The sequence below is a fragment of the Beta vulgaris genome, chromosome 2 (genome assembly GCF_026745355.1).
Source record: "Beta vulgaris subsp. vulgaris cultivar EL10 chromosome 2, EL10.2, whole genome shotgun sequence".
Classification (NCBI taxonomy): domain Eukaryota; kingdom Viridiplantae; phylum Streptophyta; class Magnoliopsida; order Caryophyllales; family Amaranthaceae; genus Beta; species Beta vulgaris.
In genome coordinates this window covers 38,112,666-38,184,754 of record NC_079203.1, presented here as the reverse complement: position 1 = coordinate 38,184,754, position 72,089 = coordinate 38,112,666, and the positions used below count along the sequence as shown (strand labels likewise).

The window sequence follows — 72,089 nt, the reverse complement described above, 5'->3', positions numbered from 1 at the left end:
TATGGGGAAATACTGCCCACAAAACATGGCTCACCCAAGGCGATCGCAACTCTAGATTTTTCCACAACAAAATGAAAATGATTCGAACCCACTCCACCATCTTCCGTTTAACAAATGATTTAGGACAATGGGTCGACTCACAACAAGATCTTATTAATTTACTCACCAAATCATTCCAAGATCGATTCACATCAAATATCCGTGATCAAAGAACTTTAGACCTCAGCTTCCTCACTCCATTTGTTTCACAATCGGATTCTCAGCTCTTATTACCTCCACTTACTCCAACTGAAGTCAAATAGGCAATTTTTGATATTAATCCTAATAAAGCACCCGACTCATATGGATACGGAGCAAAAAAATTCCATGCCTACTGGCCAATTATAGAAAAAGACGTTGTTATTGCAATTCAAAGTTTCTTTCACCATGGAAAATTACCACCTTCACGCAACCATACTCTCATCACCCTTATTAGTCGAGTACGAACACTTAAAGAACTACAAGAGGGGGGGTGAATTGTAGTTGGGGAGATTTTTAAACTTTTTGCGGAAATAAAAGAATGATTGACTAAGAAAGAAATAATTGCATAAACAAGAAAGAAATAGGAACACGGGATTTTTACAAGGAAAACTTTCTAGGCCCAATAGGAAGAAAAACCTTGACCACGAGGGATTTTGACTCAATTCTCTTTAATAACTTTAGGCCAAAAGACTCACTTTCGTACAACCTAAACTCGGACCTACTCTGTTCCTCTAGGAACTGGTTCCCAGTCAGCTTATTCCCCCTGAACAGTTTACTTTCTCTCTTGACTTCGCTCGAAGTCTTTTCTCTTTCTCTCTTCTCTTTCTCTTTCTCTTTTTCTCTCAAAATGATTACAGATTTAGATTCACTCAACCCAATCTATAATGCACTAAGTAATAATGAAAGAAGAGTAAAACCGAATACACTTTCACTAAGATATTACACCTTAAATTCTGAAAGCATTCTCTAAAAGATTGTTACAAACAACTTATTTGTAGAGGCCAATCTTCTCATGATCTTCCCCACGATCTTCTCCACGATCACATGAAGCTTGTATTCAGCCACTTTGTAACACCCCAACCTCTAAGCATCTTTATTAGGTTAATTAATCTTGATTATTAGCAGCGGAAGTCCTAGCCTTTGGTCGGTGCGTTACTGCCGTATTTTCCATTAGAAAAATACAAGGCAACATACTTTCATAAACATATAATAACATGGAAACTTAAACGTACTAGATTATATTAAAGTAAAACAGAGTTAATGTTAATTAAGCTAACTAACTACTTAAGTTACAAAAGCTATAAATGTTTGAGTTATTTCAATAACATTTCCTCACTGATAAGCCATTGTGTCATCCCCATCGGTACCTAAAACAGAAAAACAAAACGTCATGAGCCGAGGCTCAGTAACATACTACTCTAACAACGTAAATTCATTTCAACTCACTTTATTTGAAAACAGGGAGAAGAGAATATCGCAAACATCATTTCATAAACATATAACTTGATATTTGAAATCCAACCATTTTCAGATATTATCCTTTATAATCTTACATCATTTTTTAATGGTATCTTGGCAAGTACAACATCATAACATCATAATCATTAAACCGAAAGGCGGACACGTCAACAAAGGTGACACTTGCGATGCCCATAATATAAATTCGAACGGCGGTCACAACAAAGGTGACACTTGTGGTGCCCATAACATATACATATCCGAAAGGCGGTCACAACAAAGGTGACACTTGCGGTGCCCATATCCGAAAGGCGGTCACAACGAATGTGACACTTGCGGTGCCCATAAAGTACTGCCAAGAGCCGTCTTTCACTTTCATTTATCATGTTTCGTTATTTTTATATTTATGTGATAAAACATCTCTTAAGCATCATGAAAACCAATTTATCATCATAAACATCATTCAGCAAAACATTTCACATCCCGCAATCCATAAACACATATCATCAAAATATTACGTAAAAGCATCATAAAACGTAGTTGGAAGGGGAGTGCGGGTGTTAGCAGTAGACGTTACCTCGAGTCGCGATTATTATACTTGATAGCCGGGTGAGGCTTGTAATATCCCTTTTCCTTTCTAATCTATTCAAGGATTAATAAAAGATGACTTATTAATTTTTTAATCTAGATTTAAACTCTATGATCCATTTCCATCATGTGTCTATGAATTACTAGAGTGTTTATAAAATTAATAGTTATGGAACCTTATTATCACCATTTATTACTCAAACTATAATTCTTGAATTTAGTAACTTGATTACTAACTTATGTAAAACTATTTAATTAGTAATAACCATTACTTCTAAGATTCATGGAAATTCATGTTTAATGACTTGAAGGTATGATTATAGATCGAACTATAGAAATTTCATATTTTAATTCGGCTTTTAATAGTAAAATGATATCTAACTCATTGTTAAACTCTAACTTGTATTAGTGATAATTCCTACTAGTTAGTGACTTACTTAATTTACAACTTAAAAATGATACTCACTTCATTAAGCTAAAAAGTGGGACTATAATTATAGATTAAGCATACTAATATTATACTTAAAGATCCAAGTGTACTTAATTAGTATTACTTTATAATACATAAACTTAAGTTATAACTATGTGAACATGAAACTATAACATAATTAACCAAAGATACCATTTATTTATTAAAGGTGTAATATTAGTGATTATGTCATAATCTATATTATGCTATAATTAGGTTGTATAATTATTTCATAAAGTGGAATTTATAATATTAAGTTAATTAACTAAGTCCAATCAACTTGATTTATTAACCATACTAAGTTTCTATATTTGAACTTGAAAGATTAAAACTATACTTATACATAGACAAAACAAGATAGTAATTCAAGGTAGTTTAGTTAATTAGTCCAACTTGCTAAATGGGTTATGTTAATCAATCACTAAGCCCAACTAACATAACTCAAGTTTTTTTCAAAACAAACATAAAAGGAGGGAAAGGTATGCAGTATACCTTCACTAACAGTGTGTTTGGTTCATTTTTAGTAAAGGAAAGAAAGGGAAGAGAAAGGAAGGGAAGAGAAAGGAAAAGAATGGAAAGAAAAGGAAAAAATCTTAATTTCTCATGTTTGGTATAAATTTTCTCTTTCCTTCCGAATTCCTCCGCTTTTGGGAGGAAAGAAAAGTGAAATTTTATTAAAGAGTCTTTCTTTCCAATTCCTCCCATTTCCTTTCACTTAATTTTTTTTAATGAACCAAACATTGGAAAGTAATAAATTTCCTTCCACCTCCTTTCCTTTCCTTCCGAATTCCTTCTACCAAACAAACTGTAAGAGAACTAACAAGGAGAAGACGGGGAAGTGCAGTGGGTTGGAGCTCCGGCGATTTCCGGTGGCGGTGCAGCAGCGAGACGGACAGCAGGATGGCGGCGCGGACGTGGCTGGCGGCAGGTGCGGCGCGGCAGCAGCCCAGGTGGGGGAGAGGGTGCAGCGAGGAAGAGAGGAGGGAGAAGAGGAGGAGGGTGTCGCGCAGGCTGTGGAGGAGGAAGGGGGATGGTGGCGCACGTCTGGTCGGCGCCGGCGAGGGGGCAGGAGGGTGGTGGTTGCCGGAAAACAGGGAGGTTTGGGTGGTAGTGGTGAAAGTTTTCTGATTTTTGGGTGGGGATGAATAGTGAAATCAGCACACTATTTATAGAAAGTTTAGGAACAAAGCTCAATTAAAATAATGGTGGATTAATGGTGAAGTATACTTGGGAGCAAGGTCATGGAGCTTGAGGAAGAAGATGATTAGTGTGGATGGTGAATTTCCTTTTTTGGAAATTTTCTAATTCTTTTACTAATACTAAAATAATGACTTTTCCTACTTTCTAACTTAGCTTATTTTATTAAACACTTGATTTTATTTTATTTCAAATATATTAGAGAAGTGATTAAATAAATAAATAAATTTTAAATAATTTATTTAAGCTAATTATCAATGTTAATCAAGTTTAAATTTTCGGGATATTACACACTTCTTCCATGATCTATCCGTTGCATATGTCCGTTGGAAGTTAGTTGGTTATTTTCCTTAACTTCAGCCACTAACACACGCATGCTCATTTTCCCACGCCTTGCAAGTAGGTGGGTTGTTGTGGTTACTAAAACTAGGAACTACCACAACTCATCCTTCTTAGGCGCTGTTTTAGATTAGTTTTGGCGGCTCCTTTTTATAGATTTTATCCAAAAACGCTGCACATAAACTAACTTCACAGAATATTATGGAATCACAAAATATCATAATTTATACATCCAGAATATAAACGATTTTGTCACAAATAAAGTTTAACAACTTAATTTTTTGATTAATCTTCAAATCAATTATTCATAAGTTATTTAACATATTATTTGTGATATCTAAAAGAAATACATTAATTTATACTAAAAGAATAAATCTAAACTATAAACTAAGTTAAACACAAGTGATTAAATCTAACAAAATAAACTAGGAACACACGAATAAAAACTAAATTAAACTAATTATTTGTCATTATCAAAATAATGAAACAACAATATTCCTCCTTTTTTATTATGACAAATAATTGGAATTTTTTTATGATTTTATGTTTTAAGAAAAAAAATCTATAAACTAAAGCTATAACACACAAACTAGACTTAAGTAAACTCAACTAAGACTGGAAACAGGATCAGGCGTGACTGGGAACAGGGATGAGAAAAACTTGCATAGGAACTAAGGAAAAATTTTTATATACAACAATATCTCTTCCCCCTTTGTCATTATCAAAACCAAGTTATGAACCTGCAGCACTAGAGAGTCAACAGTCTAGGCATCAAGCAAGTTGCTCAAACATAGATCTCATAATATTAGCCATCCAAACACACACAAAAAATAAGCATGCAGAAAGCAACAATACAGACTGCAGATTTTAAGCAATATGCAGAGTAAAGCAAATAGAGTGAAGAAATTAAAAGTGCTTCATGTGTCTCAGAAGGACACAGAAAGAGAGATCCAAAACAAATTGTTTAATAATTACAGCCACAAAAAAAACTTGTTCAATTGATTCAGAGTTAAAGGAAGTTACGGCTTGGAGCGTTTGAAGAAAGAGGAGACCACAGAGTTAATTTTGGAGAGCACACCATCCACCTTGTTCCTGATCCCCGTATCAGCATTCTTGATAGCGATCATTTGTTGTTGTTGCTAAGAATCCAGTACAGAGACAGTGGTCTCTACGGCATTGATCCTGGTGTGCAGAAGGGTCAAGGAGTCCTGAATTTCCCGAAGTAACTTATTGAGCCCAGTAATAGACAGCAACGGAAAATCCACAGCAGTAGAAGGAACTGGATCGAGTCTAGGTGAATAAACACTGTTTCACCTTGATCCTGCTCCTTCAGAGACTTGGACCCAGCTAACCTCTGACTCTTCCTCACAGACCCACTTGGAACTCCCTCTTCACCCATCTTCCTCTTGCTACCCACCTCAACCTTGACAGGCGTTGCTTCCCTCTCAAATCTAGTTTTCCATTGACCAACCTTAAACTAAGCCTGGTCAGAGTGTCCTTGTAAGATAATTTTCTGGCTCAAGGCAAAAAGAGGACTGGCAGGCAATTTAACTTTGCAATGTTTGAAAGACAGAGGAGAGAAGGTTTCCATAGCCACTTTGGTGTTATGGGAAATGCAGTGAGAGAGATGTGAAATAATCAAAGAGGGAAGGTTGATTTTGATGTTGTTAGAAAGGCAGTACATAATGGAGAGATCCATTAGACTAGCCTGGGTTCTTTTTGAGGAACGGGGTAGAATGAAACGCCAACAAATAATACAATTTGTGAAATGGGACAATTCTTTTTGATCTAAAGATAATGCATTAGAATTGCCGTTAAAGAAAGCAAGAATTTAGCATTGAGACTCCATTTATGTTCAACTTTGCCCTACCCTTAATATATTCTTTGTAACCCTCAATTGGGACATCAAACCATTCCCCCAGTTTCTCTTCAGTTAGAGTAACCACACAGCCATTCACTATAGACACACAGACACCCTCAGTTATATTAAAACTTGAACAAAACTCTTTCATTTCTTTTTCATAAAGACCCTCATCCACACTGACAATTTTCCACCATTTTTGAAACTTTAAGATGTTCAATAATTTGTCCACTTGGACTTTTTGCACCATGCAACATCAACAAAAACCCACAAGAAATTGTGAGGATTTTGTTTCTTACCTCGCTTTGTAGGAACTGTAATCTCCTTTTTCTTGTCGCTTTCACTTCGTTTTCACCATTTCTTTTTCGGAGAGAGAGAAACAAGAGCAGAGGATTCTGATTTTGACCCGGTAGAATCTTCTTTAGTCTTGGATGATTCTTGAGCACTGATTTCATCAAGGGATGGTGTTTTCTCTCCGATATTTTTGCTGTAAGAAGACATGGTGAAATGGTTTTGGAGGGAGGTTGAAGATGAGCGATGAGAGAGAGAGATGAGTTGATGTGAGAGTTGGAAATTATGAGGGGTCAGTGATGTGATGGGTTGGGTTATAAAGTAATTTTATGATACCGTGTGAAAGAAAAGTAGTGAGTTAGGTTTAATGAAACGGTTTATTGGGTTTTGGAATTCATTTAATGAAGTTTCTTCATTTAACTCAGATTAATCGAACGTGTAATCGTGGCTATAATACATGTTAACGTATTTAATTATGGAAGGGAAGGTGTGAAAAGAAAAATAAGCAAGGAAATTTGGAGGGAAAATAGAAAAATTAAAATTACTCTTTTATATGATAAAATGTGTCCATAATGTACAAACTACATACGTACCAAATATGTGCAAGGACAATAAGGGTAATATTCAAAGAGATATGTGAGTCCTTATACTTGACCCTAGGTGTATGAAATTTTAATTCATGAAAGTTGCAGGACATACTCAGTAAGAAATAGTTTTAGGGGAATTAACATCATTTGTACATTTAAACAATTTTTATTTCAAACCTGTCCCTAGATAGAGGTTTAGTCAATATGTCAGCTATTTGATTTTCAGTAGGATAAAAATCAACTTCGACTAATCCCTTTTCTACATTGTCTTTTAGAAAATGATGTCGAATGTGAATATGCTTGACCTAGAGTGATGAACTGGATCCTTGGAAATGCAAATGGCTAGTATTATCAGAATATAGGAACACACTTAAATTTTATGCCAAAATCACGTACCTGTTGCTTGATCCATAATACCTGAGAGCAGCAAGCAGCAGCTGCCACATATTCAACTTCGGTTGTGGAAAGAGCAATAGCGTTCTGTTTCTTTGAACTCCAAGAAATTAAGCTTGATCCTAGGAACTGGACAATACCCGAGGTGCTTTTACGATTCACCAAGTCTCCAGCATAGTCAGCATCAGAATAGCTCACTAGATCAAAGATGTCACTTCGAGGATAGAATAAACAAAGATCATCACTTCCTTTCAAATATCTAAGGCTCCGTTTGACAAATGTCAAATGAGATTCCTTAGGATTTGATTGGAATCTAGCACATAAACCAACACTAAAGGAATATCAGGCCTATTAGCAGTTAGATAAAGTAAGGAACCAATCATACCTCTATAGAGTTTCTAATCTACGGACTTACCACTTTGGTCCTCACCTAACCTTGTTCCTGTTCCTATTGGAGTATGGTTGCTTTTGCTTGATCCATTCCGTAATTTTTCAATAACTCCTTTACGTATTTTTGTTGATGGATCATTGTTCCTCTTTCAGTTTGCTTGATTTGCAAGCGAGAAAGAAGTTTAATTCTCCCATCATACTCATTTCAAATTCACTACGCATTAACTCAGAATTCCTTACAAAGAGATTCGTTAGTTGCACCAAAAATTATATCATCTACATAAATCTGAACCACTAGGATGTATGTTCCTTTGGATCTAAGGAACAGGGTCCTATCAACTTTTCCTCGTATAAAATCATTAGAAAGTAAGAATTTTGAAAGCCTTTCATACCATGATCTAGGAGCTTGTTTAAGCCCATAAAGAGCTTTATCTAGCTGATAGACACGATTAGGAAGATCAGGGTTTTCAAATCCAAGAGGTTGTTCCACATAGACGTCTTCAATTAAATACCCATTTAAAAAGGCACATTTGACGTCCATTTGGTACAACCTAAAACCCATGAATGCTGCAAAGGCAATCAAAATTCTTATTGCTTCTATTCTAGCTACAGGAGCAAAGGTTTCATCGAAGTCGATACCTTCTTGTTAATTATACCCTTTGGCTACGAGTCTGGCTTTGTTTCTTATAACTGTTCCATGTTCGTCCAGTTTGTTCCTGAAGACCCATTTCAACCCAATCACCTTTTGGTTTTTAGGCTTGGTCTCAAGATGCCAGACCTTGTTCCTCTGGAACTCATTTAGTTCCTGATTAAATCCAATGGATGGGATTCATGGTTTTGGTTCAAATCTCCTTGTATCTGCTCCTCCAGCTTGAGAATCTTCATTCGTGTCATTTTTTGGATGAATTTCTGCTGCCTGTTCCTCCTGTATGACAGGATCAGGAACAACTATCTCTTCTTTGAGAATATGATTTTTGTCGGTTCCTGCAGGTGTTAGTTCCTCATCAATGTTCATTGACTCCTCAGAACGAGTCAGTCCTATTTCAAAGTCATTTTCATGACTTAGTTCCTGCAGGAGTTAGTTTCATCGAAAACAATATGGACACTTTCCTCAACACACATTGTACTTTCGTTGTAAACTCTATATGCTTTACTATTTAAAGCATATCCAATAAAAACAGCCTCATCGCTTCTAGCATCAAACTTTCCTAAATTGTCTTTACCATTGTTATGTACAAAGCATTTACAACCAAAGATTCTAAAGTATGAGATATTGGGTTTTCTTCCTTTGAGTAGCTTATAAGGAGTCTTCAGGACAATGGGTCTTAGCATGACTCTATTGATGATGTAGCATGCCTTGTTCACTGCTTCAGCCCAGAAATTCTTCGGAAGATTGCTGGCTATGATCATTATTTTTGCCATGTCCTCCAAAGTGCGATTCTTCCTTTCTACCACGCCATTTTATTGTGGAGTCCTAGGAGCTGAGAAGTTGTGATCAAGTCCTTCGTTTCTGCAAAACTCATCAAATTTGGAGTTTTCAAACTACTTACCATGATCAGAACGCAAGTGCTTAATTTTAAAACCACTTATTCTTTGAATCTTTTGCAAAGTTAACAAATTCATCAAATGTCTCATCTTTGCTATGAAGAAAAATAACCCAGTGTATCTTGAAAATCATCAACTAAACAATACATATCTCTTACCAGATCGCTTTGGATTCGAACAGGGCCACATAAGTCCATATGAATCAATTCAAGAGGACTTTGTGTACTTACCATCTTCTTTGATTTGAATGAGGATCTAACTTGTTTACCTTTTGCACATGGTCCACAAACTTCATGATTTAAGACTTTGATTGTTGGTAATCCAACAACTAAGTCCTTACCACTTAGCTTCTGGAGCAAGTCATACTTGCGTGACCACACCTTTTATGCCAAAGAAGTGGTTCATTGTCGAGGCACTTAAACAAGTTAGTTGTTCCTAGGAACAATTTGAGTCAACACGTAAGTGTTCCCTTTCCTAGTTCCTTCCAGAATCTTGGTACTGTTCCTGATTACTACTACAACACTCATCAGTAAAATTCACACTGTCCCTTTGTCGAAAATTGAGAAATACTAAGTAATGATGTTTCAAACCCTCGACCAAAAATACATTATCTATGGAATGTGACTTAGACTTTCCTACCTTCCTATTGCTAATATTACCAGTAAGTTGTCTCCGAAGTCACAGTTCCTCCATCATAGGCTGAAAGCGAGAGAAATTTCTTTTTATCTCCTGTCATGTGTTTAGAACAACGCTATCAGGTACCACAGGTTGTTCCCCCTCACTTTAGCCTGTATCAAAACAATCAGTCAGTGGTAGGAACCCAGTTGACTTGGGTTCCTCTGTGGGCTAGTTTCTCTTAACTTTCCACATTGCTTAATTAAGCAGTGTTCATCTTCAATATTTCTTCTCTGGAGGAACAGTCAGACACTAGTGTCCACTGTTCCCACAGTAAGAGCATATTCGGCTGCTTGGAAGATCAACATATTTTTTCATTTTGTTTTTCTTCTTGTGATTGAAACCTAACCCACTTCTTCCTTCATTTTTATATTTTTGTATCCAACTCACTGGATCACGAAGTTTTGTTCTTGAAGATTCCATTTTCTCTTTAAGTACCAGATATTTACTTAAAACCTTTTCATGTTCGAATTTTAACTTTTCGAACTCGGATCTGGTATTTATAGAGGACTGGTTCCTTCAGGAACAAATAGTTTCAATTCAGCCATTTCCATATTCAAGAAATAATTTTCATTTTTAGCATTTTCAAAAGCTTCTCGAATACGTCGGTTTTCATCAAAAACTTCAAAGAATCTTTCCTCAATGTTTGCATTCACTGTTTTAAACCAATTTGAATGTCCTTTGGTGACTTCTAAGGCTTTTTCTAAATTTTCTTCTCTAACGCAAATGGTCTTGTAGTCATCAAAAGTTTCCAAAAGAAGTTTTATTAATTGATTCCTTTGAAAGTTCTTTTAACTCTTCTTCAATAACATTAATGCGTACCTTGTTGTTTGGCAAGTCTTCTTCCTCGTCTGTCTTTGCCATGTGACACAAATGAGTTGTTTCCTCTTCTGGTTGTTCCTGCTCCTCGTCTGAATCTGATTCTCCCCAGGCAGCAACCATGGCCCTTCTCATATCAACTTTTGAGAATGGTTTTTGTTGTTCCTTTCCTTCCTCCTTGTATTTTTTGCTCTTTTCATTTTCCCAAAGGGACATTCCTTTATGAAGTGTCAGACTTCCACACTTGTGACAGCTTAGCTTCCCTGGCTTTTTCAAGTTCTTCCTTTGAATTCTTGTTGAAGAACTTCTTGAATCTTTTCACGATAATGTGCCTCTTCATCATCAGTTTCTGAATCCTCAGATCATCGGACTTGAGAGCCAAAGCTTTAGGCCTATAGAGTCAACTTCATGAGTTCCTAGATGATTTCATGAGTCAACAAGGAACCGAAAAGTTTCTCGATATTGAAGGTGGTGAAATCTTTTGTTTCAATCAAAGTCGTGACCTTTGCCATCCATTTTTCATCCTGAGGTAGACTTCGCAGAACTTTTCGTACTTGTTCCTCTGGAGTATGATCTTCCTAGGATTCAAGCTCATTATTATGTTGGAAACCTTGTGAGCATTTCTTGAACAGACTCCTTAGGCTTCATTTGAATAGCTCTATTTGTGCATGAGCATGTCATTTTGATCTCTTGACTTGTTTGTTCCTTCGTGAGTAACTTAGAAGTTCCCACATTTGCTTGGCTGATTTGCATCTCATGATTCGATTGTGTTCATGGGGACCAAGCCACAGTGGAGAATCTTTTTGGCCAAGTTGTTCATCTCCATCTTGTCAAGTCATCTTTTCATATTTGGAGAGAGGTTTGGGATGTCTTCACCTTTTTCATTTTTCTCTGTGACTTCAAGTCACCAATCTCTATCACTCTCCAAACTTGATAATTTTCAGCCTTAATGATTTCCATACGATTCTTCCAGTATGGATAATACTTGCCATTAAACAGGTGACGCTGAGTTGAGTAACCTTCTTCCAATCTTTCTCCTGATGTGTTCATCATTTCCGGGAACTAGCTCCTCAGTGTTAACTGATTTTGGAGGAACCAGGCTCTGATACCAATTGTTAGTCGAGTACGAACACTTAAACAACTACAAGAGGGGGGTGAATTGTAGTTGGGGAGATTTTCAAACTTTTTGCGGAAATAAAAGAATGATTGACTAAGAAAGAAATAATTGCATAAACAAGAAAGAAATAGAACACGGATTTTTACAAGGAAAACTTCCTAGGCCCAATAGGAAGAAAAACCTTGACCACGAGGGATTTTGACTCAATTCTCTTTAATAACTTTAGGCCAAAAGACTCCTTTTGTAAACCTAAACTCGGACCTACTCTGTTCCTCTAGGAACTGGTTCCCAGTCAGCTTGTTCCCCTTGAACAGTTGACTTTCTCTCTTGACTTCGCTCGAAGTCTTTTCTCTTTCTCTCTTCTCTTTCTCTTTCTCTTTTTCTCACAAAATGATTACAGATTTAGATTCACTCAACCCAATCTATAATGCACTAAGTAATTATGAAAGAAGAGTAAAATCGAATACACTTTCACTAAGATATTACACCTTAAATTCTGAAAGCATTCTCTAAAAGATTGTTACAAACAACTTATTTGTAGAGAACAATCTTCTCATGATCTTCTCCACGATCTTCTCCATGATCACATGAAGCTTGTATTCAGCCACTTCTTTCATGATCTATTCGTTGCATATGTCCGTTGGAAGTTAGTTGGTTATTTTCCTTAACCTCAACCACTAACACACGCGTGCTCATTTTCCCACGCCTTGCAAGTAGGTGGGTTGTTGTGGTTCCTCAAATCTAGGAAGTAGGAACTACCACAACTCATCCTTCTTAGGCGCTGTTTAGGTTAGTTTTGGTGGCTCCTTTTTACAGATTTTACCCAAAAACGCTGCACATAAACTAACTTCACATAATATTATGGAATCACAAAATTTCATAATTTATACATCCATAATATAAACGGTTTTGTTACAAATAAAAGTTTAACAACTTAATTTTTTGATTAATCTCCAAATCAAGTCTCCATAAGTTATTTAACATATTATTTGTGATATCTAAAAGAAATATATTAATTTAAACTAAAAGAATAAATCTAAACTATAAACTAAGTTAGAACACAAGTGATTCAATCTAACAAAATAAACTAGGAACACACGAATAAAAACTAAATTAAACAAAGTTAATTATTTGTCATTATCAAAATAGTGAAACAACAACCCTCATCCCAAAAAAGATGTTCTTGAAACACCAGATTACTTTCGACATATTAGTCTCATCAATACAATCTACAAAGAAATTTCCAAGATCATTGTTAACCGCTTACGCTCTATTCTACGGAGAGAAATAAGCCCTATTCAAAATGCTTTCACTCAGGATCACTCCATTCATGACAACTTACTAATAGCATAAGAAGTCCTAAACACCTTCCAAAAATCTCAAAATAAAACTGGTGGGTGTGTCTTAAAACTCGATATGGAAAAAGCTTATGATAGAATTGAATGGGACTTCCTTTAGGAAATACTCACCACTTTTGGATTTCCTCCCACTTAGGTCATTTGGATAAAAGAATGTGTCACTAACGTCTCTTATTCAATCAAAGTAAAAGGTAATACTTCACCATGGTTCTGGCCATCCAGGGGCATACGACAAGGTGATCCCCTTTCACCCTACTTGTTCATTATATGCATGGAAGTTTTAATCAGGAAATCAACGCTTCAAACCCATCTTCGGGATTCGGGCATCGGTTTCAAAATCCATTCGCGAACTGCAAACATCTCGTGCCTTATGTTTGCCAATGACAACCTTCTTTCGTGTAAAGCATCCAATACAGCATGTAAAAACTTGAAAACAACACTAGATGAATTTTGCAACCTATCAGGGCAACTTGTACACTTTTTACAAGTCATCCATCATTTTTTCGAAGCATGTTCAACCAGCAAGAAAAAGCGTTTTAGCCAGCCAATTCAATATGCTCCCTAATTCCTCCCTAGGTAAGTACTTGGGAGTTTTCTTCAGCTCTTTCCATCCCACTAAAATGGACCTGAACTACATTCTTAGAGTAACCGAAGAACGTATTAACCTTTGGGGTTCAAGCTTCCTTTCCAAAGCTAGCAAACTAACTCTAATAAAATCAAACAGAGAGGCCCTGCCTTCATATACGTGTGCCTCAACTCTTCTACACTCAGGCAAAACCAATAATTTCATCCATAGGAATTCTTTTTGGCGATAAAATAAGGACAAAAATAGTATTCCGCTTATTGCTTGTGATAAAATTTGCACCCCTAAATCCGTTGGGGGACTTAGTTTACGCAAAACCCTTTTAATGAACCAAGCATATATTTCAAAACTTGGTTGGAAAATTATAACGGACCCAAATAATATCTAGGTTAAGCTAATAAAGGAAAAATATTTGAACAAACAATCTTTCTTCACTTGCTCACCTAACCACAAGTTTCTCCTATTTGGAGGAAAATCCTCCAACAGCAAAACATCCTCCGCAAGGGCATCCGATGGAAAATTAGAGATGGTAATCAAATCCTCTTCTGGCTTCACAATTGGTACTTTCATGATAGCCTTGTCAACATGCTTGACATCCCCCATGATCAAATCGATATTTCTTTACGTCTAAGCAAGTTCATCCTCCCCAACAGACATTGGGATCCTCAAAAACTATCTGCCCTTTTGCCCGAACATATAGTCAAGATTATTAAAGGTATTTCTCTTCCGATGAACCCTCTTCTTGACGAGTCCATCTGGGGGCTTTCCTCTTCCGGAGAGTTTAAAGTCAAATCAGCCAATTGGCTAGCCCATAAAGTTCCTCTTTAACAAGCCAAATGGGAATATTGATGGGTCTGGAAGCTACAAATTTCCTCAAAACTACAGATTTTCCTATGGCAAATTTGTCATAACAGCCTCGGAGTCTTGAACCCTTTTGGGAGTTACAAGAGGTCAGAGATTGGCTACCCCTGTAATAGCCCAACTTTTTAAGGAGGTTTAATTAGAAGTTGATTATATTTTACTAGCTTTAATTGTGCAATAATGTTGTAAGTTTAATTATATATATTATTGTGAGTTTTATTGAAATTTTATATTTGACTTTAGTAATGAAAAAAAAAAAAAAACTCATTTTCTTCACTGTTGCTTCGTGGCTTATGGGTGAAATGCCACATTATAACCTTGTTGTCAACTTCTCAAACAAAATCACCCAAAATAAATAGAGTGGCTCAGTGAAGATGAAACCCTCAAACCCCAAAAACTTATTTTCCTTCTCTCTTATTTCATCTCCTCTGTTTTCGTCAATCTATTTCTGCAATTTTCTTATACATGCAATCCAAATTTGCTCCTTGTTTCTTCATCAAAGTTTTAGATCTCTTCGATTTATTGAATTTAGGAACAAAAATCATCCAATTTGGAGTTTGGAGTTGTGAGTTATGGCCTTTGCAAGTTTGGTCTTGCTGCTGCCATTTTCTTTCGAGGTTTTGCAGTTGTTGCTGCTGTTGTTGTGTTGATGTTGGTGTTCCCTTCTACTTCTTCATTTCCATTTCTCTTGTGTGTTAGTGAAGGTATGAAGTTCAAATCTTTATCTTATTTTTTTTAAGTTGATAAGCATAAATTCATATTTCCATTGTTTAAGAATCATATTATGGCCTGTTTGGATACAAACATTTCATTTGAAATGCTGGAATTGGGCCAATTCACATGTTTGGCAAACCATATAATTTATAATTGGATTTGACCCAATTCCACATCCATATTAAACATACCTAAATCTATGTCATTTGAAATCCATTAAAAATTGTTGTCATTTGAAATGCAAAATACTTCAACTTATCTCATTTCACTCCATCTCCTTCAACGACAAACATCATCTCTTCCTTTCTCTCTCTACTCTTTTTCTCTCTCCTCCATTGGAGCTTTCTCAAGCTCGAATATATTTGTTTTTCTAATCTGGATTATTTATTTTATTAGTGAACTCTCTCCTTCATTGAAGCTTTCTCTCTCCTCCATTAAGAAACCATCGAATTTGTTTTTGTTTGATTGGAAACAAATTCATTACTAAAGCTTTGCTTGATTGGAAGCAAATTCATTACTAAGGCTTTGACTCATATGAATTAAACTAGTTTTGCAATTTTGGAGGTAGTTTGGTGATTTTTCATCCAAATCATCAAATTGGGGAAGAAATTAGGGTTTATAGTTTTGAAATCAAAAAATAAAAATGCAATATGAATTCAGGGGGAAAATATATTCAATTAAAAAATAAAATATAAATGTATTGCAATTTACAAAGCTTGGAACAATTCAATTCCTATTTTGCAAAGTTTCGATATTTGATCAATGGTAGTTTGAACTGTACACTTGAAAGAAATCATCAATGATTTGCTTTTTTTTTTGCCCAAATTTTGAGATTTTTTTATACGAAGTACTCGTAGTTATTATTTTGATCTCTGTTTTTTGGCATTTTTTTATTTGAAATTTTATGTCCTCTCTGTTTTTGACATCATCACCAAACACCATGTGAAATTTGAAATCATGAAATTGAAATTCTAATTTTTCCCAAACACTTGTTTTAGAATTGAATTCTATAATTTCAAATTCAGAATTTAAAATCCAACATTTGAAATGAATAACCCAAATCCAAACACAACCTTATTGAATTCAAATAGTTATTCTGATATTGAGAATAAAGATTGAAACTTTATTTTAATCAATTTTTTGGAATTTGTTTTGGAGCTGAAAATCTTAGTAAAGTTTGCTAAATCAGATTTTATAAGTTAAGTTCCTTATAATTTAAATCCAATGCATAATTTCATGTCGGAAATCAGCATTGTTATTTTCTAAATAGAAGTAATTAGAGTTAGAGATTAATGTTGTGAATTGGATTAGTTGAAGGGTTGTACATAAAGATTTGTAGTGGTTCGGAGGAGTTTAGAGGGTATAAGCAAGTCGATTTATTTATCTGAATTATAGTAAGGAAGAATGTTAATTGTTGTTGTTTTCGTGTGAGGTGATTATTGGAGAATTGATATGGTTTTATAAGTTATTCAAGATAAGATGGTGAGCAAGTTATGATTCTTGGAGGTTTACAAGTAGAATATTATTTTGTCGCGGTTGAGGTAACCTTTATGTTCAGTAAATTTTTTTAAATGCCCGTGTATGCGTTATATTGAATTTTAGAAATCATATATCGTTTATAGTCATGTCCATGGTTATAGATGCATCTTCATGTGTGGATTTGTGAAATATGACTTTGTTATGCTATTGGAATTGTTCGGATATGGTAATATTTAAGAAATATGATTTAAGTATGATAATGTAAAAAGGATTTCGTATTTGTTTTAGCTGGCTTAGCTTATGAACTGAGATGAAAAGTGGGCAAGGTACAGGTGGAGGAAATAATTCGAATATAAGTTCAGTTAAGACCAGAAAAGGTCGAACATTGTGTTATGTTATATTATGTTAAGTTTCTGCCTGTACTTGCTAGCGATTTGTGTTAAGTAATTGAGTTATGCCAGCGATATATTTTAGAGGATGGATTCTTTTCCGAACAATTACTAAGTTTGTTTCTGATATGAAAAATGTTTACGAACAAAAACCGTTTTGACGGGCTGAAGTAAAGTTACTGAGTTTTCCGCTCATTTTCGTTTTTGTTTTTGTTTTGTATTCTCCTCTATAATTGCAGGTTCGTGTTGGAAGCTCGAAATGGATCAAAATAAAGAGGTTTGTTATGAAATTATAATTAGATTTATTATTCAGAGGTTGTATTTAGGAGTATATATCCTTATTTGAGAATAAAATATTATATTGTTTCGGGATTCGAGTAAGGTATTATGTAATATGTTATTTGGTTTTGAAGATGATTTGTTGTGGGCCATGACCCACAGGTCCAGGATCGTTTTATAGATTATGTTCCCGCTGCGAGTGAATATATTTCGAGGTTATTCAGTATTAATTGAGATTTATGAATGTTAAGTGTGATTAGCTAGCAGCTCGAAAGTGCGGGCTGTTACAACCCCATTCTCTAAAGGTCACCCCTAGGGATGGGCAAGGGTAGGGTCTGGGTCGGGTCCAGCTGGACCCTAGACCCGGACCCTAAATATTTTTGCGGACCCAGACCCGGACCCGGACCCTAAGGGTCTGAAAAAATTGGACCCTTACCCGGACCCTTAGGGTCTGGAGGGTCTAGAGGGTCTGGAGGGTCCAGACCTAAATTTTTTATTTTGCTAAATTTTTAGCATTATTAATATCAATAATCATCTGAAATTCGCATGAAACAAACACAAAAAATCGCATGAAACAAACACAAACATATAAATTGAAAAAAACGAAACAAACACAAACAAAAACTTATAAACTGAAAAAAAACGAAACAAACACAATTCACAAACATATAAACTGAAAAAAAACGAAACAAAAACACAAACATACAAACTGAAAAAAAAACGAAATAAACACAACTTACATAAGAGTTTAGAATGGGTGTTTTGGTGTTTTAGTTTATGTTTTAATCTTTTAGAAAATCAATTTGTTTTTTCAAAAAAAAGTTAAAATGTATATATTAGATAAGTTTAGGGTCTAAGGGTCGGGTCTGGGTCCAAAACTTTAAGACCCGGACCCGGACCCTAAAAAATTTACTTGGACCCAGACCCGGACCCGGACCCTTAGGGTCTGAAAAAGTTGGACCCAGACCCTTAAATTAGGGTCGGGTCCAACAGGGTCCAGGTAGGGTCCTGGACCCATGCCCATCCCTAGTCACCCCCTTGCTCACCACTCTCTCCACTCTTCGGCAGAATAAGACTCAAATTGTAAAATTCATTTTCATTATTTGAAAGGATTGGAAAGAAAGAAACGATGTCATTTTTGATAACGCCACCCTTAATGTTCATAGAATCCTACACAAGGCCAAAATCCTCCAGAAAAAATGGACCCTTAGGAAGACAGTTGACAACTATTTCTCCAACACAAATTCTTATATGCGGCCAGCCACACGGGATGTTACATGTGTAGCTGCGCGCCACACGCTGTCAGCCCGTCAGCTCATTTTCAAATGGTCATATCTCATTCGTTTCTCATCGGAATCGAGCTTTTGACCAGGCGTTGGAAAGCTATTGAGCCAAATTTTCATATCCAACTTGAATCTTCCAAAAGTATTAACTTTTCTATGATATATGATTCTTTGAAGTTGACCCTTATGCAAAAACATTCATACACAAATGGAGTTACTCTTATGAACTGATGGAGTTACTCTTATGAACAAATGTAGTTACTTGTATGAGTATGTGGTTACTTTTAGCAATAAAAGGATGTCACTCCTATACAGAAATATGGTTACTCTTATAAGAAAATGTGGTTACTTTTGTTAACCTTTGGGGTTACTCGTATGATTAAATGAGGTTATTCGTATGATTTATTGAAGTTACTTGTATAAATAAATGATGTTACTAGTATGAATTAATTGGGTTACTCATAAGATTAAATGAAGCTACTCATAGATTAAATGACATTACTAGTATGAATTAATTGAGTTACTCATATGATAAAAATGGGGCTACTCATATAATAAAATGAGATCACTTTTGTGAACAATTGGGGTTACTTGATCAAATAGGGTCATTATATATATATGATTAAATAAGGTTGATATTGTGAACTAATGAGGTTACTCATATGAAAATACAAAGTTACTTTTGTGAACAAATGAGGTTACTCATTTGAATAAATGAGGTTACTAATCAGTACTTTTATGAATGAATGAGGTTACTCTTATAAGCAAATGAGTTACTTTGATGAACCTTTGGGGTTACTCGTATGATTAAATGAGGTTACTCGTATGATTTATTGAAGTTACTTGTATAAATAAATGAGGTTACTAGTATGAATTAGTTGGGTTACTCATAAGATTAAATGAGGTTACTCATAGATTAAATGACATTACTAGTATGAATTAATTGGGTTACTCATATGATAAAAATGGGGTTACATACTCATATAATAAAATTGGGTTACTTTTGTAAATTATTGGGGTTACTTGATCAAATTGGGTCATCATATGATTAGATAAAATTAATATTGTGAACTGATTAGATTACTTGTATGAAAAAACGAAGTTACTTTTGTGAACAAATGAGGTTACTAATCATTTTACTTTTATGAATGAATGAGGTTACTCGTTTGAATAAATACAGTTACTTTTATGAACCTTTGGGGTTAGTCGTATGAATAAATGAGGTTACTCGTATGCTTTATTGAAGCTACTTGTACAAATGAATGAGATTACTAGTATGAATTAATTGGGTTACTCATAAGATGAAATGAGGTTACTCATAGATTAAATGACATTACTAGTATGAATTAAATGGGCTACTCATAAATAAAAATGGGGTTAATAATATAATAAAATGGGGTTACTTTTGTGAGCAATTGTGAGGAATATGGATGAATAACCCCAATTGAAACCCTTTTATTGTTAAAAGTAACCACATACTCATACAAGTAACTCCATTTGGTCATAAGAGTAACTCCATTTATTTATAAGTGTTTCTGCATAAGGGTCAACTTCAAAATGCCATATCTCACAGAACACTCAATATTTTAGGATGATTCAAGTTGGAGATGAAAATTTGGCTCGCTAGCTTTCCAACGCCTAGTCAAAAGCTCGATTCCAATGAGAAATGAGTGAGATATGACCATTTAAAAATGGGCTAACGGGCTAACAACGTGTCGTACACGGCCACAACTGTAATTTCGCGTGTGGTTGGTTGTTCTAGATAAGCTAGGCAAAAGGAACCTACTTAAACAAACCTTTATTAGTTTATTGACACCTCAATGATAAAAGGAGTATATGATTAAGATGATTAACATTGCATAATTTCCTTTATCACTACACTTCATCTATATTATCATTAATCTATTCTAATAATTATTGGATGATGTAAACCTCTCTTCCTCCCACTGGCGGATCCAGCATAGGTTCAGTAGGTTCAACTGAAACACACGAATCTTGGAAGGAAAACTAGAAGAGACTGAAAATAAATAACAGATATATAAAAGAAACACACATAAAATCACAGGTATACCAATTCGGCCCAGTGGTAAATAGGCGTGCAAGGTGAGAGCCTAAGTGGCTGGGTCGTGTGTTCGATTTTTCTCAGCGGAAGTTTTATTTCATTTTTTTATTCTTTTTCTATTGTCCATCCCTTCTTCATATGTGGCTGGGTCGTGTGTTCGATTTCTCTCAGTAAGAAATTTTATTTCATTTTTCATTCTTTTTCTATTCTCCATTCCTTCTTCATTTGTTTAATACTTGGTTGACCACTACGTAAAATATACGTAGCCAAAATTCACTTTGTTGTAAAATAAACTTGGTCTAAAGAATAATGTTGTATAAATATATGTGCAAGGTGAGTATTAAGTGCACTAAGTAATTAGTAAAGAATTCACTATATTGATCACTCGATTCATTACTTGTATATTTATATATTTATACAATTTTTACATGTGCATTATATAAACTAAAAGTATAAATATTAATTTTTTACATGAAAAATTTTTAATACATCACTTCTAAACAAAATTCTTTCCAGAGCTCAATATCAGCCAAAATGCAAAGATGTTATTATTGTTGTTGTGTTGTTTCGTTCCTAATTAGTCATTTTATATTTAACATTTGTGCTAGTAGCTAGCTAATTTTGTTTTTTCATGTTTCATATCATAGATATACAATTATTATTTTTCAATGTAATCAAGAATGAAATCTCCGCTAAGTATGATTGTTGAAAGTTATCTTTTTTTTAAAAAAAATTAACTCTAAATAGTAATATTTAATTTAGAATTTACAATCTGACTTCTGTGGACCCCATTCACGTTAACATTAGTGTGCACCAGGTAAAACAACATATCAGTACTGATCAATCCACTATATTATGCGAAAACCCACTATATTATGCAGAAATCCACTATATCATTCAGACCCACACTATATCATGCAAAAACTCACTATATTATTCAGACACACTTACTATATCATTCAAACACACACACACACTATATCATACAGAAACTCACTATATCATTCAGACACACACTACATCATACATAAACTCATTATATCATTCAGAACACTATATATATCATGGAGAAACTCACTATATCATTCAAACACACACTATATCAAGCAGAAACTCACTATATCATTCATACACTCATTATATCATGGAGAAACTAAATCATTCCATATGTTAGAACACGTGTCATGATATATACCACGCAATTAGATCTTCTTGTATGTTAAAACATTTTAATTAATTCCTATATTATATTGCATATAATTTCACATTATGTTTTTCGTTAATAAAATACTCCCTCCGTTTCGTAAAGATCTTCCCTCTTTCCGTTTAAGTGCGTTTCCAAAATATCTTCCCTTTTTTACTTTATTCCTTATTTGGAATTTTTTTCCCCTTTTTACTCTCTCATGTCCCTATCATGTAGTCCACCATTACATTATTAATTCAATTTTACTTCCTTTCTCTCTCCTACTTTAGCCCCTTTTTATTTGTTTATTTATCTTAACCCCTTTCTCTCTCATACTTTACTCACCCCACACCCCACACAAATGGATCCTCCTTGGTATCTGTAGGAACAGTAACAAGGAAGATCTTTAAGAAACGGAGAGAGTATACTATATTGTATATAAGTTCACTATATCTCTGTAGTATTCACTATATGAATTGAATATCTTACCAACCCGGTGTACACTAAGTTAGTGTGCACCAGATCCATTTGAGTTTTTTTATAGAATTTATGTTTGAAAACAACCCCCGAAGCCACGTGACTCAATTCCTGAATTCGCCACTGCTTCCTCCTATTTTTTTCTTCCTTCCTCCCACATAACTTCTCTTATCTGAATAATGTAACCCCTTTAAGTTTTTCTTCAATATCTAGACATCTCGCTCCCTCTAATATCATCACTCCTATTATTGCTGACATTCATTTTAACAAGGCATCACTCCTATTATTTGTTCAATATCTAGACATCTCCCTTTAGATGAATTGATATAACTTCTTAAGTAGTGAATTTGGTTGCCGTCTTTTCAAATTTCTCCCTCTGAATCCTAAAACTCCTTGTTAGTTCTCCTCGAAGAACAGCAACTCCTATACCTTCCTAGGCATTATTAAGACATCAACAGCCCCCCAACATTATTCAGACTTTGTCTTGCAACATCGCAAGAATTAGCTAGTTTAAGGTAATATAGCAACTGTAACTGCAATCTGAATAAGTGAATAGAAATAGATGTACAAAATTGAAGAATATACATACTATACAAACTTTGCTCTCATTATCAGTCAAATACAGCATCTGCCAAGTTTTACTAGAATTGCAATTCTCCGTGTAATTTTTTAAACAACAAAAAAAAAATGGCTCCTCTAGAAAAGTTGACCAGAACGGTAAAAGTAATAGCAAAGTACAGTGTCCTGCCATCTTTGTTCAATCTCCTTCCAATCTGATCTATTTGTTGTAAGTATAACAAAGTCAGCAGCTTAAAAAAGTCATAATCTTGTCTGGCAATCTGCATATGTTATTAAGAAAAATCAGTCTTAAGAAATGAGCTCAGTAATGCTCAAAAAAGGATGGATGCATCTTTGTATGATTAAAAAAAACAAAGAAAAGGAAAAGTGGGTTTAATTAACAAAAAGAAACACGGAATTTTATTTTTTGAAAGAATAATTAACAACTATATGCATACATCGAAAAGAGAAGGAAATCAAAAGAGAACGAAGAACTAATCAGTACCTGCCTATGCAAATATGCAATATAATGTGAATCAGAAGTCGAACATTTCACATGAAAGGTGTCCATTCTTGAACGCATTGCTTGATGCTCGGAGATACGGTCCTGAATACACAATCTCACAAATGGAAGAAGCCCTTGGAAGACTAAACAAGGACCTACAGAAATTACAATCATTCCATAGTCGAGCTCCTTTGTCATTTTCATCTTCATAACTGATCTTAACATCTAAGTAAAGCTCTTCCAAAACAATTGCATGACTTAAAATATAACCTAGCAGCTGTAGCTCATCCTCCGACACAAAATCCCAATAATTCTATTTTCTTGATCTTACTGATCAAACGATCTGGTACAATATCTGGTGCACACCAAATCATTTGCTTCGGCTTGGACCTTTGATAGACCATTTTTACCTTAAGATGCTTTAAGTTGGGAAAACATTGCATAGAGAGTAGCAAATTTTTCCAGCAATCTAGACCATTATTCTCTATGCTAGTATAAAGATAGGTGAGATTATATATACTGGACTGGCCTTTTAGATGCATTTCCTCATCCGACCTCCATTGAATATCTGCCGTGCTCCATTGAGTATCTGCCGTGACTAATGTAGTTGGATTATGGACAAAGTAATGAAACGAACTCTGATCCGATATCCAAAGGTACGTCAATTTCGGTGCAGCAATGTAGAATTTGAAAAGTCCATTAATATTCAAGTCTATCCTCAAAGACTTTAAATTGAGACTAACTATATCCAGAAAACGACATCCATCATCCCACTTAGGGCAAAATAAGCAGATTTCGAACTTCAAACTTAATTCTTCCAACATAGGACAAGATCTACATAAAATCTCCAACCAATGAGGAATATTAGGAAGATAGTGCAAAAGAAGCTTCTTCAACTTAGGAAGTTGAACATTGAAATCTCTATCCACATCAAAGAAACTGTCATGAAACCTGATAATTCCAAAACTACTAAAGACTTAATTCTAAACAAAACACCAGGTACAGACATAAACTTATAATGGCTGCGCGAAAGGTCCAAGATACTGATTTCCTCCACGTTTCGGCGACGAATTTCACAGAAAATTGATGCTGCGAATCCAGATTTATTTAAGTTAGAGATAGATTGCACGTGAAGTTTGAAAACGTCGAGTTTTTTTGAGGTGAGCTTTTTCAAGATGTGAGGAACAATTTGGATGAATTTTTTTGAGGTTTTTTCGCAGGAAGAGACGAAACTGAGAGAGGGGAGTCCAGTCCAAACATTACGCCATCTACGAGATAACACGGAGGTTGCGACGGCGGAATCAATCGGAACGAGCGAGAGGATTTCGGTGAGAATAGTGTCGTGAAGTGAACTTAATCTATCTTCTTCTTCTCCGCCATTGTTGTGTACTTGCATGCTCTTCGTTTCAGCCATATATTTTCCCATCATCACTGTCGTATAATTAATTATGTATGTGAGATTTCAGAAAGCAGCTTGAGTTTTGACATATATTGATCACGTCAACTATTTATATTTATATAGCAGTAGTCAACTAGTTAGGAATTAGGATAGTGTTAACTAAAAGATAGAGATAACATTTGTAGAAGATAATTACAGAATGAAGCTAGATAATCTCTATCTTTTTTTTTTTTTTTTGTTGTTGTTGTAAGGAATGAGCCGTGGACATTATATACTAATCGGTTTATGTTTTCTAAGGTAAATAGAATACTCCATTCATGTTTCACTATTCTTTTTTTAAAAAATATTGTCTATGTGTTTCTTTTTTTAGTGTTTATATGTTTTTTTATTTTGAAAAAATTGTCAAAAAGTAGCTTTTAAAATTACGATTTTGCAAAAAATCATCATTTATGATTTAAACTCAATATATGGATTCAATGTGTTGTGTGGGTTTTAGTTACTTTAAGTTTCTATTGCATCTTAAGTTTGAAAATAATATGAAGATTTTAATTTCAAAAATAATTAAAAAAAGTCCACATATTGTTGCGGTTTTGGTCCAAAATCGCAGCAATAAGTCCACTTTTTTAATATTAAAAAAATATTGCAGTGGTGCGCCCTAAATATATAACGGCGCAACTAATTTCGCAGCAATAGACCACTTAATGACTGCCGCAATAAGCAATTATTCTACAAGTGTAATGTAGTCGGTAAACTCTCATAAACTGAGTAACTCCTTCTTGTCTCTGTGATGTGGGACTTGAAATATATTATCAAACAATCCTTCCCTCAGACCAAGGACCACAAGTCTTCCCTCTAGCAATAATCTATTTAATTACTTGTACCGCCACCAACCCGCGGATATCTCATCTGGGAATATGATGCTATTGAGTGAAAGAGAACGAAACAAATTTAGAATTTCAAATGTCTAAAGTTTAATCATAGTTATCTGATAAATTCATGGCTCAACTGAATATTATATAGAATGTCAGTATATTGTAAGCTAAAACTACTTAGCAATAATACTTGTGTTTCAATAACTTGCAATAAAAGGGCATAGATTAAACATGTTAATTTGTTTTGTGACATTCAATAGTTTTTTAAAATCTACTTCAGGCCAAAAGAAAATCCTTTAATACAAGGATAGAAGATGGACAGACATACGTAAGTATTCAAGTATGAACAATTGAACATATAACATGTTAAATTAGATTTAAGTTGTGTCATCCTTTCTTATTGTAATCTTCCACAATTTTATGAATTTTATAAAGGAAAATTTATTAAAAATAAGTTAACCTTTACCTGGTCTTTTTTTAATAAGTTAACCACTGAATTATCCTGGAATTAGCCACCTTTTATATCATTTAAGCATTACATTGTGACCTGCTAATGCAAGGAACAACCGGTTATTCTACCCCACCCGTGCAAACACCTTCTACCCCACCCGTGCAAACACCTTCTACCTACCCCTGCAAACACCTCCCCATCCTCCTGCGACCACCTTTCCCCCAATCCTCCGCCCCATTTGCCTGCCACCACCTCCCCCCCCCCACCTCTTGCAAACACCTCCCCATCCCCTCTCCCCACCCCCTGCAAACACCTCCCCCATCCCCCCCACACCCTCGCACAACCCCACCTTCGCACAACCCCCGCAACCCCTCCCCCTCCCTCTCAGTCCCGCAAAACCCACCAGCTCTCTCTGCTTGCCTTGACGGAACTCTTCACCTTCACTACAGCAGCATGACTGGAATCTCAGGTGTGATTAAAGTAGAGCTAGCAGCACCATGGTGGCGCAGTGCGGCACGAAGCAAAGGAGGCAAAGCAAGAGAGAGAAGAGAGGAAGCACGAGCTAGCAATGAGGTTGCGGATGTGCTCAGGTGTGTGTAGTCGGTTGATGGCGGCAACCGTGACGCTCGTCGGCGGAGCTGCAAGCAGAAGCGTCGGTGGTTAGAGCACTAAGGGGGGAAGCGGGGGTGGGGGAAAGGTGGGCTACGGGGGTCAGGCGAAGGTGGGGTTGGGCGAGGGTGTGGGGTCAAGCGTTTGGTGTTGGATTGTGGTTGAGGCTAGCTGGGGTTAGGTGGTTAGCCATGGAAGAACGTGATGAGAGATGAGAGATGAGAGAGAATGGGGTGAAAGGAGAGATGAGAAATATTAAAAGCGAAAAAAAATCTGGATTTTTTAACCGATTAAGGGCCTGTTCTCCCCAACTTATTTTTAGTTCAGTTCAGCTCCAATCAGTTCAGTTCAGCTCCAATTAATTCAGTTCAGCTCAGCTCCATTCTTTCATAACCATTTTGTTAAATATTATTATTATGTTGGTGTAATTTATTTTACTAATTACTCTTACTCTTACTCTTATTATTATTATTATTATTATTATTATTATTATTATTATTATTATTATTATTATTATTATTATTATTATTATTTATATTTATTTTTATATCATTACTATTAAGTATTATTATTATTGTTGTTTCTATATATTATTGTTGTTTATTATAGCTTTACTCATTATTTATTATTATTATTAGGAGGAACATGGTTTAGGTCAAAGCACAAATAAACCAATTAAATCGCGTCAAGACGGTTTATGATGTAATTTTCGCGGTCCAACCCAATCATTATTTTTATTACTAAATATTATTACATTATTAAATCTAATTATTAAAATAGTAATATTAATTTACTTCTTAGATACTCCCTCTATATTTTATTATCTTTCCTACTTTGACTTTGCACGTTTGCCAATGCATTTATTCGACGTTAAATATCTTTCATTACATATTAGTAAAAATTATAATAATTGAATATTAATAAAATACTCATTGAGACGAATCAAACAAGACCCCACATAACTATATTTTTTCTTATATATCGAGAAAAATCTAAAAGATTCTCTCTACTTGTGAATAGTGTCAAGATTCTAAGTGAGAAAGATAAAAAAATACAGAGGGAGTATTATTGTTATTATATATCGTCATCAAGTATTAATATATTAATACAAATAATATAAAATAATTATTATTAATTGTCATTATTACTATTAATTATTATTATTATTATTCTTAATTTATGATTATTAATATTATATATTTGTAACTATCATTTAGAAATATCCAATATACTATTATTATTCATTATTATTACTTATCATTATAATTATTATTTAATATTCATATTATTGTTGTTTAAATATTATTTATATATTTATTACATTAAATTTAATTCAATTTAATTCAATTTAATTTGATTCAATTCAGTTCAGTTTAGTTTAGTTCAGTTTAGCTCCAATCAGCTCATCTCCAATCAGCTCATCTCCAATCAGTTCAGTTCAGTTCAGTGTAGTTGTTTTATGACGAAGAGAACATACCCTAAATAGGTTATAAGTCATCTTACTCATTAAAGGCTTAATTGGTATCAAAGTTGGCTTATTCTAAGATAATCCAGTGGTTAACTTATTAAAAGAAGATCGGATAAAGGTTAACTTATTTTTAACAATTTTTTATTTTATAAATATATTTTAATGTATGTTTACATATACTTTTATTATTTAAATAATTAAGTTCTAAAAGTATTGACTATTTCAAAGTCACAGGGATTATTTAATATTTTAAGTAATCAAATATTTTATTTAGCCATACTTTGAAAGTTATTTTATATTTAATTAGTTGAGTGGAAGTACAAAAGATTTTTATTATTGGAAAGAGGAGCCCAAAACTTTTATTATGTTTTCATGAGCATATTCATTAAACTAACCCTCAAAGCCAAACCACTATTGGGGCCCTAATAGGGGGAACCTATAAATACCCCTTAATTAAACAATTTTGCCACACTAAAAACACACCCTAATTTTCTATTCTCTCTCCCCCCCCCACGCCTCTATTCTTTCTCTCTCCCTCTCGCCTCTTCGGGTGTTCACCAGCAGACCACCACACACGGCCACCGACGGCAGCCGCAACCACAACCACCGCCAACAACTGGCATCCCCCTCGTGCCACGTGTCTTCCTTTCTCTCTTCTTCTTGGTTTATTTCTCTTCCTGCTCTATTATATTTAATGTTATGTTTATGTTTATTTAATTTCTTCTTGGTTTAGTACTCAGCTTTGCCTATGTGTGTATGTTGTTTTGTCATTTTTTGTGGCCTGTCACTTGGTGGGTGGCAGTTTTTCTAAATGTTTCAGGTTAAAGTTGTAAGTTAATATTTGCATGTTGAAGCTAATACGAGCATGAGCAGTGTTATAGTTGCATGTTATCGAAGTGAGGACGCTCGACGTTGTAATAGTAAGCAATTAAATTAGTTATAACATAATTCTACATTTAAGAGTCACTAGCTAGTGCTTGTGATTCTCTATTGCTTGCTGCTGTAAGACCACCAAATTTCTTTACTTTAACAACTTATGCTTTCGTAAAATACTTGGAGAAACTTAAGGGTATTACCGCCACGTATAAATACATTTTGGCAATACTATAACTTGATACACAAAATATGCAGCGGAAACTTCTAACTTTATTTATAAAAATAATATTATTATCCAAAAACCACAATACTAATATGAAAAGTCTAAAGACTACTAAAATAGTGATCTAGTTCTAATGATCCCAAAAGGTTCCTCCCATGCATCATGAATCAACAATGGACCTGAAAACTACAAAGCAAAACAAATAGGAAATACGAGTCAGTTGAAATACTGAGTACAATTACGTGCAAGACTTGTAAACTTGTAAATATATAATTCACATACTTTCATAAACATGCTTTATTTCCAATTCTAGTGATAACAAAAGATAAGATCAATCCATTATTAAATTCACGTTAACACCAAAGATGTATCTCCTTTAATAATTCCATTAAAAGTGGAAAATAATAATATAAGAACTTAACTTAAACCCCTTTCCTTGATCCTCGGATCCTAAGTGTGCACACCCCCCCAAACTAGTATCCCTTTATGAATACAAAGACATTGGAGTAACCTTGATGCCAATTAGTGGACTTGGAAGAACCCTTCTTGAACAAAGCCAAGGGGTAATTGTAATAAGAATAACATAGGGGTAAACCTTTCCTTTAATTCAAATAAAGAATTATGATAAACAAACTTAATTATAGGGAATTAAAAAAGATAATTTAAACTTTTAAAACTAAAACTCATGCTAATATTTTTGAGTTACTCAAAGCACTGATTTGCAAAAGTGGATTCATTACATAAAATGGATTATACATGCAAACTATTTTTTTTTTTTGTTTTTATAAAACAAACAAAACAATATTTGGTTGGTTTAGCATATCTACGAGTCAACAAAGCAAGAGAAAATACAAGTTTTTATCTAGCCTAAATGATAAGAAGGTTTGATTAAACCAATTGCATATACCAATTCATATAATTTATACTAAAACACACATAACTAATGTATACATAATAAAGATCAAGCCACGTAAACGTACCTTGATAATTCACGAAACAAGAAAATCAACTAGTAAGGGAATGTTCACGAACGAAATCCTCCTATTAATTATAAACTAGTTCTAATCAAAATAATGAACAATATATGAATTCTAAAAGAAAATTATGCTAAACTAACTAATTATAAAATGATTCATGCTCAAACAATTAAAACATGTTTTTATAAAACTCAAAAAAATCAAAAACTAGGAATCAAAACAACTTTAAAAAAAAGTACTTACAAAACCTCCCGCTAAAACTCCTCGGTGAAAAACTAAAACTACTCAAAGAGACCACTCACTTTAGGGAAAACTTTATAAGGAACTCTCAATATTTTTTGGTGAAGAGAAAGTGAAGGATTAGGGGGTATTTATAGTGTAAACTAGGGTAGAAAAGAGGTAAAACTTTCCTAAATTATTAAAATTAGGGCAAAAGAATTTTAAAATTTTTGCAAATACAAAGCTGCCGTGCAGCAGCTGTACAATGCAGCAGATTTTTTTTTTTTTAATAAAAACTCTTTCCTTTATTTATAAAAATTCTTTCCTAAAATCAATTTTGTTTGATTTTAAAGAGATTGTTAAATCTTCCCAAATCAATTAAAATCCCATACTTTCTAACTTAATATAAATCTCATAAAAATCTGATTTTATAAGATTTAACAAAATATTTTAAATATTTAAAGTTTTCGGTTTTATTTAAAAGAAATCGATTTTTCAAAACAACACTTATAAAAAAATCCGAAAATTACATACTAAAATGTATAATCTGATTTTATTACCCAAAAATGAATTTTGGATTTTATAAAGTTATTAATCAAATATTTTTTTGAATAAATAATTAAGATAATGACAAGAGCAACTATTGTTAAAAATTACTAAAATAACCTTTAAAATTCGAAATATATTTTCCTCCAAATGATTCCCTCCAATGTGATTTTAAAATAGTTTAAAATGAGTTTTTGAAGATAATATTTAGAATTGTTTTAAATAATCTCAATAAATGTCTAAAAATACGGGGTATTACAGTTGCTCCACGAAAGCGTTGAGGTTGTTGAGTTTGGAGTATTTTATAAATTGAAATTGTAAACATGTTTAAATTATTTTCCACTTTAGGGTTGTCCTATTTTCAAAGGAAACTCTGTCGCATTTTCTATAAGTGTTTATTAGAACAGAGTTTGAGAATCAAGGTGAAATAACCTTTCTAAATAGTGTTATGTTAGGAATTAATGAAAGACATTAAGGATAATAAATACATAAAGTTAAATAGTTGGATTTAGGATTTTCTTCTTAAAATTATTAGTCCCCATATATGTGATGTCAAAGTAGCTCTTTTACAGGAATTGAGATATGGAGATAAAAAGAAATGCTTAAAATAAATATAAGAATCTACATACGTGGAAAAGTAAAACTTGGAATATGAATATCAACTTGATAGGAACATATGTACAAGTTTTTAAGTTAGTATTAAAGCTTAGGAGGGATAAAAAAAAAGGTAAAGTGATAAGGTTGGACTGATCAGAATTTCCAGATACACCTTTGTGGGGAATAGGAATTTGGGCCTAGAAAACTCCGTCCAACCTTGGGATAAACCACACCCTACTGTCTTAAATATATATGGGAAGTTGGGGTTGAAATTTGGTGGCATTTGGAGCAAAACTCAGAAAGACCCAGAAGTTCTTTTCTCTCTCTCTCTCTACTCGCTTGTTCTGTCTTCTTGGGACAGCAGCACGTCTTCACTTCTCTCTAAAAATATTGCATCAAAACTTCCTAAATCTTACATTCAAAGTAATACTTAAGTACTTCAGCTTGTGATAGATATTGGAGAGCAATTTATACAAGCCAAAGATCCAAGGAAGCTAATCTAAAACAAGGAAAGAAGAAGGTAAGTGAGGTAAGTGTTTTATAGGTTGTAACCTTATTTTTGGGGTGATTCTTGAATGAATTATCAAGAGATTGATATTGAGATATAAATATGGATATAGGTAGTAGAAAATACAGAAGGTAGACAAGAGTTCAAGGAAGATTAGGTGTAAGAAACTCGCAAAGAAGGCAAGGTACACAAGCATTACTCTAGAATACTCTATTTTGGGTTAAATTTATGATAATTGTTATGTGTGTTGTGATTGATACGAAAATGGGAGTTGCATGTTGAATTATGTGGTTTATAATTCTGTAAATACAATAATTTTACGGTTATTTCACCAAATACCCCCGACAAATCGCGAAATTCACAATATACCCTTAATGTTTCAACAATTCACCATATGCCCCTGACTTTTCATTTTTGTCCACCAAATACCCTTTTTTTAACTGTCGTTAACTCACAGTTAACTTTATTTACCATTTTGCCACAAATAACTCCTAACCCTAATCTCTAAACCCTAATCTCTAACCCTAATCTAAATACTAACACAAACCCTAATCTTAACCCTAAGCCCAACCCAGCCCAACCCAACCCCCTCCCCTTCCCCCTCCCCCTCCACCATCCCCCTTCCCCTCCCCTCCCCCTCCCCGCCCTCTGCCGCAACCTCCAACCCCTCTCCCTCCCCTCCCTCTGCCGCAGCCGCCAACCCCTTTCCTCCCCTCCACTCCCCGCCGCAGCCCCTCCCCCACCCCTCCACCGCCACTGCCCCAACCGTTACTCCCTCCCCGTCGATTTCCCCTCCCCTTCCCCATCGATTTTCCCTTCCCCGTCGATTTCCCCTCCCCTTCCCCATCGATTTTCCCTTCCCCGTCGGTTACTCATTATTTTGCCTGCGCTTAGCTCGCCGGAGCTTTACTTCCTCGCATTGTTGTGTCTCTCTCCTTCATCGAAACTCTCACTCTCTCTCTCTCTTGGGTCGCTGCTTTGTCGCGGTGTGTCTCTCTCAACCTGTTGTGCCGTTGTGTCGACGGGGAAGAGGAGGAGGAAATTGACGGTGAGGGAGTAGGGGAGGGGTTGTGAGGCCTGCGACGGTGGAGGGGAGAGGAAGGGTTGGGGTCTGTGTTGCTGTTGTATCGACGGGGAAGAGGAGAGAGAAATTGACGGGGAGGGAGTGGGGGATGGGTAGAGGCGGTGGAGGGGGAGGGGGAGCGTGCTGCGGTGGTGGGGGAGGGGGGGTGGTGGTTGGGTGGGGCTGGTGTAGGGAGGGGCGGTTGGTTTAGATTTTAGGTTAGGTTTAGATTTTAGGGTTAGGTTTAAATTTTAGGGATTAGGGTTTGAATTAGGGTTAGTGAATAATGATGGCAAAATTGTAAATAAAGCAAACGGCAACCTAACGTCCGTTAGAAAAAGGGTATATGGTGCACAAAAATGAAAAGTCAGGGGTATATGGTGAATTGTTGAAACATTGAGGGTATATTGTGAATTTGTTGATTTGTCGGGGGTATTTGGTGAAAAAACCGATGATTTAAATGTTTAATAAAGTGCATGTGAAGTTTCCACTTATGTTTTGCCTATTTTGCTCTAAAATGTGATTTTGGACTTAAAGCTTTGTAATTCTTGAATCAAATGCTTATTGTGAAGTTAAAACTTAGAAATTACATTAGGGCGGTAGCTATATTATTTTTAAATAGATAAATTATATGGTTAAAAGATTAAAGTAATAGATCTTAAGTCAAAGCACAAAAACCGGAAATTGTTATCCTATTCGATAAAACGATTATGTTGAAATGGTCAGATCTTTATAAATTGAGTCCTAACCAACCTTAACATGTTTAAGGCAGTAGCATAAGGGTATATTAAGAGAAGATAAAACCTAGGTATCATCATAATTGGAAACTTATACTAATTCAACTAGACTCCTAGTCAAGAAAAATGCATTTTACACATCCCAAACTCGTCTAATGAGAGCAATAATACAAGGGAAATAAAAATAGGAAACATAAACACACTTTTAATGACAAGTATCTCATAAAGAGGAAGCTCACAAAGGTAATCACAGTATAAGGATCTTGAATTCTTAATTACGAAGAAGTAGAATAACAGTTCCTTTGTGAATCACACTAATTACTCTAATAAGGTGTAATTCTTGAAGGATGATTTTTAACTTAGAGCACTTGATGAATTATTTTTTTTATACGAGTCAATTACTTACTACTCCCTCCGTTTCCTAAAGATCTTCCCTCTTTCCGTTTAAGTGCGTTTCCAAAAGATCTTCCTTCTTTTACTTTATTCCTTATTTGGAATTTTTTTCCCCTTTTTATCCTCTCATGTCCCTATCATATGATCCACCATTACATTATTAATTTAATTTTACTCCATTTCTCTCTCCTACTTTAACCCCTTTTCATTTGTTTATTTATCTTAACCACTTTCTCTCTCCTATTTTACCCACCCCACAACCCACACAACTTGATTCTCATTGGTATCTGTAGTAACAGTAACAAGGAAGATCTTTAGGAAACGGAGGTAGTAGTACATAACTAATTTGTTTAAAAGGGAAGAACTACTCTTTTTTTGAAAGAGAAATTTCATTAATTGAAGGCCAAACGACATCTACAATAGGTATTAAAGTAAAACAAGATACAATTAAACAGGACTAAATCAAATTCGTCTTCGAAGAAACTACAATGAACCAGATCGAACAATACAGCACAACCCTCTTGTATTTGCTGAATCAAGCAGCTATTGATGAGGAAGTCTATCATTCTGATATAGTTTGGGAAGAACATTCTTGATCGAGTCAAGTTGACCGCATCCGAGATTCCAATACTTTCATGTTGAATCTCGGACTTCAACTAATGAAAATAATTTCTCATACCTAAAAACAAAAGAACCATACTCACAACTCCCATAGGAGGGAAGGAGCAGCCCCGTTTCTGACATTTTATGGGCCCTAGGCAAAAAGTGAAAAATGGGCCCCCTTATCATCTCTATTGATTTGAATAAAATTTAATAATGGACCAAAAAAAAATTTTATTTAGCATAACAAGTCTTAATACATAAAAGAACTTTTAAAAAGTACAAAAAAAAACTATCTCTTTCTTGAAAATCATACAAAGCGGCTTCTTCGAGCATTTTGAGATGCAAAGTCATTTATAATTACATCAAGATCAATGTTTTCCAGCATATCCTTCTCAATCGATAATGTTGCCAAACCGTTCAACCTTTCTTGCGCCATTGATGATCTCAAATAGGTTTTTATTAACTTGAGTTTTGAAAAGCTTCTTTCGGCCGATGCTACGGTCACATGCACTGTTAATAAAACTCTGTAAGCAATTGCGACATTCGGATAACAATCTGCTGATTTGACATATATAAGAATTTCAATAGCAGACATTGATTCATTTGGCAAAGTGAATTGTAAGACTTTTAATTCGGAGAACAAACCATCATGATCAACATCCGATAAATTGCCATGAGAAAAGGTAGAGTAAAACTTTTGACAACATTCTTTCAACTCATTTTCATCAAGTGATTTTAACTTTTGTGAATTATATAAAAATCCAAAAATACTTTCAAATGTCTTCAACTCCTCAAATCTGTTTTTCAAAGACGTTTTTGCCATATCAAGAACAATAAGAAAATAGTTGACCCTAAATGATTCTTCCGGTGATTGACTTTCTTGATCCTCATTGTTCTCTCCAAAATGTCTTTTTCTAATGACACGACGCTTTATTGGAAAGACAGGTTCAATATTCATTTCAAATGCAATACTTTTTGCAAGATTTATACTTTTTTCAAAGCCTTCATCTCGATACTTTTCAAAATATGAAAACACATCTTCCAATTGCTTTATGGTAGAGTCAATGCACATGGACTTAGATTGCAACTTCTTGCTAACCATATTAATAGCAAACAAAATGCCATACCAAATAACAATACCAAGTAAAAATTCAAAACTTTCTAGTGCATTAATCAAACTTTCTGCTTCACTCTTCGTCTTTGCATCATTGTCACAAGATTCATACAATTCTGACAAAGCTAATCTTATTTGGGGACATTGAAATCTTATAGCTTTAACACTCTTAATTCGACTCTCCCAACGAGTATTAGACAAATATTTCATAGTTAGGCCACGAACATTATCTAACAAAATTTTCCATCTTTTTGTGGATCCCGAGAATAATGAATATAGACGTTGAATAACACCAAAAAAGGAAATAGCTTTAACACAAGAATGTGCCATATCACCAAGTGTAAGATTAAGGCTATGACAAGCACAAGGCATGTATAAAGCCCTCGGATTTATTTCAAGCAATCTTTATTGAACCCCTTGATGCTTTCCTTTCATATTGGAACCGTTGTCATAACCTTGTCCCCTAACATCATTAATATCTAGATCAAGAGACTTACATACTTCTAGCAATTCATTAAAAAGTCTCAATCCAGACGTATCATCCACTTTTAAGAACTCCAAAAAGAATTCTTCTATTTTTATTGGAACACTAGACATATTTACGCATCGCACTATCAAAGTCATTTGTTCTTGATGACTCACATCTGGGGTACAGTCAAGAATTACAGAGAAATATTTCGCCTCCTTATTATAGAAGACCTAACACTATATGCTAACAAAGAAATAAGTTCATTTTGTATTCTCGGACCAAGATAATGATAGTGAATTTCCTGACTTTTGATACGTCGAATATGATCTTGCATAACTAAATCAAATTCAGCAATCATTTCAATCAATCCCAAAAAATTTCCATTACTATCCTCATAAAGTTTTGCATTAGATCCTCTAAAAGCTAAATTATTTTTTGCAAGACATTTCACAACAGAAATTATCCTCAACAAAACTTGTCTCCAACGCTCCTTTTCTTTTGAAATTCCTAGTTGTAAATCTTTATCAATCCCTTGATTATTACTTAATCTAGTGCGTACTTCAGTCCAAGTATTCATGTTGGTCATATGCTCAACACTATTCTCATGTGTTTTAAGTCTTTCACTAAGGTGTTTCCAATCATTCAAACCATCATTTGCTAAAAAGCTTTTGTTATTTTGCGATGTGAATAACTTACAACAAAAACAATAAACTTTATCCACATGTTTAGAGTAAACCAACCACTTTCTATCACTAGTCTCTCCATTAATCATCTTTCTTAGATAATGAGCATATGAAAAATGTCTAGAAAGATTATCGAGAGGAAACGTAAGATTCATTTCTCTTATAGGCCCCTTTTCAATTATAATATCTCTCATTTTTATTATCGAGAATACCCCAATTACTAGGATCATACCTATCCAAAGGAGGGACCAAGTTTTCATCATTTTCCACATTATCTGTCGACACATTTGGAACATACATTATCATAGTCATTAAAATTATTGTCAGTCAAGTGCTCATTACATTGTTCAAGATTATCACCATTCACACCTTCATTAGGTTGCTCAAAATTATCACCATCCAAATGTTCATTAGATTGCCCAAGATTATCGTCATTCATATTTTCATTGAGTTGCTCAAGATTATCATCATTAATATTTTCATTAGGTTGCTGAAAATCATCCTCATTGGCACCTAAATCATTAGAAGACCCTTCAACTGTTTTAGAGAAAAATTTGAAGAGAGCTCCCTTTTGTGATTCTAATAACTCTTGTGTTTGTTTTCGTTTTTTCCTTTTCTCATAACCAGATAGATGTTTTTTCGGTAACATCGTATGAATAAATAGTAGAGAAATAGAGAATATAGAACAATGTCACCTGTTTTGGATGTTTATTACAATGTTGATTATCGAGCAACGAAAGGGGCTCGAATTTAATATCCAACATCAACAAGAATACTGCGCATATATGAAAATCAGAAAAAAAAAAATTACAAACAAGTCTCATTTAAAAACAAGAACATGTTAATATAACTATCAAATTATGATGCTAGTGATATAACTATCTGCCGAAAACATAAGTCTAGTGATATAACTATATGCCGAATTCCGAAACATAAGAACATGTTATCTTTTGTCAATTTATTTTACAAATATTTGACGCGAAACAGGAAAAAAAAATTAAAAACAAGTGAACATTGAACAAGTCTAATTTCTTTTATATCAAATTCATTATAAAATAGAATTATTAGCAAGAACAAAAAAGAATTATAACAAGAATACTACCCATTCATTTCGGCAGATATGAAAATCAGAAAAAAAAAATTACAAACAAGTGAACAAGTCTAATTTATTTTACAACAAATTCATCTAAAAATATAGGAATATTAGCAAGAACAAAAAAATCTTACCCAAATCGTTGAAGATGAACTGATGAAGTAGCCAACCGTCCAGATTTTTCTATTATTTACCCAATTACCCCCTTCGAATCTTCGATTCTTTGTCTACCAAATTAGAATTTGGGCACTTCACGAAGGTCATGTAGTAAAATTCGAACAGATAAACTCCCAAATTTGCCCAACAATTATGAGAAAAATAAGAAGAAAGAATGGAAATTGGTGAGATATAGAGTTCATAGGATTCTTATTTATATGAAATATAAATCCCGTTAGAAATTTTAATACAAAATAGCCATTTATGGGGGAAATCATCTTCAGTTGTGAAGATCAATTAAGAGAATTGGGAGATTGATTGAGGATGGAAATTGGGAAAGAAAAAATTTAAAATGTTGAGATTTTCGGAATATGGGAAACTGAAAAGAAGGAATTAGTTCAAGAATATAATGAAGGAATTAGTTCAAGAATATAATTTAATCTTAGAAATTTTTCAAAATATATTTGGTTATTGGAGGATATGAAGCGTTTTTGAGAGAAACAAGGAGTAGTAATTGAATGAGAGTAATAAAGGAAGGTTGAAGAAGATGAGGAAAACTGAAAACAGCGTGTCAAATGATTTAACTGATTTTTTTTTTTTTAATAAAAACTGCTCATTTAAATTTGGGCTATCTTTTCTTGGGCCCTGGGCAGGCGCCTCTCCTGCCCAGCCCCAAGGACGGGCCTGAGAAGGAGATTTCCAAAACATAAACTAAAAACCCCATAACAGGGTTTGAGAAACTCTCATAAAGAGAGACTAATTTATTGAACAAAACAAGAAAATGAATTAAAAACTGGAAATAAAAGGGAAAAAGGGGCTTACCATGGATGAAAACATCAATGGTAGCCCCTAATTGATGAAGAAAAGGGCAGGGGAGGATAGGGTTTGAGAGAGATAAAAAGAGAGGGGAGGCTAGGGTTTTTTTTGGTTGAATTGAGCTTATAGGGAAGAACTACTCTTGTTTTCCTAACAACTAACGGTTTCTTAAATCTCCAGAAGGATGACTTCTTGTAATTTTGTTGTAAAATATTTCTCTTAAATAAAAGCTCTTCTAGTCGAAACTTCACATGACACCATTGGTTGTTAAGATCTTTTCCTAAAAGAAAATTAGGTCTCCACACATTTCTTAAGTATTCTTTGTTTTCCATATTTTTTAATATTAAAATTTTGCTATCATTTCCTTCTGTTAAGCGATTAGGGAAAGAAGCTGCTTTAGCAGTGATGAACATTTATGTGAAATGATAAGGAATATGATAAGTAATATGTATATGCATTGAAACATGTCATGAAAGTCTTGCAAGCAGTTATGATAAGGAAGGGAGACGTCCCTCATCAGTCTAGAGACGTGATTAATATCTCTCTCTAGTCAGGTTCTCTTTCCCTAGTCAAGATTATGTGGTTGCGAAGTTAAATCGTACGACTATGCATTATTCTCAACCGTTCAAATGTAGGCATCAGCCAAATATGTTGAGTTTTGGAACTAGTTCAGTATTATGTTTTTGGAATGAATTCCAGAAAATAATTAATTTACGAAAAATCACTTTTACTTACTTCTTATGATAAGTGGAGCTTGTGTACAAGCCTTGCTGATTGAATATCTTGTGGATTGTCTGTTGTGGCGGGGGCAGAGTCCCCACATTTGCAGGATTAAGGAGAAAAGGTGGGAGGATCATCTTACTTAAGGATGAAGTAGTAGTAATAAGAAGAACGGAAGCGGGTCACCTAAACTACGTTATCTAAATAACTAATTTTGTATAATATCAGCTATGTAAATTGATTAAATTGAGAATTTAGTTTAAATCCTCTAGAATAGGATGTAATAATTAGTAACTACTTTTGTTGATATTGATTAGAGTAAGTATGATATCATGAAGCTACCTCTCTAGTAGTTGGAGGTAGTCCTAGTAACACTCACACGGCTATATGCTTAACTCATGCATAATAGGAGAATTATGGATTGGATTATAAGTAAGTTAAGTAACTAAGCGGGCGGGTTGTTACACAAGGTCGTGTTGTAATAGTTAATTTGAATTGAATAGAATTGAGAATTGAGTTCCACACTCTCCGATGTACTTTGGTGAGTGTGATGGTAATAGTCCGGGTTATCTTGACTAGAGTCTCTTTCGCTGTGCTTAATCCTCTGTAAGCTGGTCGGTAGAATTCGACTGTTACACCCCATGGCTTTTATTGGGATTGGATTGATCAAATTTGTGTCCTATTATATTTAATTAGTACCTCGATATCATTGGTAATGGGAGTACAGAGTCGCTCCCGTAGTTTGTCTTGTATATTGAAGACTGATTTGGTTTGGACAACTCTTTCCATTGCCTATTCAATTTAAAGTAATTAACTTATTAGTTGTGGATCAAGTTCACTAAAGTAGTCTGTCATGTTATAATATTAATATTTATCTTTGCCTTAATGTGTATTAGTATCAATGTATCATGTTAGGTTTTATATTTATTTACTATGTCGTACTCAGCCTTACTGATTACGTGTTTTTGTATGTATGTTGATCATGGCTATGCCTTATTGATCCTGTACCCATTTCGTGAGCAGTCTCTAGGGATCAATAGTGCATCATCCATTTCAGGTTTGAAGATGATGCATCATGGGTGCGGGATTTCGTGGAGAGCTTGAGTTGACTTTAGTATTATTATAGTTGACGTTTCATATATTTTTGAGTTTGACTTTATTTTGGTTTGACTTTTATTTGATTTTGGAGTTGACTAAGTTATTATTTTCAAAGTTATTTATTATTTTCCGCTACAAAATTCCGAATAAGCCAATACGTTATCATACAAGCGATAATACTGTGATAATTCTCTAAGTTTTATATTGAAAAGATGCTTTGAAAAATAGAGAATTGTCGAGGTGTTACACTACACCTAGGGGTGTTCATGAGTGGTCAACCGTCCAGAAACAACATTTTGGTTTGGTAACCGTAAGTTTCGATTCACTCTTTTTGCGAACCGTAACCGTTTAGACTGGTTACTGCGCTTAAGCGGTTAATCGTTTTTTTGGTACGATTTTTCGATTAACCATTAGCTGTTATTTAATTTATACTATTATGTACTCCCTCTGTTTTTTTTATCTTTCTCACTTAAAATCTTGGCACTATTCATACATAGAGAGAATCTTCTCAATTGTTTTTAATCTATAAGAAAAAAATATAGTCATGTGGGGTCTTGTTTGATTCGTCTCAATTAATACATTATTAATATTCAATCGTTATAATTTTTACTAATATATAATGAAAGATATTTAAGTTCAAAGAAGTGCATTGGGAGACGCGCACAGAGAAAGTGAGAATGATAAAAAAAAACAGAGGGAGTATTACTTAATGTACTATATATTTTCAATTTTTTTGTGCATATATATTAATATTATATATACTCTAATATAAAATGTATTATAAAGTGGATAATAAATTCATTGAAAAATATAACTTAGGGTCTGTTCTCCCTTAGCTTATTTTCAGTTCAGTTCAATTTAGTTCAGTTGCAATCAGTTTAGTTCAGTTCAATTCAGTTCAGTTCAATTTAGTTCAGTTCAGTTCAGCTCCAACTATCATTTCTTAGTTATAGTTTAATTCAGTTCAGTTCAATCCAGTTACAATAAGTTCAGTTCAGTTCAGTTGCAATCAGTTCTATTCAGTTCAGATCGGTTCAGTTCAGTTGTTTTATGTCGAAGAGAACAAGCCCTTACACTAATAATTCACTTCATTTCCTAATCATAGTGTTTATATTAGTACTATAGTTTCCAAGTAATTACATATTTTTCCTAATTGTTGTAACTTAGGAGCAAATATTAGAATTAATGTAATTATTTGAAAATGTTTCACAACAATTAAATAGAGAAAAATTATATTTTGGTTATCCATTGACTCAAAAGTTATAATTGTACTATTTAACCATAAATTTTATCGGTTAGGTAACTGTACCATTAAAACTTTTTTTATCGTTACCATAACAATCCATTTCGACCAATTTTTCTTTTCGATTTCGATTTTTTTATGAACACCCCTGACTAGTAACTACACCTTTCCTATAGGAAGTCTCTCTCCTCATAGAAAACCCCTGCTTCCCAAAGCTTCTACCCCCAACCCCCCTGAAAGTTGCAACACTTGGTTCGCCGGCGACCGATCTGCCCTCTGGTCGCCGGCGAGCCTTCAATTTCGACGACCCCAACATGAATTGGTGCGTATAGTGTTCGGTGCTGCGATTTTTTTCATTAGTCGGAGGGTGAGTGTTGAACGCACATCGGCGGCAGATCTGTTTAAAGAATTAGTGTATGCATCTCTCTAGTGAATGCGTTTTCCTTGTATCATGGTGTTGATCTCAGGTGTGTTCTTCCCAAATTTGGTTTTTTTAATTTCTTAAAAAGTTGTTGGGGGTGAATGTCATCCTAGTTATTAGAGTGAAGAAGTTACAGTCTTTGTGGTTTCATATCTGATTAAGGAAAAAAAATTTAAGTATGTTTTCATTAGAAGTTTGTGAAAGGTTGAAGGGAGAGCTCCATGAACTCTTTAATAAGGATTGTAACTTAGGACTAGATGATAATAAGTTCTTGCATTATGTTTCTTCATTAGATAATCCCAAGACTTCATTGGATCTAGTTAAGTCATGGAAGGAAAAAGGAAATTCCTTATTCAGTCATGGACATATTGATGATGCTTTAGAGTGTTATGGTTTTGCTGGTGTGATGCTTTAGAGTGTTATGGTTTTGCTGGTGTGATGCTTAGCCTAATTGTCTTGGAGGAGAAAGATGCTACAAGGTTTTGCGAATTAGCTTTCTGCATCTTGCTGAATTTAGTTGCTTGTTTCCTGAAGATAGATGAATTTAATCAAGTTGGTCTTCTTTGCTCTGTTGTTTTAAGCTTTGACCCGTGCAATGTAAAAGCTTTGTTTAGAAGAGCTAGAGCATCGGTGGGAATAGGAAGGTGTGATTTTGCTTATTGGGATTTGCTACAAGCCTCTAAGATTGACCCATCAAACAAAGAAATTGCTAAGAAATTAATTGAAGTTCAAAGTTCAATTATAAAGCACAAGGATCATTTCGTTGGTTTAGGGGTGGAACCATTGCCACCAAGGAAAAAGATGAAGGAACAACATCAGGAAGAAGGAGAATGCTCTACTAAGATGAAAGAAGGAGATAATAATGAGACCCTAAACTTGTTGCAGGCATGCGTGGATAAGGACCAAGTCACCTGTGAAGAGAAAGATGTTGAAATGGAGTGTGTAACTGAGAGTGTGAGTGACTCCAAAATCAAAAATCCAAACCAGGTGGAGCCTAAACATCGGTTTGTTAACCGAAAAAGGCCAGGCTCCTCATTACAATTGTCTAAAAACATTACTCAAATGCTGAGAGACGGGAAATCAGTGCAATTGTATAATCCAAAATCAGGGTCATATATGGTAGTCCGAGTTCCTCAATTATCAAAGGGAGGTGTTAAAGGGAAAACCACAATGCAAGACGGTCAGTTGCAACAACATTTTTCTGGTCTTGCGAATGAGCATTGTCTCCCTAACAAAGGGGATGAAGTCATTAATCCCATCTTAACCCACCATGAAAGTGAAGATCTATTGATGAAAAGTATGGAGTCCAAGTCCAACTGCGATATGGAAAAGGAGATAGCAGCTAGTGGGATCCACATGGCCCAGTCGAGCCCATTTGTTCCATCTAGACTTCCAATTAATGGATGTATTGCATTAGATTCTAAGGAAACTAAAGGTCGGAAGAAGCGTAGCAAAGCCCAACCACGAATAGGGAACTCCAAGAGAACCCTATAGAATTATCACAAGAAAAAACTCCTATTTCCTTCCTAAGTTTGATTCTATTGGCAGGTTACGTGCTGGAATAAAGAGGAAAGCTGGTTTCAGTGCAGATCCCTCCCAAAGCTCGAGGAAAAAGCATGCTTCAAGTCCTTGTGATGCTAGCAATAAGTCAGATATCAGTAATGTGTCAAGTCGTAGTTTGCAATCAGATGTTAGTAGTGAATCAAAGGTCAGTATTGTTTCATGTTCTAGTCTAATGTCGTTTAGTCTTGTAAGTCTATGTTCATCGAGTCCCAAAATAAACGAAGCCCACAGCCTATCCTGAGAAGATAGGGAAACGGGCTCACTTGTAATTTAATGTTTGTATTAATGTATGTTCTTGTTGCCAAAAAAAAATAAAAAATTAAAAAAACTACACCTTTCCTAACGCATTAAAGCCCCCTCGCCTCTTATAACACGTGGTGAACTCCAAAACCCTAAATTACGCTCACTCTCAAGTCTCAACTGTTTAACTCCTAACCCCTCCCAAAACCCTACTCCTCTTCCAACTTTACACTCTTTCCTCTTTCTTTCATCAATCAACTCAAGGAAGAAGAAGATGCCGTTGGGTGACAGAGATGGGGACAAAGAATCCCGTTATTGCGGAGTTGAAACTGAGTTCAGCAATAACATGCCTCAATTGCTCGATTTCAACATTAAGGCTGGATTTGACTTCGTTCTTGCTACTTTGGTGCGTCAATTTTGCTCTTAATACCATCTTTTTTTTTGTTGGGTATTCTTTGATTTGATTTTTATGTTCTGGGTGACTAATTAGCTATTCACATTTTATTTCATATGTGCTTAAGTCAGTCTGTCACCTAAATTGATTTGTTAAATGGCAGAACCAGTTTGTACTTTCTGACATATCAATGTGAGCTCGTTTTGCACTTTGTTGAGCTGCCATTTAGTTACATTTTGAATTTTGCAGTTTAAATTGAAGCTGTGTTTTTGTTAGTTTGTTTGTGTAATGAGTTTTGTTTTTAATGTGTTTTTAGTAATTGTTGTGTATTTTTTGAAAGGCGAGAAGTCAAGTAGTTTATGTTGTAGGTTATGTTTGTGGCTATATGGGATAATTTAATTGTTACCCATTTTCTCCAGAATAGCAAAAATGATATTGTTGTTTGCCATGTTTAGTGTGACGGCCGAGGAGCGATTGATTTAGTTTAGTGCTGTTTTCCTAGAAGGAAATGCCAAGATTCCATGTTTTTGGAGATTATAATATCAGAAATTTTAGGAGGGGGAGTGTCATTGTGACGTTATCTAACCAGAGAATATCATCGGTTAATTTGAGTTCTTAGCTAGTCAGTGTGGTGCCATTTAGGAGCTTTGCGTTGCTTGGAAATCGTCAGCTGCAGAGAAGTTTTAGCTGATTTGGGGGACATTATTCAAGACAATAGCGAATTCTAAATGCACATTTACCTGTTTCCAAGTAGATTTAAATAAATTAGTCCCATAACTTTATGTGGGCCCTTGTTGAACATTCATCACCCTGTTTTTCCTTCAAAGTTTTGTGTAAGATCTAGCCTTCAAGTAATAATATAATAATATAATAATTTATAGTGGTTACCCTTCAGGCAAAAGGCCATAAAAGTTTGTGCAAAATGCCACAAGCTATATTCTTTAAGGAGATCTTTTTTATCTAACTTGTACTGAAACCACAAACTGACGTTCAGTGAGCATTGCATGTAGTGGTGGTACAGTGCTTTTATTCAAAGAAAAGACTTGTGCACGGGACATCATCGTTTTATCTTGAAAACAATAGCTTTTAGGATTACTGCCTGTTTAATTTAGATACTATGCAATTCTTTCTTACAGATTTCCTCCTTGCCGTACATGTTCCGGGAGACTAATACTTGTAAAGTGAAGGGATTATAGTAATGTATTCCATTTGATGTATAACTGAGTACTGAGTAGCATCTTGTTCAGATTGATTTGCTGAAGACATTTGCATAACTGAGTACTGAGTAGCATCTTGTTCAGATTGATTTGCTTATACTAATGTTACTTTTCTTTCTGATGGTCATCGGGTTTAATTGGTGGAAGGTAATTTGATTTAAAGTACGATATTGAGGATTAAATGTGTCATTTATATCTCGCTTATAATAATTTCTATTTCCGAAGATAATATGTAATATACCTGGAAATAAAAGACTGCTGGTCTCATAGAAGTTGTGGCCTCCATAGAGAAGATAATATCTAACATTGCTAATGTTGTTAAGTGTTCTGATTGTTCTATAGGGAGTTAAAGAGTGCATGTTGACTCTGCTGCAATTGACGAAAACTACTTTCCAATAACTTCAAAATGTATAGAGTTGTATAAATGGAATTTAAATGTTTGTTTGCTGGTTTTTGAGGTAGATCTGCTTTACTCTTCTTATAGATTTCCTACCCTATAGTTTGTATTATTATATGTCGTAGGGCATTGCTAGATTCGTAAATCTTTGTTGTTTCTTTAAACCTTATATTCTACGTGAAAATTAAGTCTCGCTATCTGCTTTCTTACGGAAGTCTTTAGTTATCCTTGGATCTGGTGACCAATTAGCCAGTCACATGTCAGCTGAATGGCTGTTTTCATGTGTGGTTGGTCAGTAAGCTCACCTATAACATCAAGAAGATAGCGAATATAGTGAAGTTAGTATCAGTCTTGCTTCACCCTCTGCCTATCTACAACATTAAAATTTTGTTTTTTTTTTCTCTTAAAAATCCACCGAGTTAAAAACCTTGAAAAATTTGAGCTTAATATAAGTTTTTCCCTCTCCTCTAGAAATATCTCGGCTGAGCATGTGATTTTCACGTAGTTTTTCGGTCCTTCCTTTCCTTATCGTTTGCTCCCCCCCTTTTTTCTGGGTCAAACCTTTTTAACCTTGACTAAAATTTGACATTGATATATATGAAAAAAGTAACAAAAAATACCATGTGAAATTTTGTTAGATTTTGTGTAACCTGTAGTTTCCAAACTTCAACCTTTTGTAATTATTATTACTTCATAATAATAGATATGAGTGGTCCAACATGTTGGTGAATGTCTGAAGCTAGCCGATAGCATCAGGAAGATAGCAGATATGGTGAATGTGGTAATGTGGTATCACTGAAGCTTCACTTTCTGCTTACCTGCGATATTACAAATTTACAATCTTATTTTTCAGTTGGAAAATCTATTGAGTGATAGAAATGTCTGAGGAGCAATAGCATCTAATTTCATCTACTTGACTGTCTAAAGCTAGGAAATTAATCTGTATGCCTTTGATTTGGTGACCAATTAGCCAGTCTCATGTCAGCTGAATGGCTGTTTTCACGTGTGGTTGGTCAGTAAGCTTACCTATAGCATCCAGAAGATAGCGAATATAGTGAAGTTGGTATTGGTCAAGCTTCACTTTCTGCCTATCTACAACATCAACGTTTTAGATTTTTTCTCTTTAAAATGCATTGTGGTGTAAACCTTGAATAATGAAGTACTATATATGTTGGTCCCCCCCCCCCCCCTGTGAAAATTCTGATGAGCAATAGCATCTAATTTGATCTACTTGATTGTCTGAAGCTAGGAAAAGTAATCTGTATGATTTAATCCGGTGACCAATTAGCCAGTCACATGTCAGCTGAATGGCTGGTTTCATGTGTGGTTGGTCAGTAAGCTCACCAATAGCATTAAGAAGATAACATATATGGTGAATGTGGTATTGAAGCTTCACTTTCTACTTATCTACGATATTAATATCTTTTCTTTTGAAAAATCCATTTTGTTGTAGACCTTCGAATGACGAAGCTCCATATCTACTTGATTGTCTAAAGCTAGGAAAAGTAATTTGTATGACTTGATCTGGTGACCAATTAGCCAGTCACATGTCAGCTGAATGGCTGTTTCCATGTGTGGTTGGTCAGTAAGCTCACCGATAGCATTAAGAAGGTAACAAATGTGGTGAATGTGGTATCGAAGCTTCACTTTTTACGTATCTACGATATTAAAATCTTATCTTTTCATTTGGAAAATCCATTTTGCTGTAGACCTTCGAATGACGAAGCTCCATATGTATCCCCCCCCCTCCCCCTCATGTTAAATTGTCTGTTAGCGATAGCATCTAATTTCATCTACTCGATTTGTTTGAATTAGGGGTGTTAACGAACTGAGACTGGGGGTTGCTCGGCTTTTAACACTTTTACTCGACTGCAAGCCGAGTCTCGAGGTTTTTCGAGCTTAAATTTTTTAGTTCAATTTACCTTAAAACTCAACTTGAGTTTAAAAAGTATATTACATATATTCTATAAATAGGTTTAAACTACTTTGAGCTTTTCACAAGTATTTTTCACAATTTACATGTAACTTTTCATTTAATTTCGATACTATGGAAAATAATATAGCTAAAACATATTCCGAGCCTGCTCACAAACATTTCGAATCAAACTTTGCTATGCTCGGCTCTAGAAAATTTCGAGCCAGCTCGAGTATTTTTGCGAGCCAGTTAAAATCTAGGAAAAGTAATCTGTATGACTTGATTTGGTGACCAATTAGCCAGTTACATACCAGCTGAATGGCTGTTTTCATGTGTGGTTGGTCAGTAAGCTCACCTATAGCATCAAGAAGGTAGCGAATATAGTGAAGCTGGTATTAGTCAACTTTCACTTTCTGCCTATCTACAACATTAATTTTTTTTGATTTTTTCTTTAAAATGCATTGTGTTGTAACACATGAATAATGAAGTTCCATATATGTTAGGTACTTAGGTTTCCCCCCCCGGTACTTAAGTTCCATATATGTTGGGTACTTATGTTTCATTTAATTTCGATACTATGGAAAATAATATAGCTAAAACATATTCCGAGCCTGCTCACAAACTTTTCGAATCAAACTTTGCTATGCTCGGCTCTAGAAAATTTCGAGCTAAGCTCGAGTATTTTTGCGAGCCAGTTAAAATCTAGTAAAAGTAATCTGTATGACTTGATTTGGTGACCAATTAGCCAGTTACATACCAGCTGAATGGCTGTTTTCATGTGTGGTTGGTCAGTAAGCTCACCTATAGCATCAAGAAGATAGCGAATGTAGTGAAGCTGGTATTAGTCAACTTTCACTTTCTGCCTATCTACAACATTAATTTTTTTTGATTTTTTCTTTAAAATGCATTGTGTTGTAACACATGAATAATGAAGTTCCATATATGTTAGGTACTTAGGTTTCTCCCCCCCCCCCTCCCCCCGGTACTTAAGTTCCATATATGTTAGGTACTTATGTTTCATTTAATTTCGATACTATGGAAAATAATATAGCTAAAACATATTCTGAGCCTGCTCACAAACTTTTCGAATCAAACTTTGCTATGCTCGGCTCTAGAAAATTTCGAGCTGAGCTCGAGTATTTTTGCGAGCCAGTTAAAATCTAGTAAAAGTAATCTGTATGACTTGATTTGGTGACCAATTAGCCAGTTACATACCAGCTGAATGGCTGTTTTCATGTGTGGTTGGTCAGTAAGCTCACCTATAGCATCAAGAAGATAGCGAATGTAGTGAAGCTGGTATTAGTCAACTTTCACTTTCTGCCTATCTACAACATTAATTGTTTTTGATTTTTTCTTTAAAATGCATTGTGTTGTAACACATGAATAATGAAGTTCCATATATGTTAGGTACTTAGGTTTTCTCCCCCTCCCCCCCCCCCCCCCCCCCCCCCCCCCCCCCCCCGTACTTAAGTTCCATATATGTTAGGTACTTATGTTTCATTTAATTTCGATACTATGGAAAAATAATACAAACATATCCGAGCCTGCTCACAAACTTTTCGAATCAAACTTTGCTATGCTCGGCTCTAGAAAATTTCGAGCTGAGCTCGAGTATTTTGCGAGCCAGTTAAAATCTAGGAAAAGTAATCGTATGACTTGATTGGTGACCAATTAGCCATACATACCAGCTAATGGCTTTTTCATTTGTTTGGTCAGTAAGCTCACCTATGCATCAAGAAGATAGCGAATGTAGTGAAGCTGGTATTAGTCAACTTTCACTTTCTGCCTATCTACAACATTAATTTTTTTTGATTTTTTCTTTAAAATGCATTGTGTTAACACATAAATAATGAAGTTCCATATATTAGGTACTTAGGTTCCCCCCCCCCCCCCTCCCCCCCAAATGTGAAAACGTCTGATGAGCAATAGCATCTAATTTCATCTACTTGATTTCTAAAGCTAGGAAAAGTAATCTGATCTGGTGACCTATTAGCCAGTCTCATGTCAGCTGAATGCTGTTTTCATGTGTGGTTTGTCAGTAAGTTCACTGATAGCATTAAGAAGATAACGGATGTGGTGAATGTGGTATCATTGAAGCTTCACTTTCTGCTTATTTACGATTTTAAAATCTTGTTTTTTTTTTCTTTTGAAAATCCATTTTGTTGTAGACCTTGAAAAGACTAAGCTCCATATATGTTAGCCCTTCTACCCCCCCTCGTGTGAAAATGTCTGATGAGCAACAGCATCTAATTTCATCTACTTGATTTGTCTAAATCTAGGAAAAGTAAAGTGTATGACTTGATCTGGTGACCAATTAGCCAGTCACATGTCAGCTGAATGGCTGTTTTCATGTGTGGTTGGTCAGTAAGCTCACCGATAGCATCAAGAAGATAGCGGATATAGTGAAGTTGGTATCAATAAAGCTTCACTTTCTGCCTAAGTACAACATTAAAAAGTTATGATCTTTTCTCTTACAAATGCAATGAGTTGTAAACCTTGAAATGTGAAGCTGCGTATATGCTATGTTTTTTCCCCTCTTGAGCAATAACATTCAATTTCATCTACTTGATTGTGAAGTTTTAGGAATACAAATCTGTAGGAAATTTTTATGGGTAGACTTGATCTATTGTAGAATTAGCTTTCCTCAAAAGCATTTTTACATAGATGCCTCCTTTTTTTTTTAAAAATAATAATATCACAACAAAGCATATAGCAAACTTTTGTTTTGATATGACTGATGAATTCTTCTCTTCTTTAAGAGGGAGAGCCAGGGGGTGAGTGAGATTCTTTCTTTTTCTTACTTGTTTATATTGGATAAGATCAATTGAATCTGACTTGTTATGATTGAATTCTTTGCTGAATCTTGAGTAGAACTGTGAGTGTTTTGTTTCTGTTGTCTCAGGATAAAATAGCTATAAAATCCGTGGGTTGCATATATATTTTAAAGAATTAATTATTGCTGTGAATCTTGATAAGCCTTCATATTTCTTAAACCCTCGTTTGCTCAATTTATAGTGTTGGCTGGTTGAGGGGATTTCTTAGGGGTCTTGGGGGGGGGGGGGTGTGGGGTTGGACACCTGCTTTCTTTTCCTCTGATAGTCCGTATGTTCTTCTAATTGAGTGAGAGAAATGATTTTTGTAATTTGGTTGTGTAGGTTGATCCTGAGTATCGGCCAAGCCTAGAAAGTATTAATGGTAAGAGTTCCAGTGCCCTGCCAGTTGCTGGGTCAGACTTGGTTTTGAGCCCTGCTCAGTGGAGTAGTCATGTTGTTGGTATGGCCTTTTTTTCTGAAATGTTTTTTTCCCTATCTTTTTGTTCGTTGGTTCCTCAAATATAATTGCTTTTTGATGTTTTTTGTCGAGGAAAGCTGTCTTCTATCTATTTCCTTATATCACTACTATTGATTTAGTCGAAATAGTATAATAAGCATTGTGGGAGAATGGAGAGCCCTTGAATTGATTTGGCTCCTAAGAGAATAGCATCACCGTGAAGAGACCTTGCATAATTGCTTCCGTTTCTTTCTCTTGGCACACTCTCTTTATAGAACATATGCACCTTATAAAGTCCAACTTCAATCATTGGTAAAATCGAATGTTTTCATATTGAGCTACTCTCTTGTCGACTTTATGGTTCAAAGTTAGAAATAACCATTTGGTCTTTTTGATGTTTTGGCTGTGCTTTCACCTGAAGTCCATGTCTCTAGCATTTGTCTTCTACAAATTGTATCTTTGCTTTGGAATCTCATTCGAGTTACTAATCCCTCTGTTTCACTTGGAAATTGAAACTATACCTATACGGGGTGCTAAATGCATGAAGTAATAATATTAAAAAATTTAGGATGGTATTGATACATCCAAACCAGAAAAGAGTCAAGGCTTGGTGACGTAGTTGAAGTAGTAATTTAAACATGATTCTCTCTCATACACTTTAACCAATGTTTTCAACTCTGTTGTGGACCTGTGGAACTTTCAGTTACTTTATTTTATCATTTATGATAGGTAAGATCAGCTCATGGATTGACTTGGATTCTGATGATGAAACACTAAGGAGAGATTCTGAGATCTGTCTCAACCAAGAACTAGCTTGGGCTTCTCATCTCTCGCTACAGGTTTGTGAATATCTTTCCTTCTGTCTCACATGCATGTCTCTGTAAATCAATTTAAACATATACATGCGTACACGGCATGAGATGACTGAGTATGACCTTATGTTCTTTTGTTTCATGTCTGCGTATTAGTGTGGTAACCTGCCTGTAACATTTTTACATGCTTCAAATATGACTTCCTTGCTACCTTCCACCCTAGGATGACCAGCAAACTACAATGCATACTTTGTTCATGATACTAAACATGATGAAGTCTTGCAGGCTTACTGCTTTGGAAGAATTGATCTTTCTTCCTTCTCTAGAAAATCAAATTTTCGTTGATTAGCTTCAGGTAAAAAAGCGTGAGGTTTTTTAAATGATGTTTTCTCTAAGATGTTACTGGATGATGCACTTATCGAGACACTACAATCCTTGTTTGGTTTGAAAATTTGGAGTCAGGGTGTTTAAACACACGAGGAATGATAAACATCTAACCTTTAGATGCATCTAACAAAGTTTGTATATATAAAAAATCGTGTTTTTAAGTAAATAAATCGTGTTTTTGTGTAAACGAATAATTTTGTGTTTGTTAAGGAGCAAAATAAGGAAAAAGAACACAAATGCTATATGTTTACATTATTACATATAAACACTATTTGTTAAATACACAAACTTTTTTAGATGCATCAATGTGTAGACATTTATCATTCCACGTAAGCACACAGAATGTCGAGTCAAGTCCTAAATAGTCTGGAGAAATTTTGGACTTAGTTTTCCATGTCCAAATTACTTGTGACTAGATTTGCCTGATTTGGACTAAATGTTTTGGAGTATAAAGTCCAAAATTGAATTTATGAAATACTATCTAAATTATGATTTGCTTCATTTTTTAATGTTATAAATTTTGATATCGAAGTGTTGTGATTTTGTTAGCTTTTACAAATGTTGTCAAATTACTAAGGGCTAGTTTGTTATTGTTTTAGGTTTTTTGGTTAAATTGAAAATAGTAATATGGAAAGAAAAAATATAGTTCCAATTTTTTGTTGTCAATTTTCAAGAAAAGATGATTAGAATGAGTGCAAAGTCTATGACTACTTTTGAGTGGATTATATAAGCTTTATTTTATGAGTTCTAAATTGTAAAAGCAAAAACTGGAGACCGTTGAATGAGGACGTATAAAATTGTAAATTCGAAAAATTGGAGACGGGTGAACAAGCCCGAATATAATGATGTTCAATTTTCTTTTGCCTTAATGGTTCAAATAGAGGTGGGCATGGGCCGGGGCGAGCCCTCATGAGGCCCAGCCTAGCCTTGTCCGCTACGTGGCCTGCCACGATTAACAAATTTTATTTCAGGCCCGGCCTGGCACGAGCCCTCCTATATGGCCCATGGGCCGAACGCCCTTCTCTTTATTTTTTAGTCTGCTAAGAACCGAAAAAACAACATAAAACACGGGCCAGGTCCGTGGAAAAAAATTTGGAAATTTCAGGCCCGTCCTGCCACTCACGGGCTCGGCCTGACATTGCCACAAGCCCGCAGGCCGATCCCGTGAACAGGCCCGACACATGCCCGGGTCTAGGTTAATTTGAACCTAAAACGGAAAGGATTTCTATTATCTATTTTGTATTGAATTGGATATAGGCTCCTGAAAAATTATTAGATCTAGATTGGATTGGACTGGACTAGACTGTTTCTGTTTCGAGTTGAAATCATTTTGGACTAATCTTTCGAATTTGTAAAGTCTAATCCAATCTATCCGATTTACACCGTACTTGGAGTATAATATCTTTTTTTGTCTTTTTGTTTTGTTTTCGGTTCGTGAATATTGCAAAGAAACATGTGCTTGACTCTGATTGTGATTTAGTGGGACTTGGAATTCTGTTACGTTTAGTCAGTTTGCACTCTATTTGTTTCTTTGTAGTTTCATCACTTGCCTTTACCAGGTCAAGAATCTCCGTATGTTGTGTGGCCTTCCTTCTCGTTAATTAATTTTCTTTTATCATCCTAAATAGGATTTGGCTGTTCAACTTAGCAGTTATGTGTGTTAATCTGAATTCCAGTGTCATGTTTATATCGTATTATAAAAAGGGAATGTTTGGTGTTGATTTCTCATATGCTTAACAGGCGTGCCTTCTTCCAGCTCCAAAGGGTCTATCAATTGCCAACTATGCAAGATGTGTAAATCAGATTGTACAAAGCTCAAACAACATGCAGGTGGCATTTTGAAGCTCTTTTTCTTGAACAGTATAATTTCTTCTTAGATTCAACATTTTTCTCACCTTTTTACTACAGTTGTGGCTAAGGATCCCTTTAAGAAAGCATGAGGATGGTGACCTTATGGATGATCAACCATTGGTATGTGATATCCTAAATCTTATTCCATCTCTTCTTATTTAAAGTAGGGTGGGTGTTTGATAAAGTAGTAGACATAGATAGATGAGTATACTGGGTTCAAATAGTTGAATCACCTTTTTTTAATCTATTATTATCGACATGGTAAAGAGAAGGACGAGATTGACACCCTCAACACAAACTTCTTAACCTTAATTGTTTTAAGTAGGTGTTCATTTCGGATCGGGAAAAATCCTATCCGAATAATCAGATATCCAAAATTTTGGATCGGATCGGAATTCCGAAAACTAAATATTGAATTTTTCAAAGGAAAAGTTTATAAAATAAGTGTCGGATCTCCGATATTTCTAACCGGATATTCGAAAAAATCCGAAAAAGTTTTCATGTGTCGGATATTTCAGATACCCGTAAATATTCAATCCGAAAATTAAAAAACCAGATTGGATATTTATGAACACCCCTAGTATTAAGTGCTCCCAAGGAGCGCCTAGGCTAGAGGAAATACACTTGGAAAGCAATGGGAGATACAAACCTCCAATGAGGTACAAGGCGTAGCCCATCTCTTAGATGGGCGTTAGAATTAGAAAGAAGATTTATGTTGATCTTAAAAAAAGTTAATATTTTTTTTATGTTATATAAGCTTAGACTTCTCATTTGAGCAAAATCTCTTTTTTACTTGCATGAAATACCTTCAATTTCAACCATTACTCAAAGACTGCAATTTAATAGAACTTAATTTGTGAATTCGTAATGGTACCAGACAAAACCTTTTAGTTGTATCTTTAGCAATACCAAGTTACTATGGGGGTAATTTTTTTGAGGCCTTTTTTAATTTTATAATGGATGGTTAATTTTTTCCAAGGCCTTGCAATTTCGTAGTAATTTTTTTCTACTTCTTTCTATTACTCCTTTATTGAAAATTATGAACATTAAAAGTTCAAACAACAAGAATAATAAAAATTGAAACTAAAAAATGTGTGCCTCTCCATAGGATGCACACATCTTCATTCAAGGAAGAATCTTCAACCGGGGGTAGTCTGGGATCGGCCCGATCAGATGCTGATTTTATTCTTTGAACTTTAATTATGATAAAATGTTTTGTCATAGACTCAGCGCACTTGTTTAACAAAAGGTTGAAGTTTCAAACCTTGGCCCGTCATACTTTTGACCATTATAGATGCCATCGCTTCACCTCCCTCTACTTTTGATTCACTTGTCTTGTTCTGTATCATTTTTTGGTCATTATACCGTCGTGGTTTCTTCTTCTTTCTCTTCACTTTTCCTTTTTCTTTTATCTTTCTCTTTTTGTTGCCGTTCGATTTACTCTTTTTTCTTTGTTCCCACTTACTTTATGAGTAACGGGTGAGTTTGGAAGGTGTTCTATCTCCTCACTTGGCTTTCTCTTTGAAGAACTGACATGGCCTTATAAAAATAATTTTTTAAGATGCCTTTTTCTTTTTGAAGAAAATGCATATGGTTTTTTCCTTAATGATGGTGTATGGGGCTCGTGAGACCCCTTGAGAGCAAGGGAGAAGGATAAGGGAATCCTTACCTCCAACGTGCATGTAAATGGGTTTGATCACACGACCTCAATGCCATGTCGAATATTTCTTACTTGGCGAAGATATGACAAATCAATTTGCAATCCAATTCGTTTTGATGAATAGTACTTTGTGATTGAAGATTGGGTTTAATCTACTTTTATTTAATATGTAAATGAGAGGAGTGTAATGAAGAATGGCTTGTTTCAAAAGATGGAAATATTCAAGAACTTTATGGGCATTTCATTACTTCTCAATCGCCATAGTTGCTTCACTCGTGGGATAGTTGTCACAAAGATATTATTGTTAAATGTAAGGTACAAGTTTGAAAGTGAGTAAAGAGAAAAATAGATTGATGGGTTGTACACACAAAAGGGAAATATAAGTGTAATAGGAAGGTTGAAGTTCTTCGTGTGACACCCTAAGATGGATAGTTTGAAGTTGAATTTGGGATGTCCAAGTCTCTTAATTTGTTATCTTATTAGTTATTGTTAAATGAGGTCAAGGTAGGAACTGATATTGTAGCGGACAATGTAAGCTCTCACTTTAAGTAGGTCTCATGGTTTTTGCCGTTTGTGGTTTGGTATTTATGTTCTTGGTATTCTCCAAAGATTGAAAATTCTGTGTGAAAGCTTGAGATACTTTTTGTGCATTGTAACATTCTTGAGTGAGTACACTATAGTCCATTAATGAAAGTCAATGATATAGTAGTCTACTTTAGTTTCATTCGTTGGTTTTGATGAATTGTTATCCCATTTTAGCTTGGAGTTATCAGAAACAAATTGCTCTATACTATTTTTTGGATGTTTTACTTTTACACTTAAGAGCAAAAATAAGCTAAAAAACCGATTGAAACACATAACTACTGAAAGATCATTATTTATTTTGTAAGCTTGAGATACTTTTTGTGCATTGTAACATTCTTGAGTGAGTACACTATGGTCCATTGACGAAAGTCAATGATATAGTAGTCTATTTTAGTTTCATTCGTTGGTTTCGATGAATTATTATCCCGTTTTAGCTTGGAGTTATCACAAACAAATTGCTCTATATTATTTTTTGGATGTTTTACTTTTACATTCTTTAGAGCAAAATAAGCTGAAAAACCGATTGAAACACATAACTACTGAAAGATCATTATTTATTTTGTGATGACTGAGCGGTTCTTTAAAACTATAGGCATATTTTTATTATCTACGCGGTGTGAGCGCGGAGATTACCTCATTGAAGGGTTTTAGTTTTAAAAAGTTTTGGTTGCCAACATGTTTTTAACAAAAGATTAATAAACCTAATTGGATATCGGGAAAGGACAACTTAGGGACTTATCCAATGTAGATTTTCCTGTCATAACTTCATGATTGATCAATGAACAAGAATAAAGTTCTAGGGGTGAACATATGATTATGATCATGAATCATATTTACGTATTTTGCTCTCTACTTAACATGATTCATAGACCAGTTTTATGCGGATAAACAACCAAGTAATTGATTTGAACATCCCTAAAAAGATTAATCTACGTCGATTTTTTTTCGGGGAGGAATCGGGGAGAGCTGATTACATTGATAATAAGACTTTCGACCTTTACATTCATTCCATAATGCTAGGTTGCACAGGGTGTCCTGTACACAACGAGATTTCAAAATGTTAGCAATGGGTACGCTTACGGTGTACACATACCCTATACATACCGTATCGGTGTATCTGGTATGAGTACGAGTACGTGATCTAGAAGAAGTACTCGTGTTACATAGCCATAAAATAAGAACTAGAAAAACAATACAAGTATTAAAAACCCTAGACATATTGGCCTTGCTTCTAAATTGCTTTTATATCCTGTAATTAGATGTCCTTAATGCATCCACTTCATTAAAGATCCATTTTAGTATAGTTTTTGGGTTGATGATAAAGAACGAGCACCCCTAAACCTACGTTCCTCCTATTTCACAAATTTACAAGACGAAGCTTTCAAATCTATGTCCCTGAAATCATACACAACAAACATAAATAACTAGAACTGACAAACCCACTCGAAAGGGGTATCAACAAACCCCATATTGGGGAACTAACACCATCACACATATGGAACTTATTAGAAACAACAAAGATTAAACACAAAATTTTTTTTTAGTGATATGTTTATAAATCAACCAAATTACTGGGATCCTAACCAATTGTTTAAATTATCTTAGTTTAATGTTGGAACATTTATTCAGGTCCTTGATTTAATACATGTAATGTGATGAATGCAATAAACATAAAAGCATTGAAGTTGCTTTGTGCAGACCATGGTGTCAAAACAAGGTTGCATCATATCGTATCGCCCGTGTTATAAAGGTTTTCAAATCTACCGAACCGATATTACCCGCACTATAAAGGTGTAAAATAACCGTGTTTTAGGCGGGTTCTAGGGATATCTCATGGTTTAAGCCCATATTTGACGGTGTGACAACCGTATCATTCCCGTTCCCACATCACCGTGACCTTTACCGCGATAGTGACTGGAACCGCATTTTCGAACTATGGCGCAGACGCATCCTGCGTCCCGTTTTTGGATTATTGTTCGAAGGGTTCGCCAGACGCATTGTGGGTGCGCAAACCCAGATGTGGTTTTATTTTTTTATCCAATCTTAAAAGATTCTTTTTATCTTTTATTAGATATTATCATTAAATCTGGAAATTGTCTATGAAGATTTGAGTTCAAAAAATCCTTTCTTAAATTATATTTATTAAAAATCATTTTAAAATACAATTATTTATCAAGAATTCGGGCTGTTAAAAGAAATGGGCTTAAAATACAATTAATTATCCCAAATAATTGATTGGGTTTTAAAAGTGGGGTGGAACTCATCCATTCTGTTACAGAACGATCGTTCTGTAATGAATTTCAGACCCACCGTTCCGAGAAACGCCATTATAACACCGGGAGTTGGAATTCACACTAAACTCGCCGCGATACCGTTCCGTAATGGTGGAACTCTGTTCTGTAACGGGTTTTACATAAGAATGCCCGTTATTTCTGAAAAAAGGTAAAGGAAGAAGAAGCAAAAGAGGGAAAAGGAGAAACCTTATATCTAGAAATTGACGACTAGATCCATCACAAAAAGAAATTAATTGATGGGGGCTTTTACTTGTGCGATGGAGGCGAGCCGAATGACGTTGAATCTTCTATCGGTTGTCTTCTCCGGCGACGGCAATCGGAGATGTGACGTGGGGCTTTTCTCTCATCTAAGACTTGCTCACTTTTTACATGGTACCACGTGAACCAAAAATTGAAGTAATGCTTTATTTAAAAAGTGGCAGTACATTTGTACTTTTTTTATATTTAAAAAGTAGCAGTGCACTGTACCACAGTACAATCAAGAGTAGTACACCTCTTCTCTTCTCCTTTCTCTCTCAAATAGTGAACAACTATATACATTAAAGTGTAACCATTGGATTTTTTCCTTTTTACTTTTTGTTAGTACTAAACATTTGAACTTCAAACTATATAAATAAATAAATTTAATATATATTTGTAAATATCCCATACAGTGCATTTATAATACTATTAGACACAATTTAAAGAAAAAAAACATAAAACAAAATTGAATTGCCACTTATGTGAATTTTTCCAAAAAATTCACGCTACGACGGCCGCGAAACGTTCTATTTGGCCGTTACGGGACGTTCCCGTGAAAACGCGACAGTTACGGCAAGCACGACCGCGACAGCGTTTTTATTCTATGGGTGGAACCTTTTAACATAAATAAATAGACTTAGCGTTCTTAAAGCGACTTTGGGTTAAGCTGTTCAGATTTTCTTTGGATTTGACCAATTAGGACGACGATATGTATCATCATCGGGTACTAAAATGGGGAGACACGATTATGTGTCTATAGAAACTAAAGCAAAAGAAAACTAAAATCCCAGTGAAAGATTGAAACATCTTATGCTTTTTAGACATATCTTATGGATATTTTGGAAATTTACCATTAATACTGGTATAAGAGTATATCTTTGCACTCGGTCCCTCTCATCTTGCTCTCCAACAGGGTGGAGATCCTATTGATTCTTGGGAGACTTGGAATTCATTTCGTCAGCTATGTGAGCACAGCAGCCAACTCTCTGTTGCACTTGATGTCCTGTAAGTTACAGAGAAGTTGAGCATTAGTTTGACTGAATGTCATTATTGATACTTGGACTGATATTTGGTACTGATTTATTCCTGCTTTTACTCTAGGGGTTCACTTCCTTCTACAAATTCTTTGGGGCGCTGGCTTGGCGAGCCAGTACGAGCAGCAATTATTTTCACCAATGTGAGTTAATTCTCATTTCCTCTTAAATATCTAGCCTGAGTATTTTCTGCATTTTCACCGTCTTGTTTGTTTGCTGACAGTCTTTTCTTACAAATGCTCGTGGACATCCTTGCTTATCAAAGCGCCATCAGAAGCTTCTCACTCTATTCTTTAACCACTCAGTACAGGTAGTTATCTGAGATAATGTATAATTGTATGTACAGCAGCTAGTTTTTCACAAGCTTCCATGAACCATTCGAAACTTGATAGAGTATGTGTCCACATCCTTTTTCTGGACATATTAAGTATACAAAGTTTATATATTGTAAAGCCTTAAAAATATTATTAATTTGACCTCGAAGCTGTGAATTCTACTATACCAACTGCATATCTTTGTATGTGGCATTTTTAGTTGATTGTATGATAACTGGCTGTATAATATTCAAGTCTTGTGCTGTTCCATTCTCATGGATGGTTTTATCGTTTTACCCAATTTCTGCTCATGGCTGTATTTGGAACTTGTGACCAGGTAGTTATTTCTGGAGGATCAGCACATTCTGTTCCTGTAATAGCATTGGAATCAGCTACTAATAATGCTTCCAATCACGTTGATAGTAAGTATCTGACATCTTGTTACTGAAACTCTGGCATATTGCTTATCACAAAATGTGCTTGTGAGATTTACAGCAAAACAAAATGATAGTCATAATCGTGGTTGGGCTTGTGCATTGTTGCGGAAAGTGATTTCCTGCTGACTCATTACTTTCAAGAGTCACCTGTGGGGGCTTTGGATACTTCTTTTGCATACTTATCTTGGGATCAAATTAATTTGGAAAACTTCAATAGTGCAAATTTAGCTCATTTCATAAGTAATGAGATTGTTTAAGCCTCCTTTAAGACAAGTGTTATGTTCTTTTTGATGTTTGATTCCGGTAGTATAGATATAACAATTTTGATGATGAAGTGGGGCTATGAAGTATGAGTGGACATTCAACTACAAAAACAACTACACAGTGCTAGTCTCAAAAATGAACTGGGGTTGCCTAATCTGAACTGTCGTAACAAATTGTATCCGTTACAAATGCAACAATAAAAGTAAAGACTAAGAGTTCAAACAAAGAAAAAGAGAGTAAAAAGTGAGAAGAGTAAGATGAGAGAAAACACAAGGAACTGCAGACTGAATGAGATGTGAAGAGAACCAAAATACGGGGATATAAAATATATGGCTATGAATGGACATAAAGGCTTAATTTTTGAAGCCATGTCATAACAGGCCTTCACTTAGCTAAATGGCAAACATTCCATTATGTAATGTGAAATGTGTTGCGTAACTTCTATTTTTAATGCATCCGATAGTTTACACTTTTATATTCTATTTCTTTGATATGATATCTAATTTTCTTAACATTTGAGTATATTTCTAAGGTGATTTAGGGCATCCTCTGAGATCATACTTGTACTATATTGGTTATATTTACCAAAAGATGGATCCGCTCCCTGAACAAGAGCTGTATGAGGTATTGCATGATTTTAGTTCTCAGCAAATGCTGTCTCGAAAATTTTTAAGGTTTGCATGCTCTTATTGGATCCTCACCTTTCTGATTGCAGCTTAGTTACAGAGACTTTTTGCAGAGTCCTTTGCAGGTAACTTCTGTCTATCCTTTATTGCTTTTGTTGTTGATTATCTTATTTTCACTATGTCAAATTATATAGAATTATCATGATTTATTTTGGGTCTTATATATCCTTGGCTGAATAACTTATATCACTGCATGCAGCCTCTCATGGATAACTTGGAGGCACAAACATACGAGACTTTTGAGAAGGATACAGTTAAATACCTTCAAGTAAGTAAGACTTTTGCATGGCCGACATTGCTATTGTTGTTTACTCCCTCCTTCCCTTAATAGACTTTCCGTTTCTAATTTTGGCACTACTCATAAAAAGAAAATCTCCCGAATTCTTTTTCCAATTTATAAGTAAAAACATAACCGAGTATTGATGACTTCGAGGTGAAAAAGGCGATGTTGACTGGATGTGGACTAGGAAAGTGAGATGGCCATTGGGGGGGGGGGTAGGAGGATGGAGAGGAGAAGAGGAAGGATGCCATGGAAGGAGGTGGAAAAGAAGAGGTTTAAAAACTGGAGGGTTGAAGAGGAGACGGAGTGTATCATTGTAGGGAGGAGACCACGGGAGAGGAGACAGCCAAATGGAGGGTGGAGGAGAGACAGGCTTTCACGGATGGGAGGGGGAACAAGTTTTACCTTTCCCAAACCGCACATTGTTTTTTAGGTATGGAGTTTTTGAGAAATCATGAAAGGTGCTACGGGTGGGAGGGGAAACAAGTTCTATATCCCCATCCGGACACCTTATTTAGGTATCGAGTTTTAATCATCTATTTTAAATCCATGGTTTCCATTTTTTGTAACCGAGGAGGCAAATCAAATGGCGCCTTCGCACATTTTGACTAGGAACTATATTCATGGTTCAAAAGTGAAGATATTCATATATCAATTTATTCCAGTATTGGACTACTATATTGGGAAATAGAGAGCGTGTTTTCTTATGTGCTGATGGTTTTTGTTTGGCAGTACCAAAGAGCGGTCAGTAAAGCTTTGCTGGATAGGATTCCTGATGAAAAGGCATCAAGTGTAACCACTGTAAGTAATGACACTACAACCTTTTGCCTTTCTGTCTATCTTTTCTGGTGCCTTTGCCGCTATCTGTAAAATATATATAGTTCCTTTTGAAGTGTAGATTCTGTTATGTATGAGATTGAATTAGGACTGTTTGACAGTCATCTACTAAAATTCTTTTTAGGTCTTGATGGTTGTTGGAGCTGGACGTGGGCCTCTTGTAAGATCATCTTTAGAGGTTGGTCTATACGTATACCTGTCCTGTTTATGATATATTTTCTTATTGTTCAATGCAGGATCTGTTGTTTTCGACTTGCAAAAAAAATTTATAACAGAATTAAGCTCAAGGAAGAACAAGTTCAAGTCAATAAAAAAGGTGTAAACAATGAGCAGTTCTTGACATTTGTTGTTCTACCCATTGTTTACACTTCTTTAATAATCAAGGAAACTTCTTACTCCCTCCTTTTTTTTAAATATTCTACATTTTCCTTAAATGGTTGTTTCTTTTTAATTGCTACATTGTTTAAACTTTCCTTATTGGGGGTACTTGACCCACCATAAAGTAATACTATTATATTTGTTTTTCTCTTTTTCCACCCAAAAGTACTACTTTTTCACTTTTTCCCCATTACTTTACATTAAATGGGTGAAAAAGTACCTCGAAAAAGCTTTAAAGTGACATTGCCTAAATTGTTGTGCAACAACTATGTAGCAATTGAAAAAAACGGAGGGAGTTTAAGGCGGCCAAATAGTACTTCTATAGTTCTATACTTCTATATATTGAGTTGAAGGTTAGGACAATTATTAGGAATTAGGAGTGTAAACATTGAGTTACTTAACACTATTACTGTGAGCACAATGAGAAGACCTTCCACATGCATATGAAGTAATCCTACTCATATGTTATTATTGAGGATGGAAGAGTTAATTTCTTTGAAGAGCATTTGTTACTTTACTTTTTAGTATGCAGTTCTTTAATTATTTTTTTTTTTTTTTTTTTTTTTGTGTGTGTTTGATATGTGAACTAGACATGTTAGATGATTTCATTTTGTGTTCGTTGCCTCTCCTTTAGTAGCTACTGAGAAACCGTTGTCATATTTTTACATAATGTTTCAACTATAAGTGCCTGAATTGAGATGAGAAGGATAGTATGTTTTGAAGCAGTTTAATTGTCAGCAGTAATTGGTGGTGAGAGTAATGATATTGTATGTATATCTGTTTGAAAACGTTAATGTAACTTCATCCTTAAACATGTGTTTTTCTTCTAGAAATTTTGGTTATCCTTCAATACCACCTCTAGAGTGGTAGTGGATGGCAATGTTATATTATGAAGAATTAGAGATATCTAGGGATGGTCAAGCATTACCATGGATATCAGGATCAGATTTTCTTCACAATTTCCTATGAATTCAGAATCATTACCACCACTTTTTAGTGCCTACCCATTGGGTCGTGAGGGGTTTCAGATGAAGGTGGATGCCCAAACTTGGGCTGACCAACTACCAACTGTTTTAAGTTGCCACTTGCTCTAGATTGCACCCCTGTAATGTTGCTTCACATGTTCTAGTTTCTACAAACATCTCTTTCGCTTTTACGTCGTGAAAAAAGGTCGTATATGTCAATTAATGATTGGGAGTTACAGTATCTAGTCATCTTTGAGTCTTTAATTATCCATCTCGGAGAATCTGTTGAACAGGGTGTCAGTGTAGCATTGATTTCCTTATTAAACATGCTGTGGCGCTTTATTTTCTGTGGTCCATAGTATGCCCGGATAACCTTTTATTTTGTGTTGATTTCAGAATATCTTTTAAGAGTGCGTGTTTTGTTTATTCTGCGTCAGTCTGATGATAATTCTTATTATTTTGTTACTTAGGCAGCTAAAGAAACAGGCAGGAAGTTAAAAGTTTATGCTGTGGAGAAAAATCCTAATGCCGTAATTACTCTTCATGTAAGTTACACAATCAAGCACTTAACAATTTATTACTGAATACTTTTGTTCCGTTGTATTTAAAGGTAACAACTATATGACTGTTATAATCTTACTCATTGTAAAGCTATGGGATTAGACAACCAAATTCCGATACTCGATATTTATTATAACTATTTGGGATAACAACGACTAGCATAGCCTACTTTGTGTTTAGTTAGCCTTGTCTTATTGAGTTTATGAGATCGTGTGCCAATCTGCTTGAAACTGTTGTACTTTGTTTATACTTCCTCTGTACAACATGAAAATTTCCTACTTGCAGAAAAGACTGTAAACAAGGGTAAACTTTTTGGGTTAAGCCATATCTGGTTTTGCTCTACTTTCTCATGGAGCATGCTCTGGAACTGCGTGTTTCTGGTGGTAATATGGGTGCTTTGGCTGGATTTAGGTGACTTACATTTCATTCTAGATTTACTGGGGTTTGTTGTATGGGATCGTGTGGTGTTTCTAACCTCGTTGTCATTGGTTCATTGGTTGCATTTAGTGCCTTTTTCCCTTTTTTGCTTTGCGTGCGCAACGTGATTGGCATGCTTTTGTGTTGGTTTTTGTAGTACCGTCTATTATAGAAGTTTTATACAGATAGCTCACAATAGTACTCCATTACTCTATGCTTGATTCATATCACTATTCCACTACAAGTCAACTTTATTTAAGTAATTGAAACTATAAACACAAACAAAATTGTAAAGGAAAACCTAGATAAGTTTAAATACAAATACACCCCCCATGAATAGGTCATTGGATTGGCAAGTAATTAGCTCCATCTTTTCAAAATTAAAAGAATCAAAGTTGTAATGTAATATGATGAATAAAAAAGTAATATGCAGCTATTATAAAACGTCCATATAATCTGAGGGAATTAACTTCAATGAAATCTGAATTTTCTAATAGACCCTTAAATTAAGATACTGAAAGTGCTACGTATAATACAATTGGTTGTTGGTAATATGATGTATATGAATTTAATTGCTATTATAGAGATGGTTCTGGCAACTTCAATACTCCCTCCATGCTCAATAAAATTTCTCTTATTGTCACAACTCACTCATATTAAGCGTAAGTACCAGGTAGTATAGGATATTGTCAATTAGTGTAAAAGTAAGAACATAGATTGTGATTAAGAGTTATTAAGCTGGGGGCTGCGGGCCCACATAACATGGATATAGAGAGAGAGATATTGGAGGAGTCCATAGCACACAAACCGAGTGTTGGGTGGTATAATTTCCATTAAGGTAACAGAATAATTGTTTTTGCACTCAGCAAAATATTATACATAATTATTTGAGGACAGGGCGTATTCTAGAGAAAAATTTCCCATTCTTAAGAAAAATGTTATGTTATTTGTCATATAGACTGGTAAGTTGTTATAAATTCTGTAACATTATCTCAATCAAAAATTGTATTGCTTGCATAACATCCTTTCTCTTCCTTCATCAAAGTAATGTGATTTTTGAGACTTAGTTGCCCTAGAACTCTAGAAGTACATAGAGTGTATCATAAATTAAATCCTTGCCCAGGTGAAGTATTTTTGTTATGAGGAAATACATCACACTTGCTGCGAAGATTTTATCTTCCACGCTGTCCTTTGACTCCAAGTACTACAGGACATCATCAATATCTACTATCTTACAGTGTTGTCATGGTATATCTACCGTAGTAGTCGTTCACATGCGAAGTGCAACAGATGATTTGTCTGTTATGGCTACTTAGAGAGATGTTTCTGCTAAAATTCCTCGCAATCCAATGCAATGGTAGTAGTTTAAACAATTTTTTCTGCACAAAGAGAGTGTGTACTGGAAATTCTTATTGCGCATTGATGTCAATTTCTTCTCTAATTTCACTCTCTTACAATAAATTTGGTTTTCGAAGAAGACGTAAGAACACCCCTGAACTACAATATATGCAAATGCTGAATGGTTACTTCTTTTGATTCCAGAGCTTGATCAAACTTGAAGGATGGGAGAATATTGTTACCATAGTATCTAGTGACATGCGTCATTGGGATGCCCCCGAAAAAGCTGACATTTTGGTAATTTTTCTGACTAGTATGTTCTCTAATGTTCAAATTTTATCTGTTATTTACTCTGCTTTACTATGTTGAATTTAGGTTAGTGAGCTGTTGGGGTCATTTGGTGATAATGAACTTTCTCCTGAGTGTCTTGATGGGGCTCAAAGATTTTTGAAGCCAGATGGCATATCTATTCCATCATCGTATGTATCAGTCATTGTGAAGTTTTGACTGTCGTATTTGGTTACTTATTTACTGTAGAATTAAGTCATCAATCTGCTGCTTCTGAAATTCAAGATATATCAGATAGCTTTTATCTTTCTTAATAGAGCTTCTTTTCCTCTCAGGTACACGAGCTTTTTTCAACCCATTACAAGCACGAAATTGTATAATGATGTATGTACTTTAGTATCTTTGTTTGAGTTTGCTATTTTTCTTCACTAATGTGTCATGCGACTTGCCTTTCGTTTTTATCGTAGGTTAAAGCACATAGAGATCTAGCGCACTTTGAAACTCCCTATGTCGTAAAACTACACAAAGTAGCAAGGCTCACTCCGTGTCAGCCAGTAAGCCCCCTATCCCCCTCAAACACCTACCCTATCTTGTTAACTCCCACTCTTCTTGTCATGATTCTGTTTTGCTAGTGAAATTCTTCAGATTTACTCTAGATTATTGCTCTCAAGTAACAAGGTGTTTCTTGTTTATCATTCACAGGTCTTTACTTTTGTCCATCCCGATTGTTCTCCCAACAAAGACAATCAACGATATACGAGGCTTAAGTTTGAAATACCTTGTGATACTGGGTCAACATTGGTGCATGGTATGTCTAAATAGACAATTAAAATGTAAGATGAATGAAATTAGTGCAATCATGGGACTGGAATTTCACGCGCCTTTAATAATTTGGAAGGCTAGTTCTTTAGTGATTTTACGTAAAAAGAAAGCTTTGACCCTCGGTACTTTGTGTATGATATGTTACTATCCCTTTTACATTATAAGTGAATGAACTTGGTTTGATTAAGGGACTGATAATAATGATGGCACACATTTATCAGTAATGTATCACTTTTTTAACCGTGAAAGAAATTGTTGATCTGAGATCACGATCTATTATGAGTATTGCTTGGCAGTCCACATAGTAGATTACCATTAAGTTGAGATGTAAGCATTCCAAAATTAGAGCACCTTTAAGTTACCCGAGATTCTTTGGTGCCTTCTTTATGTTTTTTCATTGTTGTTAAATCAAGGATTTTTGTTAACTAGCTTTGCTTTCTTAATTACTTATCAGGGTTTGCCGGGTACTTTCTTTGTATTACACATTTATTGAACCAACAATGCCAACACCGAACATGTTCAGCTGGTATGTATGGTGTAGTCTCTTTTCAGTTATTCTCCCAACCTCGCTCTGGAGCATTGAAAACAAAAGGAAAAATAAAGCTTTTCTCAATGCACTATCTTTTTATATCCTACATTTAACAGCTATCCTTATTCACTGTTTGCACATCTTAACAGCATTAAAATCTGCTTTCTAAGCTATGCTTCTTTCTGGTTTAGGTTTCCTATCTTCTTCCCATTAAGGACGCCAGTGTGTGTGCGTCCAGGCATCCCTCTAGAAGTCCATATCTGGCGATGTTCTGCTTCTACAAAGGTTTCCCTCACCTCCCCCCCCCCCCAACCCCTCTGCCAGCACTTCCGTTTTTTTTTTCCCATCCATGCTTTTGAGGAAAGCTTAGTCGGCTATTCAACTGAATGCAGGTTTGGTATGAATGGTGTGTTGCATCGCCTTCTTCTACACCCATTCATAATAGCAAAGGTCGTTCATACTGGGTCGGCCTTTAAATTGTCAATGTACATCTAACCTTCAGAAAGGCATGTCAATACCGGAGTTATCGCCTTCAGGAGTGAACGTTGATAACAGATACTATCTGAGCTAGAAGGCTGTGACTCGAAGCTTACCCAAGTCTTCCATGGTGTAAGACCTAGTAGGTAAGCTTCAAGTGTTTGGCTTCATTTATACTGGAAGAAGCGATCATCTAATCTATCTGCAGTGAAAGAGAAGTAGAAAGGTTGAGAACTTTCGTCCCATGTTTCTCATCTGAGCAGGACACCTCTTATTGCTGAATACCATTAGGATCCTTTTGTTGGATTTTCATGAGCAGAGGAAGCTGTGGTTATCATAGTATTGCTTGGGACTTTTTTGAGTTCTTGTAGTATATTATTCTTCTATGATAGCGTATGAAACGATTATATATCTTTCTAAATCCTTTTAAGCAGCATTTCATCCCCTTTTTTTGCTGTTGCAAGATTTCATCTCATTTCAAGGTACAATAGTGTAAAGCAATTTGGGCCATCTCTGTTAATTTCTTTAAATTTGCATAATTATAATTGATCATGTTATGTAATAGTAGACATTATCTCTATCAAATCTCCTTTTAAATTTTTCTTTTGTTGCAAATTGTAATTGATCATGTTATATAATCGTAGGCATTATCTTTATTAAATTTCCTTCAAAAAATGTTTTTGATTCAAAATTGGGTTTTTATCATATATTCATATATGGGGTTGTGGCTAGACTTTGGATACAATTTTTTCTTTAGGTAGAGAGTTGATCAAATCAAAATTTTATTGGTAAAGAATGACATTTGTGTTCTATTTGGTTAGATGTAAAACATTTTCAATATAAAAAATATTCATTTACAACGGAAAATTAAATTGTAAAGTTAATTTTACTTTGTTTGGTGCAATGTACAAAAACCTATGGACAAAAGAAAAATGGAAAGGGAAGGAGCGGATGGATAAAAGGAGAGTAAAAGGTTGTTAAGGAGGAAGGAATATGTGTTTTTACTTTTTTTTGAACAAAAAATGATTACCACATATGGTAGTGATGTTTTTTTGGAGTGACTTTAATTTTTGTGCTATTGCTAACTTGAAGCAGTTTTAAAGCATTTACAATGGGTGAACTAACTTTTGTTGGTCGAATGAATGCTAGATAATTAAGCTAATACTTCCTCCGTTTAGAAATAGTTGCACCATTTCTATTTTGTGCACTATTCACATCTTACATTTAGATTGTCTTTAGTGATTTATATTTTAGGAAAAACATAGTCATGTGGGATCTTGTTAGATTCGTCTCGATGTAAATTTTTTTAATATAAACTTTTTATAATTTTTACTTATTGATAATTAAAGATATTAATGGTTGAAATCATACATCGGCATGCGTGAAAAGTAGAAATGGTGCAACTATTTCTAAATAGAGGAAGTATAAACTAAATCATATATGAACGTAAATCAAATAATTAAAGTCTAGGGCATTCGTTTGGTCCACCATGCTTTTACAGATCTAGTAGTATAACCATATATTAGCATGTAGATAATATCTTGTCAAGATAAATATTCTACGTTCTAACATCATAACTCTTTGATTTGTTTGATTGATATTGCTTCTAAGCAATATTGAATTTATAGTCAATCTATGTGATGGATACAATTCAACAATATTTGGATTAAGGGACGAGTAATTAGAGCCTTTAGCTTCTCTTAAGATTGCGTCTTAAAACTCTTTAATCAACATATGCGGTATGATGGATGATGTAATATGATCTACCAATTATAACAAGCCTCTAATGAGTACAATCTTTCAACTCTAACTCTTATTAGCTTCATGATAATTCATGTAGCGTGTCTTGCGTGTGGTCGGCCACACGCGAAATTACAGGTGTGGCCACGCGCGCGACACCCTTTCAACTCATTTTTAAATGGTCATATCTCACTCGTTTTTTATCGGAATCGAGCTTTTGACCAGGCATTGGAAAAATATCGAGCCAAAGTTTCATCTCCAACTTGAATCTTCCAAAAATATTAAGTGTGCTGTGAGATATGACCTTCTAAAGTTGACCCTTATGCATAAACCCTTATGAACAAATGAAGTTATTCTTATGAACAGATAGAGTTACTACCAAATGGAGTTACTTGTTTGAGTATGTGGTTAACTGTTAACAATAAAAGAGTGTCACTCCTATAAAAAAATGTGGTTACTCTTATAAGCAAGATGGGATTACCTATGTGAACAAATAGGATTACTCATATGACTAAATGAGATTACTGAATAAATGGGGTTACTACTTATGAACGAATGAGGTTATTTGTATTAATAATTGAGGTTACTGATACGAATAAAATAGGGTTACTTATGTGAATAAAATGAGGTTACTCATATGATTAAATGAGGTTACTAGTATGAATAAATGGCTTAATCCTTACGAACGAATGAGATTACTCGTATTAATAAGTGGGGTTACTTGTATGAACAATTGAGGTTACTAGTATGATTAAATAGGGTCCTCTTCATATTTAGTGAGGTTACTTATATGAAAAAATTGGGTTAGTTTAGTGAATAACTAGGGTTACTTGTATGACTAAATAGGATTGTCATATGATATAATGAGGTTACCCGTATGAATAAATGAGGTTACTTTTGTGAATAATTGGGGTTACTAATATAAGTTAGTGAAGTTACTTGTATGAAGAAATGAAGTTACTTTTGTGAATATTTGGGATTACTCGTCCGATATAAATATTGATAAATGATGGTTGTTTTGTGAACATATTGAGTTATTACTCGTATCAATAGATAAGGTTA

At 34.8% G+C, this 72,089-nt stretch overlaps 2 protein-coding genes across 4 annotated transcripts; both read left to right on the top strand.

The window, feature by feature from the left end:
* The first annotated feature begins 31,867 nt into the window (after positions 1–31,867).
* LOC109134474 (uncharacterized) lies at positions 31,868–44,826 on the top strand. Of its 3 annotated transcripts, none has more exons than XR_002039363.2 (3): positions 31,868–32,238; positions 32,339–32,410; positions 40,166–40,952. XR_002039363.2 is itself a non-coding variant. In XM_057392607.1 (3 exons), the coding sequence occupies exon 3, from the start codon at positions 43,274–43,276 to the stop codon at positions 44,327–44,329; it is 1,056 nt and encodes a 351-aa protein (XP_057248590.1). In that variant the 5' UTR covers positions 31,868–32,238; positions 32,339–32,410; positions 41,097–43,273; the 3' UTR covers positions 44,330–44,826. The 3 variants fall into 3 exon arrangements, 1 of the variants encoding a protein (XP_057248590.1); XR_002039364.2 differs by having other exon boundaries at positions 31,868–32,247; XM_057392607.1 differs by lacking the exon at positions 40,166–40,952 and adding an exon at positions 41,097–44,826.
* On the top strand, positions 44,768–69,888 carry LOC104886755 (protein arginine N-methyltransferase 1.5). Its single transcript, XM_010671244.4, is given in 24 exon segments — positions 44,768–45,044; positions 51,717–51,834; positions 52,561–52,670; positions 54,771–54,860; positions 54,939–55,001; positions 60,574–60,665; positions 60,762–60,837; positions 60,918–61,004; positions 61,346–61,430; positions 62,242–62,333; positions 62,425–62,460; positions 62,595–62,663; positions 63,408–63,476; positions 63,637–63,690; positions 65,326–65,400; positions 67,376–67,468; positions 67,547–67,650; positions 67,795–67,843; positions 67,927–68,013; positions 68,162–68,267; positions 68,736–68,750; positions 68,753–68,807; positions 69,002–69,095; positions 69,203–69,888. Coding segments are annotated over 24 exon segments (1,935 nt in total). The 5' UTR covers positions 44,768–44,912; the 3' UTR covers positions 69,287–69,888.
* The last annotated feature ends 2,201 nt before the right edge of the window (positions 69,889–72,089 follow it).

What these genes read in the sequence shown, in the direction of transcription:
- LOC109134474 (XM_057392607.1), top strand. Translation starts at nt 43,274, where the DNA reads ATGCTTAGCCTAATTGTCTTGGAGGAGAAAGATGCTACAAGGTTTTGC.